Raw genomic sequence first — 60948 nt, 5'->3', positions numbered from 1 at the left:
TGGTGATAGCACTCTCCTCTCAAACTTTTCATAGCATTTTGAGGACTTGCTCTTGATTTCTCTCCTTGAAAGTGATTCCTTTCTCTGTTTGTGAAGGTCCTTTGACTCATGCCTGGATACTTGCCCATGATTTGCAAAGCTAATTGTATCATTGTGTTGCACAGACCATTGTATCAAACGTGGCTTGGGCTTTAGGGCCCACCAGAGATTACATACCCTAAGAAGAATTCAACGGAGGATAGATGGTTTGCACATTTTTAGTAATATGACACTAGGCCCGGAAGTGCCTTTAACTCCCTAAGATTTGTAGGCCTTGGAAGAGTCCTTTAACTCCATAAAATTTGAAGGCCTTGGAACATAATTTTGCATTGGAAAAGGAGGTAGAAGCCAAAAAGCCCTGCAGATGGGACCTCAAGTAAACCTAAAATTAGGTCTTTAGATATGGACTCTAAACTATCACTCCATATAGGATTGCGAAATGCACAAAAGCTAGTCTGTCTCTGACAGGTGCACCAAATGTTTGATTTATTTTTTGCCATTAATCTTTTGGAACTCATCACAATGCAAATGGGGTCTACCATGGCTGGCTCCTCGACAATACCAACAACTTAAACCCCTCAATTGGATCCGCTAGCTACTCAAAGGACACACATGCCCAAAAATCAAGGCCCTAATAGAGTTAAGGCATATATTGCCTTCCATGACTTTATTGACACCTTTAAGAAGTAAGGGAACTTTGGGGTGTTGCATCAAAACAACTTATGTGAGTATAGATAGATGACTTTAGGCCATTTGGATTCCTGGCAAACAAATATAGCATAGGTGTAGGCAAAGTTTCAACAATCAAGGATAGGCGAATTGGATAGATCAACCACAAATTGAAGCGAAGAATCACATATGTGGGAAAACTTTTAGTGCATGAATTGCTGCAAATCTACTTGGTGTCCCTTTAGACAAATGATAGACGACCAGTTGAATCCTAGACCCATCCTAGACATGAAAAAAGTTGGTTGAAACTCAAGTAGAAGAAGACCATGTCTAAAACAAAAAGTCAAAGGATTGACTCAAATCAAACTATAGAATGAATGAATCCATGAATAAACTAAAATAGGAGTTGGAATGATAAAAACCTATGGGCTAATTTTAGACACTTATTAGTGAAGTAAAATAAGCATAGATATAGAGAATTGCCCAAGTTGAAATAGAGGCCATACAACCAAATGTAGAGTACACACTCATAAGTGGACGTGCAAGTGATGTCTGAAGAAGTGTAATTGATGGAACCATAAAGTGAACTTAAATACATAGCATGAAATGAATCAAGATGTTAATGAAAATTTCCTTTCATTTTGTGATGATATTGATGAATACAATAGGTGACAACCCAGCCATTTGATTGATGTTTTTGATCTTTCTCACACTCTCTTTTGCTCTTTTGGACTGTTGAGGAATCTTCCCCTCTACTCAATCCCAGTGATTCCTTTTGGGGGTGGCCTTTTGGGAGTTTCCTTTGACTTAAATGTTCTAAATACTTGGGGTGTGAGCATGTGTTGTGATCTTCATGCTTGAGTTGGATTCAAACATGAGTTGGATTCAAACATGCTAACTTTGAAGTAGAAGGTATTAATAATGAAGAGGCTACATGGGATGGCCTTGAACTTGCATGCATCAATGGTGAAGACTGACGACTGTGGCTTTGATAGATCAGTGAGATGAATTTGTGAAACTAACTAGAATGAGCATGCCATTAATGGGATGAGGTTGAAGGAATTATTGATGCTCCTCCCTTGGATCTCTTGGCATCATGACTCCTCGAATGCTCAAGAGATCACATCAAATGGCTATTGCGTCCTATTGGAACTATCTCAATCTAATGTTGATTGATGGGAAATAGCTTGTGGCATTGATGCCATGGAAGATTTTTTCCTTGACTTTTTCATGGACGTTGCTTGCTAAGTAGTCAAGAGGATTTGTAGGGGGTTCGTCTAATGATTGTAAAGGATTTGTAGGCTACCTTGTAGGGGTGGGTCTCCTAATGTTTTTGATCATGCTTGGCATAATAGGTTATCAAGGCCAAAATTGGTGTGTAATTTGATGGCTTTATGAATTGGCAAGAATCAAATGGCCCGACACATAGTTCGACTCTAGCTCAGTGTAGAGGAGCGTTCCTTTTGAACCGAATGAGCATGAACCAAATGAGCTTTGAGTAATTGAGCTTTTAATTGATGATGTTGAACCAATTCGTTTAGTGCCCATACACTTTTAAGGGGGATCTATATAGCAAAAGGCCTAGTAGACTCAAGGCATGCATGAGTTTGATGGAGCTATTGATGGATTTTCTTGGTGGAGCGATTGTGACCTACCTCACCCAATGGAGATTTGATGAAGCTACCTCAATGTGCAAGAGTCCCAAGAGCTCAGAGCAATGAGGTTAATTGAATGGACTCTCTATTTATGGAGACTATGGGCACTAAGAATCCTATCAAACTGAAAAGCTGTGTGAGTTCTCATGGGTTAAAGATGAAAGGGAGGAGTCCCCTAGAACTCTTTTAGCTTGAACGACACTTGAACACCTAGTTACGCTACTACTGAGTCTAAGGGTAAGTACTATAGACATTTTCTTTTGGTTCGAGCAACCCTTAAATTCTTAGTCATACCATTGACGAGCATGAGAGGAATGATGAGTGTTGAACTAGAGATTCCTATAACTCCTTTTGGTTCAAACGATACTTGAACACACAATCACGTCATTGATAAGCCCAAAAGTAGAAGCGATGAACATTGATGGTGGTCAAAGTGCCTTTGGGCACTTAGTCATGCTATCGATGAGCATGAGAGCAAAAATAGTGAACCATTTGTGGAGTGGAACTCTAGGAATTATATCTTGTCTATGCATTCCTTGCCCTTCTCAAGGAAGAGGGATGAGATTTGGGTGAAAATTCTAACATAGCATAGGCTTAAATGTCTTTAATTGGACATCACCTTGGTTGATGATGAGCTAAGCTCCAAGAATGGATCCTTCTAGTGGCAATTGCCTTGATGGAATCATTCATGGTGTCTCTAGTGTGATTAAGAGCAATTTGATCAACTGAGTACTGTAGGTGTGGATATTAGATCTTGCATCTTGAGTTGTTGAAGGGTTGTTCAAGGCCTTTAGCAATTGAAAATGTCCAGATAGAGCAACATCCCCAAAGGAAAATTATCATCAGATAGCTAGATTTTATCATTAAAGGTTAGTCATGAGGATCTTACTTCTACGTCTGAGTCATTGGTTTGAGCCCTGAAACATTGACAAATATGGCCTTCATGTCTATGTAGCTAGATGGGGACACATCAAGGCTATTTAAATAATGACTTCTAAGTTAGGTCCTTATGGATGCAAACTTGTGCTTGTTTGATAGTTGGGTGGCTAGTGGGATTTGGGAGGCCTGCGTTGACTTTTGAGTCTGGTTGGAAATGCATTTAATTTGGCAATCAAACACCTTGCTTTGTGCATATGCCATGGACCCTTTGGAGCTATTTTTGAGCTCACCTTTGCTTGAGTTTGAGGTTTTGTTGGCAATTTGCCCTTATTCTATATTCACACTAACTGCCCATGGGTGACACTTTTGTGCCAAGCATGGCACAAACTCTTAAGCATAGGAATGAGGTCATCCAAAAAGTAGCCATAAAAGCTTATCAACAAAAGTAGCCCTCATGCACCCATCTTGAATGGGATCTCATCTAGAAGGAGTTAAAATAAAATTCAAACAATTAAAGGAGGCAACACACAGCCCTCATGCACCCCATATTGAATGGGATCTCATCTAGAAGGAGGTAAAATCAAATTCAAACAATAGAAGGAGGCAACAGAAGACGCTACAAAAGTGAAGTGTATCACACTTGGGTCTTGGTGGCATAGATCAATTTTAAGACTATTTTGTAAGTTCTCTCGTTTCCTACCTCTTCATATGATGCTGATGTACATTCCAAATAGATTATGTTTGCAAAAGTATGCTTTTGTAAGAAGAAAAAATGAAGTGCAAAATGGATCTTATGGCTTTCCAAAAGGGGACACCCAAGCTCATCTAGTATTTAGAGGAGGAAGGCAAGAAGCTTAATGGCTTCTTCATCGATGTTAGTACTCAAAGCCATGATCACTCTCATGCTTTACTTTTTTTGCACCCTTTAAAATCTAAAAGTAGTAAAACCTTTAAATATATGGTTATTAAGCAAAAGTTCAAATCGGATAAAACTCTTAGAGGATGCATATAAAGAGACTGAGGAAGGACTTGTGGCTTAGGGTCATGTGAAAGAACACAACTTTGAACTAAAAGAAGAGGACATGGGAGAGGACCAAGGAGAGGACATTTTGTACGACAACGATGCCCACCATATTGTACAGACAATGTAAACATAGTGCCATCAATAAAGGATTTGCTTGAATCTACCCCCCTTTCCCCCTTCGTTTTGTTTTTGGGGTTTGGAAACATTGTCTATATGCCTTTTGTACTATATTTATGCTTTCTTCAACTCTTATAATGGTGCTAATATCAATGCTACATGTTACATTTTTTACGCTTATATTGATGTTAATACCAAAGTACTTGCTTTTTTATGTGTGAGAGTTTCAAAATAAGACCCATTTTCTTGTAGTGTTCTATATGGAGTAGATAGGTGTCTCGCACATCAAAATGAGGGGGAACTTACACATTAGCACTCTCCACTTCATAGCACTAAATCCACACTTAAGGTGGCTACATTTGGTAGGGGCCCGGGGGAAGAGCTCTCTATGAGATGCTTTGTGGGTGTAAGTGCCTCACATAGAACAAGCCGACTCTCAAAACAAAACAAAAGCTTGACATGTTAAGAAGGTCCCTAGGTCGCGTGACTAGCGTTCGAGAAAAGAGAGCCTCTGGTCAGGTCCAGACAGCGGCGAGGAGAAAAGTGATCCAACTGGCGGCAACGACCATCATAGCATTCATCGATGGGGGAAAACCCATCATGGCATTCATCGATGGGGGAAAACCCATCATGGCATGGGTTTCATAGATATGGCCGACAGACATCATGTTTGTTTAGCAATACTCCCCCTCTAAGCGACGGTCATCCTCTCTCTACCCAAGAAAAACTGTTACAACTATCAGGAATTGAACCCATGTGGCCCCACCATAGCCACTAAACATTCTTACGTAATAAAAACCACTGCAAGAATTAAACCCAAGTGGCCCCAACACAGCCACTAAACAGTCTTGCATGACCAAGAGGGCCCACAACAAAGCTATGAAATAGCATTGGTAATAAATGGTTTTATTGTTGTGCCATCGTGTGTGTATATATCACAACGGCGGCCATCCTCCAAATTGTGTTTTGGCCACTACCTCGGTTTGAACTCAGCCTCAACTCAGCCTCAACTTAGCATCTAGCTGGTTGGTTAAAATTTTAGACGTTTTTGTTATATTGCCAGTCAATTTCCGGTTGGAATTTCAAGTTTGTCGGTTTGATTGCCAATGAATAGGAAACCCCAAACCAATAATTTATTAGCAAATGAAGGTAGGATTTGAAAATTAGTGGTGACTATTAAGCTTGTTTCGATTTTGGATTTTTGCATGAGGTGCCTTTTTAGTGCATTGCCTTTGGTAGCTAGGATGGAAGCCTATGTATTTCACATGTTTCAACAACTTTCCTTGTGAAACGCACAATCTTCTTCAACTTAGCATGCCAATATATGTTGTAAGCTTCTTGCAACTTGAGAATAATCTATGTTGCAAAAAGGTTAGAAACTTTTATGCATGCCGTTTTTCTTCAACGTGCTTCCTTACTATATGTTTATTAATGTTGAGTTGATAAAGTCAGAAATCTAATGAATGCATTGTTTGTGATGTTGGCTATGCCTAGCGATGCGATGCAAAGATGTTATTATTGTTTCATCATGCATTCATCATAATCAAAGTGAAAGCCTATTATCTTGGACTTCATGAACACAAATTTTGTGACCAAGTAGCTTCTAGAATGCTAAGTTTGTAGATGGTTGTCTCAATTATTTCAGGAGACACTTGAATTTGCTATGGGAGTGATGATAGCACATCTATAGAAGTTAGAACTACCATTCTTGGTATTACAAAGTCGAGTGGGATGAATTTAATCAGGGTTCCCCATTAGATGTGTGTGTGTGTGTTTTTGTAAGGTTGCATACCTTTCAATTCGTCCTTCTGGGATTCGATTCTAGTTTTCTGCGATGGCTGTTGCTCTGCTCGACTTCAGTACCGAAACGATGACAATCGATCCTCCTCCTCCCTTCAAGCCCGACTCCATTGGTTTCTCAGAGCTCGAGGACGGCGATCTTTACACTCGGGTGAAGACCCTGGAACGCCAGCGTGAGTTTCTGGACATCCAGGAAGATTATGTAAAAGACGAGCAGAAAAATCTGAAGCGCGAGCTTTTGCGGGCTCAAGAGGAGGTCAAGCGCATTCAGTCTGTTCCCCTCGTTATTGGACAGTTTATGGAAATGGTTGATCAGAACAATGGAATCGTCGGCTCAACAACCGGCTCCAACTACTACGTCAGAGTTCTCAGTACCATTGACAGAGAACAATTGAAACCATCTGCATCTGTGGCTCTGCACCGCCACTCGAACGCTTTGGTGGACGTTTTGCCCCCTGAGGCAGATTCCAGCATTTCCCTCCTCTCGCAATCAGAAAAGCCAGATGTCACGTACAATGTACTTTCTCTATCTCATTTAATAGTCACCTGAATGTCCAGATTCTGCACTAGATGTGCACAAGGAAGGACTAAGCTATCCGCCTCTTTAAGGAACCCGTATCTACAAATTAGTTTTGTGCGAGTACGTGAGGTCTTATTTTGTAATAAGTATCAACTTTATCGCAAGGAGGTTTAGTGTCTAGTGTGTTTGCCAAAATGACCATGAGCCATGTGCTGAACAATTGTCTGCATACTCTGAATATGGGATGGTTATGATAGTCACCCTCACAAATACAAGTGTATGTGAGAGGCCACAAGGAAGATCAGGATAGAAGATGATCCACGTGCACAAGAGAGACTTAGGAGACCATACTTTAATAGATTTCATTTAAGTAGCACACCCAAAAGATGATTGCTGCACCAAATTGGCAAGATACAAAAGAATTCAATGTTGGGAGATTGTGATCCCTCCTCACCTGTTAGCCCCAAATGACAAGTTCGGCACGGAGTGACACTTGTAGGTGCAATGGGGAAAGAGAGGCTGCCACGTGGGCAGCACAGGCTGACACATGGGTAACAGATGTTAATTCGTCCTAGGCTCTATTATGACCCATGCTGCATGGTAAATTAGTCCATGTGGGGAATGTTATGGTGCACATGTGGGCACATAAGCCTTGTAGATTGCCATATGCGCTGGAGAAGAGGGCCAATGGACGCTGGGCTAGAGCCCAGTGGTTGATGCCTCATATAGGGGCTTTTAGAGGCCTAAAGGGCGATCCCTAGAGAGGCCAGCTGGGATGGGCTGTTGGCTGGCCAACCAACCAGGGTTCGCCTTTTGGCGGTAGGTCGGCCAACCCACCAAGGTTTGCCAGCTGGCACTTTGTCTGACTAAGCATTCCAGCAGAATGAAGAGAAGCTAATTCTGACTTGGTCACCTGTTCAGCTGATATGGGCAATTACTTGATCTACCAACTGATCAGAGTGTTGGCCCACGGATGGGTCCTAGAGGCGCCTGAGGTAGCCCTAAAGGTGGTCTGCATGACCAGCCCAAAACCAGAGATTGACATACTCTCGTGAGCAACCTTGAGGTTTGCACCACATTTTGAGTCATAGGATTAGCATCTTTTTGCTCCCACATGACAAGGATGTTTGTAAATGAGGGTCTCTTGTACCTTGAGGACAGCAAACCTACGCTTACCCTCACAGCAGAATTGACAGGTTAAGGATCTCGATCCTTTCTCTGATCTACCAAACAGAATTGCACGATGAACAAAAGAGGAACACACATATCTGGAAATACTCAACAAGATAGAACATCCAGCTAATTCTAATTGGTTTGCCTGTTCAGCCGATCAGGCCGATGACAGACAGATGATTTAGCCGTGCAGGTACACTGATGGTGGCAGAGACCTTAGAGGTAATATCACTGCAAGACGTTCCACAGTGCTGATGTATGCGCAATAGTTTGTGAGAGATGTCTATACTAGTAATGATCCTTTTGATAAAACGTTGTTAAGTTAGAGCCTTTTTCTTACAAAGCTCTTTTTGAATGTATGGCTGTATCTTTATTTATGACAACCTTTTTTTGGAGTTGCAATGATCCTCACTTATTCACTGTGTTCATCGCCTCAAGTTTGAAAATGCACTTCAGTTGACATGTTATTTGTGAGAGAATCATATTGGGAATAGGTTGTTTATCGTGAGAAAAGCATGACAGGAATAGGTAATTGTTTGAAATCCACAACGTACACAAATACCGATGTTGTTCTATGCAACAGATCATTGCAAGTTGAGGAATATCTATTGAAGTACCAAAACCTGTCAATTCTTCCTCTCTGGAAGTGTAGTGAATTTTGTAGTGGTGCTGTAATGTACGATCCTAGACCTCAGAAACTTTTCAAATTAGGTATGGGGTCCCTGCTATGCTAGATGGAGTTTATGTTTTCAATCTTATGAGTGACTATCGTGATATTGAAACTGAACTATGTTGTGTTTTTAGAGGATGAGTTTGGGAATGTTCCTGGATTCATCTAGGTATATAGGTATGGGGTATTTGTGAAATAATTTTCTGAGCTCACTACATGAATCTTGAGACTAATAATTTGGACTGTTGCATACTGAAAGAGTGACAGTACAGTAAAAGAATGATGCAAGTGGGAATTCTGGGGCTCGTTCATTTTGTGTAAAGCTCTTTCTGCTCCAAGCTTCATCAAGTAACAATGTAGTTTTGATGACTTGGTCTGCAATCTAGATAAAACTTGCGATCAGTAATTCAGATTATTTCATACTGTGCTTTCTGCTCTAGGTATTAAAAGAGTTGACAAATGATGCAAGTAGTGTAGATCATGGCAACCAAATATGCTCCAAGCTTCCTGAAGTACAATATACTTTTTGCAGGATGCAAGTGTGATTGTCCCAATTGACACTACAGTGTTGTGAGTGTGTTACCATGACATTGCTTGAATTCTATGAGTTTTATGCTCAGCGGCCAGCCTATTGTTCATATTTCTATTTCCCTTTCTTGGCTGGTCACCAGCATAATTTTTTTGGTAGCTGTAGTTCTAAGGAGTGCCTTAGCATCCAACATGTATGTCTTGGATCCCTTACTACTAGTATATCATGATGGCTTGAAGGTCATTTTTATCCAAGTGTTTAGGGTGGCATCACTACTCAAGCTGACATCTTGCTTTTATCAACACAAGTGTGGAATGTTGGGTAAGATCGTGTTACCATCAAAGGGTGAATATCTCTTGCTATTCTTGTGTTACATACTTATATGTTCAAAATTGCAGCAGGCAGGCATGTTTCCATTAATTAATGCTGCCTCCTTTTTTTGGTTGACAGGATATTGGAGGATGCGATATCCAAAAGCAAGAAATTCGTGAGGCGGTGGAGCTTCCGTTAACTCATCATGAGTTGTACAAGCAGATTGGCATTGATCCTCCAAGAGGGGTTTTGTTATATGGACCACCAGGGACAGGAAAAACCATGCTGGCGAAAGCTGTTGCCCACCATACAACTGCTGCATTTATCCGTGTAGTTGGCTCTGAGTTTGTTCAGAAGTATCTTGGGGAAGTAAGAAATAATTCGTATACTTACCATTTCTCAGTTGCCTTCAGATCTTGTATTATTTTTTACTTTTTTGTGTACGCAACAGGAGTTTAAAAGTGTTTACACTTTAATTCATGTAGACATATAGACACGACTGTGGGCAGGCTATATGTACAACATTGGATGGTTTTGATTTGCTAGTATCTGCCATGAATGAGTATTTTGATCTTAGTACTTCAGGCTTCCCTCACATTTATCCATCACACTTCAGGAGCACAATTAACCTACACAAGTGCCACTTGGCAGGCCACATCACTTGGGCCAGGACCTTTCAGTCAGTCTGTCCTAGGAGTTGACCATCTGCAGTCCTGTCAGTCAGAGAGTAACAGTCCTAGGAGTGAGCCATCTGCAGCCCTATTGCTCATTGCTACAATGCCTACAAGTCAAGTTTTGGGAGATTGTTTTTCGCCTTATAAAAGAGGATCCTTCCCACCTCATTGTTCATCAACTGGAACAGCAGTTCAGCTTACGCTTGGAGCAGCAGTAGGAGGTCTATTGGAACGGCCTGTTAGTTCAACCTGGCAGCACTTAGGGAGCCAGGTCCTCACTGTCTTCAACCAGCCTAGAGGAGTGGCCTGGATCTTGGAACAAGCCTTTAGTTTTAGTCTTTTGGCGACCAGTGGAATAAATATTCTTCCAGGGAAGGGGGTATTTGCGGTTTGTACCAATGCTTGTGTAGTGCTGATGTCCTTTAAACTTTAATGTTTTGATTCTACACACTGATGCATCCAATTGACCGCAGAAGTGGTAGTCATCTAAACCAAAAATAGATGAAGAATCAAGCATAGCCTATGTATTTGTTACTTTGGTATTAGATTCATGACTATTGGGTCTCTCCAAAGAAAGGTTTAGCGCGAAGGGCATCCCAACAAATGTGGACACAAGGTCAATGCAATAAAGATACTCCAACTAACAACTTTAGCTGCTCAAACTGCTCATAGCCACTAGCTTCTCTGGTTGCCGCCTCCTCTCAGCGTGCCTCCACCCTTCCACTCTCGTGCTGACCTTCTCCCTCTCTGTGCTTGTGCTCTCCCCTTTCTTGAGTTTTGACAGCCCTTTTTTGGGTTGTTCAGTGTCACGATCTGTGACGTATTCTGACACGTCCCAGCACTCCTGAAACCCCTGATCTGCAAAACAACCACACACAACATCAGATCTAGCAGGCTGCTCACCACCCAACCGTGACATCTACGGGATGTGATCCCGAATCAGAAGATGTCCCCTCCGAGCCACGAGCTGAGCTACTGGCACGAACTCCCAATCAGATCCAAACCAGCCTGGTGTCCCATACCACCAGGTGGCGCTGTGAAGCCCTGGATCTGCCACTGGGCCTTGGGCTACGCTAAGATGCAGGCGCGCGTCCGCGACACAATCCAGGATCAGACCTAGCACTTGGGAACGAGACTTGCTCCCAACTGCACACTGAGAACTGAACCCCCTGGGCCTCTTTTATAGACTCGGGCCCCGGCGCCAAAAATAGCGAAGACCTATAAATAGTTCGTACCCTTGCCACTCAACCCGAGAATCAAGCCTGCCTAGCTCTAAGCCTCCCCAGGCTAACCTGAGCTAGTTCTGTGTACCTAGTACACGTCAGATACGAATCCGTGCACATGACATACTCCCCCTCCTCTAAGAACTCACTCTTGAGTTCGCTAAGAAATCCGGAAATGTTCTTTGGAGGTTTTGTAATGTCTCCCATGTTGCATCCTCCTCAACACGATCCTTCCACTTAATCTTGTATTCCGTGATAGTACGATTTCGAATCTGTCTTTCACGAAATTCAAGAATACACTCAGGTTCGTGAGGAATAAAAGTTAAATCTGTAACTTCTATAATCTCATGAGGAGAAACAAGTTGATCATCTGCACCCAATACTTCTTTCAGTCTACTGACATGAAAGACTGGATGTACTTTAACATCAGGAGGCAATTCTAGTCGATATGCAACTGGTCCAATTCTTTTAATGACCTTGAATGGGCCACAGTATCTGGGGGATAATTTCGGAACCAAACCAGTACTTAGGCTCTTGGATTCCTTAGGAATTCTCAAATATACCATCGTTCCTTCAGAGAAGTCTCTAGGTGAACGATGTCTATTAGCATAAAATCTGTCCCGATCTTGGGCACTTCTAATAGACTCCTTGGCAAACTGCAACATTTCTTGCATATCTAGCAAGAAATTCTTAGCAGCATCATTTTGAATCCCTTTTAATCCAACCATAACTGGTGACTTAGGTTGAAACCCGTACATAAGCATAAAAGGACTATAACCTGTACTAGTATGCTTTGCACTGTTGTAAGCAAATTCAATCATAGGTAGATAATCTTCCCATGAAGACTGTCTCTTAGATACATATGCCCGAAGCATGTCTTCAACCAACTGGTTGACCTTTTCTGTACTGCCATCAGATTGTGCATGATCTGAGGAACTCATACTTAGAGTAGTTTCCAACTTCTCAAATACAAGTGTCCAAAAGTTACTTGTAAACTTTGAGTCCCTATCACTGACTATGTCAGATGGCAAACCATACAGCTTGAACAAGTGGTCCACAAACTCGTGAGCCAACTGAACAGCTGAAATAGTTGTTCTTGTAGGTAAGAATCTAGCCATTTTTGTCAAACGGTGGACTATGACCCAAATAGAGTCATGACCCTTGCGCGTTCGAGGCAAACCAGTAATAAAATCCATGGAAATACTTTCCCATTTATTACCTGGAATCTGTAAAGGCTGTAATAAGCCCGCGCTTCTAAGGCGTTCAGCCTTAGTAACCTGACAAACCCGGCAACCTACTACATAGTTCTCTATAAATGCACGCATCTTAGGCCAATAAAAGGTATGCTTCACAAGAGACAGAGTCCTATGTATACCTGGATGTCCCGCACTAGGAGCATCATGACACTCCCAGAGAATCTTGGATTTAAGGTCCAATACATCAGGCACACAAATCTTTTCATTCCGGAACAGCAAGCCGTTCCTAATCATCCACTGACCTCCTGCCGCCTGTATCCTAGGTGGCACAATCCCTGAGTCCTGGTCAACCATGGAATTCCCATCCTGGACTCTCTGCCAATAAGAACTGAAATGACTATCAGTTGCGTATAGCCCTCTCAAGGATTGAAATAGGTCTGAGGATATTTCCGTAAATGACAAAGCATTTACAAACTTAACTCGACTTAAGGCATCCGCCACACTATTCAACGAACCCTTACGATAACGTATTTCGAAATCAAAATCCTGCATTAACTCTGCCCATCTAGCTTTCCTTCCTCTCAATTCTGATCCATCACACACATACTTAATTGACTGGTGATCAGTCAATACAAGGAACTTTGAACCATACAAGTAGTGTCTCCAAACCTTGAGAGCATACACTACAGCATAAAGTTCCTTCTCAAGTGTGGGCCAACGATACTGTGTGTCGTCTAGCTTCTTACTCTCGAAAGCTACAGGTCTGCCCTCTTGGAATAGAGCTGCCCCAATCGCATAATCACTCGCATCGGCCTCTAAAACATAAGGCCGGATAGGATCGGGTAATGCAAGAACGGGTGCTTCCTTGATAGAAAACTTCAAGGTTTCAAAAGCCTTGTTCATTGCATCATTCCAAGGGATCGGCTGAGTAGACCTGCGTCCACGACCTTTCAATATGTTGGTTAAGGGTGCCGTGATATGTGAATAATCACGCACTGACTTCCGAAGAAATACCGTAAATCCTAGGAAAGAACGAAGTTGTTTCACAGTCTGAGGGATAGGCCATTCTAAAACCTTCTGGATACGATCCAGATCAATGCTAATACCTTCAGAAGAAATCTTGTGTCCTAAGTAAATGATCTCCTTCATAAAGAAGTCACATTTACTCATCTTGGCAAAAAGCTTATGCTGTCTTAGAACAAGTAAGAGAACCCGAAGGTGTCCTATATGATCCTCAAGCGTTTTACTATATACCAAGATATCATCTAAGAACACTACAACAAATTTGCCCAGAAAATCCCTGAACAAATCGTTCATCATCTGCTGAAAAGTAGCAGGAGCATTGGTCAAACCAAAAGGTAATACGAGGAACTCGTAATGACCATACCTAGTCCGGAATGCGGTCCTATCTATGTGTTTAGCATAGATACGGATTTGATGATAACCCGTGTGCAAATCAATCTTAGTGAAATACTTTGCTCCGGCCAAACGGTCTATCAAATCATCAGAACGAGGTAAAGGATAGCGGTTCTTAATTGTGACTTTATTTAGTCGTTTATAATCTATACACATTCTCCAGGAAGAATCTTTCTTCTTTCTCAAGAGGACAGGTGCACCCCAAGGTGATTTACTTGGGCGAATATAGCCCATATTCAGGTAATCCTGAAGCTGTAAAGCTAACTCATCCTCCTCTACCTGGCTCATCCTATAAGGTGGTACACTGATAGGTTGAGCCCCTGGGACTAAGTCTATGCGATGATCTACTGCCCGTTCTGGAGGTAAACCTTCCGGCAGTTGAGCGGGGAATACATCCTTAAAATTATCTAACAACATTCTCAATTCACGGTGTTCAAACACACTTAATTCATTCTTGTTAATTACTGAAACAACAAATGAAGAAAGTGGAATCAAAACACACTGATAGACATCATAATGAGAATTGTGTAATATATTCCGAAGCTGCATCGCAGATACAATAGGCCCCTGAGAAGGGGGGATTTGATCACACTGAATACAAAATTGGGTGTCCTTGTCTACAAAAGAAAGCGTATGCTCCGTCCATCCGATCTGAATATTGTGGGTTTTAAACCACTCTATCCCGATCAACAAGTCTACATGCTCTAGATGCATAACATAACATGTGAGAGCTCCCGTGTAGGCTTGAATCCGGATGGGAAGCGCTTCAACCTTGCGATCCCAAAACTGCTTCTCAGCTGGAAGCTGCACCTCGTAGGTGTGGTCGCTAGGTACTGTGGACAGCCCCATCTTCTGCACAAATTTGTAATTAACAAAATTGTGAGAGCTGCCCGGATCAAAGAGAATGTGAACCTGTTGGTCCCTAACTTCTCCATAAACTCGGAAAAGATCATGGGAACCAAACAACGAAGTATTAAAGGTACAATTACAAGAAAGGGGGCAGGTAATGACATTTACTGAAATACCTGTCATCGTGACTTGGTTGGCTCCCTTGGCTGCGGTACGTGGACCCGCCTGGAGCTTCGGTCCTAGCACCAATTTTTGGTTCTTCCGCTTAGGACACTCATTCTTTGTGTGGCCCCGCTCCTCGCAATAAAAACATCGGCCTTCTTTCTTGAGCCTGAGAGTGCGAAGGAAACGGGCCTTACCATTCTTGGCTGGAGTTAAGCTTTTCCTGGAGGCGTTGTCCGTAGACTTCGTCTCCGCAATACCAGTCGTATGCTGAAAGAACTTGCGTTTGTTCTTTCCACTCGTTTCGGTAACTGTGGTTGCCTTGGTACCGGCCATGGTATCATCATATATGCGCGCATATGTCATGGCCTCCTGCAATGTCGTGCACTTGTTGTTCTTTATCTGCAACTTATAGGAGTCTGGCAAACCATCCACGAAGAAACCTAACAAGGTTACTGGATCCATTTTAGTGGCCCTGGTTTGCAGATCCCTAAATCTTTGAAGATAAACTTCAAAAGTTAAATTTAATTTTGACATATCGAGGGCCTTGAGCTTGCCGACGATATCGTAGTCATCTTCCTTCTTCAGGAACTCCTTCCTGAAGATGCCCTCAAAATCTGTCCATCCACCAAAGCAAGGCTTTACCTGACATAAACCCTGCTGCAAGCTGAATCTTTTTCTCATCTGGATAGGGGTGGAATTGGAAGTGTACCTGCCACTTGTGTAACCAAGTGTCAACTACCTCCTTTGTTCTTGACTTTTGGTCACCTGGAAAAGGATCTGGAGTTATATTCGGGCCTAGCACTGAAGCCATGGCATCCACATGCGTGAGTGCCTGTACAGTGCTAGCCAGAAGAGTCAGAGTTGCTTGTATCCCCTGGAGTTGCTGTGTCAACCCCGATTGATTAGCATTGACCTGCTCGAATTTGCCATCAAGAGCAGTCGTAAACTCACTGAAGGCTTTCTTAGTTATCAGGTCGTCATAGAGACCCTGATCATCCTCTCCCACTGGAGTGTAATCTAAGTCCTGCTCTCCCATGGTGAACTCGGGATTTTGAGCATTAGACATGGCTGAAATCTGATTTGATTACAAACGGAGAGAAATAACTGACTGAAACGAAGCACAGAAGAGGATGGAGCAGAAGAAAACCGTCCCGAATGAAGCTGACGGAAGGAGATGCTGAAATCTGGCAATTCGGAAGACCCCGAGTCCTGGAGCCTCCCCGAACCCGCTAACCGGATGCGCAGGCTGCAGTAGAAGCTGTGCGGACTGCTGACGTGGCCTGTACGGCTGCTGACGCAGGCCGTACGGTGGCTGCAGGTGCTGGCGCAGCCTCTGTTCGGAGCAGCAGCAGGTACAGGAGCAGGCGGAACAGTCCGTACAGGCTGTACGGCTGTCGCTGGAGCTGTACGGACTGGTACGGAAGCTGCGGGAGCTGTGCAGGGCTGACGCAGGAAGGGCTGATGCAGGGGAGCTGATCGAAACAGGGTGCAGGCTGTACGGACGAGGCTGACTGGGCACGAAACTCGAGGTAGGGGCTCGAAACTCGAGGATGCTTGTGGTAGCCTAGCACCCAGCCCCCACCTATATAGGGTGCAGGGCTGCCTTATTTGGAAGCTAGGCTTCCAAAAAAGGCTGAGCCCCCCTCCAGCTTTGGAGGGATGCTTTTTCGAAAAAAGCACCTGAGCCCCTCCAGCTTTGGAGGGGTGCTTTTTTCGGAAAAAACACCTTCCTCCTGCGCAGGCTGCACGCAGCCCTAGGCGCAGGCTGTTCGCAGCCTGTTGCGCTGGCTGTGGACAGCCTATTGCGCTGGCTGTGGACAGCCTATTACACAGGCTGTCCCGCCTCTAGTGCCTCGCCTACAGCGCCCCTTCCTAGGCTCCGCATCCCTTCCTCCCTTGCTGTCTATTTCCTGCGCATCTCTCCTTCTTTTTCTGCTCTCTTTCTCCTCCCTCTAAACTTCTCTCCGTAGCCTTCAGAAATTTCGATTCTATCTCACTCCTCTTCTTCTTCCTTTTCCAGATATCTCTTCACCCCTTCTTCCCCAGGTAGTCAGCAAAAACGCAGCAGGAAATCTCGAATTTTAGGGCATACCTGGAAGAGAAATCCGTCAAAATTCTCGCATCAGAAGTTCCTACCTCAGGAGTTGGCTCTGATACCAACTGACACGTCCCAGCACTCCTGAAACCCCTGATCTGCAAAACAACCACACACAACATCAGATCTAGCAGGCTGCTCACCACCCAACCGTGACATCTACGGGATGTGATCCCGAATCAGAAGATGTCCCCTCCGAGCCACGAGCTGAGCTACTGGCACGAACTCCCAATCAGATCCAAACCAGCCTGGTGTCCCATACCACCAGGTGGCGCTGTGAAGCCCTGGATCTGCCACTGGGCCTTGGGCTACGCTAAGATGCAGGCGCGCGTCCGCGACACAATCCAGGATCAGACCTAGCACCTGGGAACGAGACTTGCTCCCAACTGCACACTGAGAACTGAACCCCCTGGGCCTCTTTTATAGACTCGGGCCCGGGCGCCAAAAATAGCGAAGACCTATAAATAGTTCGTACCCTTGCTACTCAACCCGAGAATCAAGCCTGCCTAGCTCTAAGCCTTCCCAGGCTAACCTGAGCTAGTTCTGTGTACCTAGTACACGTCAGATACGAATCCGTGCACATGACATATTCCTTTCTCTATTTCTAGACTTATGGATTGTTTGATGAATGGACACTTGTGGAAGGGTATGCCCTTTCGACGGGACACTTCCTATGAGGCACAACCCTTCACAAGAGACACTCTATTGAAGAGACACTCCTATTGTAATGTACCCTCTCATCAAGGGTCACACCCTTCACAAGGGGTACACACCTTTTCATGCACATACACTTTGGAGTACACACCTTTTCATGTGTGACTCTTCACTCTCTATATAAGAGAGGCCCAATTGTATGGATGACACACTACAGATACTACAGACACTCAAGCAATACAAATATTCCTTGTTCTCTGCTATTTCAGTCTCCTTTCTGTTCCTTAGCACATTTCTAAATATAGTAAATCTAGGATTTCTTACAGTGGTATCAGAGCAAATTTCGCTCCTGCCTGTAGGAAATGCCCTCCACCTTCTAGCGCCGATCTGATACATCTCTTTCCGCTAGAAGGATATCCATGCACATTGTGCATGGAAGAGATGGAGAGAATGAGCGTAAAAATTTTTAGCGCCAACCCTGCCTAAAGTCATCAATGGCCTCTCCATCTCCCACACATCATGAGTTGATGTGAATGGACACGACAAAAATCGTGTCTTTTCATGTGCTTGGGCTGTCCCAAAACCAAGGGACGCACCTTTTCCACCATCGGACACACCTTTTGATGAAGAGTTTCGACTCCTCACCCAAGGGACACCTTTTGATGAAGAGTTTTGACTCCTCACCCAAGGGACACACCCCATCGTGGAAAAAAGGACACATTTCTTCGTGTGGGGACACCCCTTTTGAAAACAGGGTCAGACCCCTTCATGAAAAGGTACACCTATTCCAAGGGTCACACCCCTTAGAATAGGCACACCTTTTGGCACCAAGCACCTTATAAAAAGGGTACCTAGAGGGGCTAAAAAGGAAAACCCAGCCCCATACCTTAGGCCTAACCCTACACTTTAATTTTTGGCAACCACCCAACCTAGGCAGCCACACACAAAAATGACGATCCACGATTGACGCTCGTACGGATTTTCGTCACGCAGGATTCGCCTCCCTTCCACGCCATACGCAGCCCCCCCCCCATCAGCCGGTTTGCTGCCCTGGGTTCCTGCCAGTCTTTCAGCACGAGATCACTGCCCTTGCTGCCGCGATTCAGCCTTGGAAGCATGCAGCCAATTTTGCCACAAGCAAGCAGGCTGCCCCTTTTTTGCCACCATACCTGCCTTTGCCCAGCAGCTGTTCTGCCCTCTATCGCAATTCAGACCAGCCTGAATCCTGCTGGCTTATCTCACCACCTTAGCCTGTGAAAAGCGCCCTTTTGCTGCCTTCCAATTCCGACCAGCAAGGCCCAGATCTGCTCCTTGCACCCCACAGGCACTTTTCCTCTGAAATCAACGCAGGAAACCCCTTTTCTGCACCACGCCTCTGCCAACGCCCCTATCTGCCTCGAAAGTCTCGCCAGGCACCTTTTTCCTGCTCACACTTCAACGTGAACCTGCAAAGATAGTAAATGGACCTCCGGACGGAGATTTTCAGGCCTTGCTATGCAACTAATTGGCTGATCTAATCTATGCCAGGTGGATTCTTTCCATTCTATTGCTAAGGATTCTCTTTCATATTGTTATTTGACGCTCATTATCAAATTACAGCAAATGAAAGCCTTCTCCCTAAAGCATGGAAACCCCTGGTAATTCACCCGTCCTTTCAAGGACACCTCAGGCATCATCTACCACACAATATCGTGTTCAGATTGCACAACCAGCCCATTTCGGAGCTTTTGCATCGTGGGTCTTCTGTGTCACGTGCCCTTCTAGTGACTTGGACCACATCCTATACCTTCTGCGTGAGGCACCTCAGTTACATTACTTCCTCAGCACAGTCCAGGTTGTGTTCCACGAGACATGTAGATACCCAGAACCCAATATTCCTCACGAGTTTGCTGTCCATCTTTGGAGAGATTTTTACTCCTCAGGTTCAGCATCTCTAGGGTACTCTCCACCTCCTTCAGCTCCCATATATCCTCCTATACAGGTTGTACCTTCCCCAAGATAGTATTTACACTCTGAAGGCACTCCTCCTGGATATCCTCCACTCCCGACAGCAGCTCCTTATCCTTTCTCAGATTCTTGGACTCTGCAACCTACCCCTGTACTTTCACGAGCAGTAACACCCATTTCGGCATCACTAATGTTACCTCAGACAAGATCTCCTTTACCAGATTTCCACGGCTGGTTCCATCCCACTTCTCTTGTCCCCTCCAACATGAGCAACCTCAGGGAGCAGCCCGATTCTTCTTCCAGGAATGGTACAAACTAGAGCGTAGGTTCATGCTTTTCTCACAGGGATCTCCGATATGTCGCAACGCTCGCGTGCAACCTCTCCGGAGATAAGCGACTCAAGTCCAAAAAAGACCCCTGAAGTCAACTTACAAGGTGAAGCACTACTTCAACTTCAAATTTCCCAGCTTCAGGATAGCATCTCCGACTTGGTCCAGAAAGTCCAACAACTCCAAGATTCTCGCAGTACCACACATATAGAGGATGACGTGATGCAACCAGACGACTATGTGGACTCATTCCCACCAGAGGTAGAAAACACTGAACTCCGTGCCCTCTACCGTTTACTCCAAGCTTCCAAAACTAAAAGACTTGACATTAAACTTTCGGAAGCCTACACTGGTCAACAAAATCGCCGAACAGTTGACCAATGGCTCGCAAAACTGCGCATGTACTTTGATATTGTTGACCTCACTGAAGGCAAAAAGATTGCCTTGGCACCCTCCCTCCTCAAGGATACAGCTTTTCTATGGTGGCAACGACGCTTAAAGGACGGCAAAAGTGTGTTAACTTGGGAACGTTTTGAACACGTGCTCTGTAAGCAGTTCATACCTGCCAATGCGGACTTCCAAGCACGTTCAAAACTTCGACAGTTGGAGCAAACAGGCTTCCTGTCTTCCTACATCTCTCAGTTCACCACATTGGTGCTGGAGATTGATGGTTTAACTGAGGATGATTGCCTTCATGCTTTCATCTCAGGCCTAAATCTCTCGTTACGCATTGATGTCCTTAAAGCAAACATCACCACCACAGCTGGCGCTATTACTTACGCAAAGCGCATTACAGATTTTCAAAACACAGGGAGGCAGAGTGCTAATCGAACACAGAACTCTACTATGGCCAAAGGTGCTCGCCCTCAAGATAACCCCAGGTTTAGAAAAAACTCGGGTAATCAAGGTCAGCGACAGTCTCAAGATCCCTACAAGTCTCAGAAATCGTATGCTGGATTCCAACAGAAGCACTCCTCCAAGGATCGCGTCTCTTCTTCTTCACAAAGTCATCACCGTTACAACCAGCAATACAACGAAACAGCTTTGACTTTATTCCTTCGACGGGAATTAACTCTCCAAAGGCTCTCCCTCACTCCCTCTCTCTGAACAAACACTAGGGCCCAGGACAAATTGTCGGGCTGGACCCCCCCGAAGGTCTTTATTACTTTCAGAAAAACTGTTACAAAAGTTCAGCAGGAAGCTATCTCGTAAGTCTCTCTTTTTTTTTTTTTTCATACGTGAAAAGAAATCCTTCTTTACAAGGGCTTCAAACCCCATTCAAATTGGCAACATGCCACTTGTCTAAAATCTAGACTAAATCCTATTACAAGCCACTTAGGGCCATTCTGGAGTCTTCAAAGCTCTCGGTCCACGAACCGCTTCCTAGGTGCTTGTCAGACTCCCCTTTCGCTTAGGAAAATAATCCTTCCTAGTACCTGCAACAATTAATTAAAACGCACCACCATGGTACCCATTAATTGTTAGCGCTTTGCATGCAAATAACACACTGTGGACTAATCCTAGTCACGGTGGGCGTCCCCACTGAACACATGTGCACATCTAAACAAATATATATACAAATAAATATATATATTTTCTCTGGTTGACCGGAGTCAACACTCTTGATTATAATTAAAGAGCTTTGACCAAGGGTCAAGGCGCCTTAATTATAGCCAAGTCTCTCCAACCGAGGTTGGCACATCTTGGTTAACCGGGTTAACCCCTCTTGGCGCATGCCAAGTCTTGTTGACCGAAGTCAACACTCTCTGACCGTAGTCAGGTTTACTTGACTAGAGTCAAGTATCTTTGACCGTAGTCAATCCTTTGACCATTAAAATGACTCTTTGATCGTAATTAACACATATAAAACTCTTTAATTATGATCAAATAAATGGTCAACTGTACTTTGACTTAGGATATTTACATTGTGGTGACATCCCCCTCGGCTTCTATTCAGTTGACCTCAACTGAAAAGCTTCCTTGTAAACATCCAAAAGCTGTGGATGATCGGATAACATGTCTTCGTCCATCCACTTGGCATCTAATGCCGTATAATTCTTGAATTTTACAAGATACCTGTAAAATTCCTTACCCTGAGGGCCTTTACGTACAGTATGGTACACAATTTGCTCTGGCTGAAGGACTTCCTCCAGCTCATCCACTTCTGGTGGATCCTCTGATACTGGTTCTGTAGGCTCTGGTCCTTGAAATTTCTTTAGAAGACTCACATGGAATGCATTGTGAATCCTCCAATGCTCTGGCAATGCTAATCTGTATGCAACGTCATTTATTCTTTCTGTAACCCTGAAAGGGCCATAGTATCTGGGAGATAACTTTGCATACACTTTCTGTTTGCCTTTAAACTTGCGGAGCCTAGCTTTTTCAAACTTTAAAAGTACCCAGTCCCCTTCCTTGAGATCCAACTGTCTCCTATGTTTATCTGCAGCCCTTTTATGTTTCTCTTGAGACCTTTCAATTGCTGTCCGGACTTGGCTGTAAGCTGTCTGGAGGTCTCTCACAAACTGATCAGCTGCAAATATTTCATCTTTAGTCCTCAATATAGGTGGCAAAATCACCTTCCCATATATGACTTCAAAAGGGGCTTTCCCTGTAGAGCTATGTACTGTATTATTGTAAGCAAACTCTACTAACGGTAGGTACTTTTCCCAGTCTGAACTTTGGTCACCCACGTAGCATTTCAGCATATCCAAAATGGTAGAATTTGCTACTTCACTTTGACCATCTGTCTGGGGATGGAAAGAAGAAGAAAAATTCAGATTCGTCCCCATGTTATCAAATAAAGCTCTCCAGAATAGACTGGTCATTCTGGGGTCTCGATCACTAACAATGGACTTAGGCATACCATGATGTTTAAAGATCTGTGCCATAAACAGCTTAGCCATATGATCTGCCTTTATGGTTTTGCGAACCGGAAGGAAATGAGCTTGCTTGCTGAATCTGTCTATGATAGTCCAAATCCCGTCATTTCCTGACTTTGATCTTGGCAAATCAAAAATAAAGTCCATTGTAATATTTTCCCATGGTGCCTGAGGCACGGGAAGAGGCATAAGTAGGCCAGGTGCCTTCTGTCTATCATACTTCATTTTCTGACACGTAAGGCATTCAGTAACGAACTGATGTATATCTTTGCGCATTCCTGGCCAAAAGAAATACTTCTCTAGTGCTAGAGTTGTTGCTGTAATTCCTCTGTGTCCAGCATAGGGAGGTGCATGGCATTCCCCCAAAATCTTTTTCCTCATCTCCTGGGTGATGCATAGGCAATCATCTTTCATTAAATACCCATCTTTCAGGGAATAGTGACTGGTGGATTGCCCTTCTTGCATCTGCTGTAAAATTTCACCAAAATCAGAATCATGAGCATATTGTTCCCTCATGCCTTCCAGGTCCTGATGATAAGCAATAGTTACATTATTGACCTGGGGTCTTCGGGACAAGGCATCTGCCACTCTGTTCCGAATTCCTGGAGTATGGACAATCTGAAAATGATACATTGACAGCATGTTTGCCCATTTCATATGCTTCTCTGAAAGCTTGGTCTGAGTCAAAAAGTATTTCAGACTTTGGTGATCTGTTTTGACAGTAAAATCTGCACCCAAAAGATAGTGTTTCCATGTATGGATAGCATGAATTACAGCCAATAACTCTTTCTCATAGATTCCTAAATATCTTTCCGCATCCCGAAGTCGTCTGCTTTCATAGGCTACTACATGACCATTCTGATGCAATGCAGCCCCAACACATTCTCCACAAGCATCGCAATCAACATCAAAAGACTGATAAAGATCCGGGACTACCAGAATAGGCTCTGTAGTCAACTTTTCCTTGAGTGTGTTGAATGCTTTCTTCTGTGATAATCCCCAGGTGAAGGCTGCGTTTTTCTTAGTGAGGTCATGTAATGGAGCTGCGATATCAGCAAAATGTCTGATAAATCTTCTGTAGTAAGAACACAACCCTAAAAAGCTTCGAACTTCATGCACAGTTTTCAGCTCTGGCCATTCTTGAATGGCACGGATCTTCGCTGGATCCATTTGTATCCCATTCTTGGATATTATATGCCCCAGATAGTGGATTTCTTCCAAGAAGAACTCACTTTTCTTGCTGTTTGCATAGAGCTGATGATTTCTCAGCTCTTGAAACACTATAGCAAGATGTTCTCTGTGGTCTTCCTCTGTCTTAGAGAAAACTAAGATATCATCAAAGAAAGTACCAGTAAAATGCCTGTACTTCCGGAAGATGCGATCCATCATTCTGTTAAATGTGGCTGGAGCATTTGTCAATCCAAAAGGCATCACTAAGTATTCATACAACCCGAATGTTGTGCGGAATGCTGTCTTATGCACATCCTGAGGCTGTATCCTCACTTGGTGGTAGCCACTCTTCAAGTCTATCCTGCTGAAAACTGAAGCTCCATTTAACTGATCCAAGACATCATCAATACGCGGAATAGGGAATCTATTCTTGATGGTCATTTTGTTCAGTGCGCGATAATCAACACACATACGGAATGAACCATCTTTCTTCTGTACTAACAGTACAGGGGAACAAAAAGGAGACGAGCTGGGCTGAATCAAGCCTTTGGACAGCAAGTCCTGTACTTGAGCCATAATCTCCTCTCTCTGAGTCGCACTGACTCTATAAGGGGGTCTGTTTGGTGGCTCACTACCAGGCATTAACTCTATCTGATGATCTTCTGGTCTCTCTGGGGGTAACTCCCCTGGCAAAACATCAGAAAAGCAATCTTTAAAGTTTACCAAAAACTGAAACTTATCTTTGTCTGCATCATTCATTTCAGCATGCATATCAGTCTCTTTTTCTTTTACAAAAACCATGTACGCAGAAATTGCAGACTTTATTGCTTTACCGCATGAAACATCAGATACAATGGGGATAGTATCCCCTTTATTCCTGGCAATTACACGCTGATTTTTCCCCCTATGTACAAATTCCAGCACTCTTTCAGGAAGAGTCAACTTCACTGCCTTGCGGTGAAACCAAGGCATCCCCAAAACTACATCATAATGTTTCAGTGGAGAAATGAAGAAGTCTTCCTGATCCACATAACTTTGAACATGTAGACGGAGTTTCCCTATCAAGGGAGTAACTGGCAGAGGGTTCCCACAAAACATTTGATCGGCATCCAAAGCCCTGCCTAACTCTTCCGTCTTTATTCCCAGCCTCAGGGCTAGATCCTCTGATATGAAATTATCAGTAGCCCCTGGATCAAATAAAATTAGCGCTTGTTGGTCTCTAACTTTACCCCATGATAGCAGCAATTCTCGTTCTTCTGGGTTCAAAGCATGACCCAGTATATCAGTAATACCCCCCGCCATTGGCTTTTGCGGTCCTCGTGGCTTCTCTGCCTCTTTTCCCTTCGATGATGAAGGCTTTTCTGGGCACTGGGCAGCCACATGCCCCTCTTTACCGCACCTGAAGCATTTCCCATCTCTACGGAATTCCGCTATCTGTTCAGGGGTAAATATAGATTTGCCCTTATAGGTCTTTGAGAACTGAGTACCCCTCGGCTTCTGAGGTTGAAACCCTTTCTTTTCAGCCTTAGGGGACTCTTTCTTTTCTGATTTTATAAAATCAGATTTCTTTTTATCAGCACGTCCTGCATGCAAGGATGGCACTGTAGATGGATCTTGTAGCGGTACAAGACTCGCTACTGAGGCTGAATGCATAAGATCTTGAATATTCTTTGCCCCCAAAGCATTCACTACTGCCTGAATTCTTGGAGTGAGACCTGCTCTGTACTTCCTCATCTGGGTACCTTTGGAGATCTTTTTGAACGGTGCAACCTGCAAATAAGCATCCCAGAATTTTTGGTTGTACCCATCCACTGTATCTCCTGCATCCATGTGCAAGCTGTCCCAGTCTTGAAGAACATGGTCTCTGAACTGTTTAGGCATGAACTGCTGGTAGAAGGCTTTCTTGAAGCCCTTCCACTTTCTTGGGGCTGACCCATCTGTAGTCAGTGCACTCCACCATGCACTAGCCGTTGCTGTTAAGTGTAAGCTGACCATTCTTAATTTGGAGGATTCTGAAAATTTCTCTGTACCAAATGCAGCATCAAACTGTCTGATAAACTGCAATGCTTTGTCTGTATGACCATACTGTCCATTGTAGGTCATAAACTTGACAGATTTTCCTCCCTCTTTAAATTCCCTGGTCGCTTTGGAAGACTTTCTCTTCCCAGACTTCTCGTGTTTCCTTCTTTTCCTAGATGGTTTATCTGATAAGGAAGAAGAAGACACAGAAGTCGAACTCGAGGTAGACGGTGATGGACTAGGAGATCGGTGACGATGCCTCGATCTCTTTTTACTATGGGACCGTCTCCTATGAGATCTATGAGATCTCTCTCTCTCAGACTGTACACGAGAGTGTGCCTCTGGCATTGGCACGTCATATACTGGATTAGGCATAGCCTCTGCTGGAAACAAATGCTGAGCCCTGGGATCCCTTTTAAGATTTTCCAGCTCTTGTATACGAGTGCGTACCATTTGTTCAAATTCTTGTTGAGTTTGTGGCGCATTCCTCTATCTTGGATGCACATCCCTATCTTGAGAATCCCACTGGATAGGTGATTGATCCATATTCTGAGATCTGCAGATTTTCTCACACTGTGCAAGTAATTAATGCACACTACCTTTGCTTTTCCAACAGAAAAAAGTACCTCAACAAGAGGTGTTTTGCATTCACAATCTATGCCAGTACGGGCTGTCAGTTCAAAGCATGTACCCACACAGTTGCCAAAGCATCATCAACTATGTTGCCCTTTTCTGGCTGCTGCAGATGGCTTCAAAAGGCATCTGTTTTTCCCTGCTTTTTACTGTTCAAAGGCATGCATTCTCCTTTTTCTGCAAATCTCTGTTTTCTCTGCTTTTCTCTGGTTTTCTGCTACTTTTCTGACAGTAAAAGCCTGACAGGCAAGAGAAAATTGATAGCCAAAACTGTCTCTGCAACTGTCTTTTTTTTTTTTTTTGAAAGAACAGTAACCAGATGGAGTAACTGCTAGTTAATCTAACCAGACTAACTGGTTCTGGTTACACCAACCAAACTGATCTGGTTAGGCCAGATTAACTGGACCAAAGTTGAACTAGCTAGATACTGGTTCAACTAACCAGAGTTAACTGACTGCAGTTAACTTAACCAGGATTTCACTAACCACGGGTCAACCAACCAGGGTTTAACTGTACCAGGGTTAACTTAACCACTGGTCTGCCAGGCTGGCTGCCACGTGTCAGTGCCATGTCAGCATCTGAGCTGTCTGCCACCTGTACTGCGCCACGTCAGCGCCACGTGTCACTGCCACGTCATCTGGTGCACTGTGTACCTGCTGGCTGCCACGTCAGCATCACGTCAGCGCCACGTGTCAGATCTGCCACGTCAACGCCTGCCCAAACCTTGGTCGTGGGTTAATCGTCGTCGGGCGTCGCGGTTTTTGTGTCTCTAGAGAGGCGATGATCGTCCGTCAGCGAGCGAACCAGCTAACCGATGCGTGAAGGTATCGCTGTCCCACCCGAGGCGTCACGCAATTGTTTGGACAAATATCTCTCCAAGGAATGACTGAAGCCCACGCCCCCGACTCCTCGTTTAGCTTACCAACTGAAGGACCGTATGAACCTTCGTACTTTGCCTGGTCACCGTCCTGCGTATAGCCTCCGTCGGTGCATCCAAGGGTAGATGGTCAGCAATCATTTGAAAACTAAAACTTGAGAGCCAGAATCTCGTTGTCCACTGTTTGGACGGAATTTGCAACAGGCAAAATAGAACATTTAAAGGTCCGATAATCTTCTGATTACCCAACCAAACACCCTTCAGCCTTTCTTGGATCGTCACCACCTGAAAAGATGGCGAATCCCAGGCTCTGATACCAATACAACCAGCAATACAACGAAACAGCTTTGACTTTATTCCTTCGACGGGAATTAACTCTCCAAAGGCTCTCCCTCACTCCCTCTCTCTGAACAAACACTAGGGCCCAGGACAAATTGTCGGGCTGGACCCCCCCGAAGGTCTTTATTACTTTCAGAAAAACTGTTACAAAAGTTCAGCAGGAAGCTGTCTCGTAAGTCTCTCTTTTTTTTTTTTTTCATACGTGAAAAGAAATCCTTCTTTACAAGGGCTTCAAACCCCATTCAAATTGGCAACATGCCACTTGTCTAAAATCTAGACTAAATCCTATTACAAGCCACTTAGGGCCATTCTGGAGTCTTCAAAGCTCTCGGTCCACGAACCGCTTCCTAGGTGCTTGTCAGACTCCCCTTTCGCTTAGGAAAATAATCCTTCCTAGTACCTGCAACAATTAATTAAAACGCACCACCATGGTACCCATTAATTGTTAGCGCTTTGCATGCAAATAACACACTGTGGACTAATCCTAGTCACGGTGGGCGTCCCCACTGAACACATGTGCACATCTAAACAAATATATATACAAATAAATATATATGTTTTCTCTGGTTGACCGGAGTCAACACTCTTGATTATAATTAAAGAGCTTTGACCAAGGGTCAAGGCGCCTTAATTATAGCCAAGTCTCTCCAACCGAGGTTGGCACATCTTGGTTAACCGGGTTAACCCCTCTTGGCGCATGCCAAGTCTTGTTGACCGAAGTCAACACTCTCTGACCGTAGTCAGGTTTACTTGACTAGAGTCAAGTATCTTTGACCGTAGTCAATCCTTTGACCATTAAAATGACTCTTTGACCGTAATTAACACATATAAAACTCTTTAATTATGATCAAATAAATGGTCAACTGTACTTTGACTTAGGATATTTACATTGTGGTGACAACCGTCATCCCCAACATAAAGGTGTGGCCACTGACAATAAGAACAACCCCAGCACAAAAGGACTTTGTACCATCTGTACAGGCGACCATAGATGGTTCGATTATCCCAAGCGACCAAAGCAAAATTTCAATATGCAACCTAGCACTTCCCAAACAGAAGATCCTACCCCAGCACAAGACAAGAAAGGCAAAGCTGTTCGAATGGCAAATATTATCCACCTGAGCCTTGCTAGCAACCCCGAACCTTCCGTGGCCACTCAAGTACTTTGTGTTAAAGGATCGATTCGTGGAACAACGGTCATTATCCTCATCGACAGTGGCTGCTCTCATAACTTCCTAGCTAGTTCTATGGTCGACAAACTTCGATTGACCACCAGTCCTAGTCTCATGGACTATCAGATTGAACTCGCAAATGGAACTACCTTCTTGTGCAACACCAGAGTCAAAAACTTGTCTTTTCGCATCCAACATTATACGGACAAGTTGAACTTCGACATCATGCCTCTTTCTCGGTACGATGTCATACTTGGACAACAGTGGCTCTACGACTATGATCCATCAATTAGTTTTCGCAGCCATACTATCCAGTTTGTCCACCAGGGAAAACTTATTGAGCTAACTGGTTCTAGGGACTCTCCTTCAACCCCAGTTGCCTCTGCCCTACAAGTAAAGAAGTGGGTTCGTAAACGTCAAGTAAAGACTTCACTTCCGTTGGTTACGGCAGTAGAGGAGACACCAACAAAGGATCCTCCTGAATACCTCAACCAACCTTTTTTTCAGCCCTACCTGGATATTTTTCCATGGAATTGCCAAAGCAGTTACCACCTCGATGACCAGTGGATCACCCAATCGAACTTATTCCCGACAGTAATCCATCGTCGAAACCTCCTTATCGGGTTTCTTACACTCAAAATGAAGAAATCCAAAGACAGGTGACCGAACTACTCGACAAAGGTCACATTTGGCCCAGTCGCAGCCCTTTCGGATCTCCTGTACTACTTGTGGAAAAAAAGAATAAGTCAATGCGCCTCTGCATCGACTACCGAGCCCTCAATAAGCTCACTAAAAAAAACTAGTATCCATTGCCTCGCATCGATGACCTCTTCGATCAACTTCTACACGCAACACAATTCTCAAATATTGATCTTTGTTCAGGTTATCATCAAATTCGCATACAAGAAGGCGATGAGTACAAGACAGCTTTTCAAACAAAGTATGGACACTATGAATGTTTGGTCATGCCTTTTGGGTTAAACAATGCCCCAGCCACATTCATGACACTAATGAACGACATCTTCAGGCCTTTCCTTGATAAGTTTGTCATCGTTTACCTCGATGACATCCTCGTTTTCAGCAGATCCCTACATGAGCACAAACAACATCTTCACCAAGTTTTTGTAGTTCTCCGCGCAAATTCTCTCTACATCAACATTGAGAAGAGTGAGTTCTTCAGGACCCAACTCGAATATTTGGGACATGTTATTTCAGCTCAAGGCATCTCTGTGGATCCCAAGAAGGTTGAGAGTATAGTTTCCAACAACTCAAGCAAGCACTCACTACCACACCAGTTATGGCTATTGCTGACCCAAACCTTCCATTTGAGGTCATGACTGACGCTTCCGACATCGCTACAAGAGCAGTCTTGATGCAAGAAGGTAGAGTTATTGCTTTTGACAGCCATAAACATTCTGATATCCAAACCCGATACCCGGTTTATGATAAGGAGTTTCTTGCCGTCGTACATGCTTATCGCTCTTGGAAACATTATCTCATGGGAGCCAACTCGGTGGTTAAGGCAGACCATCACTCTCTAAAGTATATCTTTACTCAGCCAGTCATGAACGCTCGACAAGCACGCTGGGTTGAGTTTCTGGCCAACTTTCACATGACCATTGAGTACATTCGAGGACTACGCAATGTAGTTGCAGATGCTCTCAGCAGGTTAACTCTAGCATCAGCTATGGTAATCTCTACATTATCTGTAGATGTTCCGAATTCATTCAAAGGGAAGTATTTCAATGATAAAGACTTCGGCACAGCAGTACAAATTCTTTCAAAAGATCAACCTTCGACTTCCGAACAGAAGATTTTCTCATCCTATTCTTATACGGACGACCTTCTGTATTATCAAGATCGCGTCTGTGTACCACATGACAAGGATGTTCGACGTCTTTTGTTAAAAGAGCATCATCTAGTTTCTTATGCTGCCCATCCAAGCATCAACAAGACTTATAGGTTACTCAGTGCAACATACTACTGGCCTCAGATGAAAAGCGACGTCATCAAAATGGTTACATCTTGCTTATCTTGTCAACAAATGAAAGCAAGCCGACGACTTCCAGCAGGACTTCTTCAGCCTCTTCCAGTTCAACTGAAAGGTGGGAAAGTATTTCCATGGATTTCATTACAATACTACCACGATCCTCCAGAGGTAATACTCAGATTATGGTAATTGTTGATTGATTGTCCAAAATGGCCCACTTTGTTGCTTGCAAAAGCAGTGCACAGACTCCGGACATCGCCAAACTCTTCATACAACACATCTTTTGACACCATGGATTGCCCAAGAATATCATATCCGACAGAGATCCTAAGTTTACCAGTCACTTTTGGATTTCACTGTTCGAATCTTTGGGTACAACTCTACTGTTCAGTTCAGCCTACCACCTAGAATCAGATGGCCAGACTGAAAGAGTCAACCAAGTTCTGGAAGAAATGCTTCGACATTATATTTAGTCATGCCTAGCAGCTTGGGAAGAGTATCTACCACTCCTTGAGTTTGCTTATAATAACTCTTTCCATAGTGCCATCAACATGACTCCATTCCAAGCAGCTTATGGACACACTCCGATTGTACCAACGAATTTTGTACTTCAACATCGAGTGGCCCTAGCTGATCAACTGGTTCAAGGAATGCAAGACATTCTACTCCAAGTCAGGGATCATATGCGAAAAGCGCAAGAGCGGTATCAACGGTCTGCCAACAAACATAGACGTTACCTAGAATTTGACACTGGTGACATGGTGCTATTATTTGTAGCCCCACATTGCTATAAGACGGTTAAGTCTGTGTTTCCTAAGTTGCGATACTATGGACCTTTCCGGATCGTCAAGAAAAATTCACCTTTAAGTTACAAATTGGAATTACCACCATCATGGGGTAAAATCCATCCGACATTTCATATTTCTTGGCTAAAGACGTACATTCCAGGCGATGAAGCAGTTCCTCCTGCAGGTGATTATGTCCCAGAAATCGAAGACGATTATGTTCTCCTTATTCCTGAGCGTATTCTGGACCATCGACAGCGAGAGACTCGACATGGACTTATTATGGAATTCCTTGTTCTTTGGCGAGATCTGGACGACTCCGATGCTACTTGGCAATCTGATGAAGACTTACAGCAGTACCCTGACATTTTACAACAGTATTTTCAGAATTTACCGTGATATTTTCTACATCAGTTCATTATCTCCACTAGGGTCTTATTTTGAGTGGGAGGGGATGTCACGATTTGTGACGTATTCCTTTCTCTATTTCTAGACTTATGGATTGTTTGATGAATGGACACTTGTGGAAGGGTATGCCCTTTCGACGGGACACTTCCTATGAGGCACAACCCTTCACAAGAGACACTCTATTGAAGAGACACTCCTATTGTAATGTACCCTCTCATCAAGGGTTACACCATACACTTTGGAGTACACACCTTTTCATGTGTGACTCTTCACTCTCTATATAAGAGAGGCCCAATTGTATGGATGACACACTACAGATACTATAGACACTCAAGCAATACAAATATTCCTTGTTCTCTGCTATTTCAGTCTCCTTTCTGTTCCTTAGCACATTTCTAAATATAGTAAATCTAGGATTTCTTACATTCAGCCCCCTAGCTGCTCAAACTGCTCATAGCCACTAGCTTCTCTGGTTGTCACCTCCTCTCAGCTTGCCTCCACCCTTCCACTCTCATGCTGACCTTCTCCCTCTCTGTGCTTGTGCTCGCCCCTTTCTTGAGTTGTGACGGCCCTTTTTGGGTTGTTCATCCCCCCGTTTCTCCCCTGTTTCTGTGTGCTTCTTCTCCTTCCACCCCTCTTTCAAGACCAGGGTTTCAGCCACCCCCTCCTTCCACACCCACTCTTCCCTTGGTGCCGGCTCTTTGCCCCTTCTATGCCACCTTGGGCCTGTATGATAGCAGGTGGCCTATTTTGGGGCTCTGTCAAAGGCTGTGTCATACCTGGTATTCACCCCCCATTTGGGCCCTTTCGGGGTGGCCTTGCTTAGCACCCCCGGGTCTCCTTACTACCATTTGGCATTGGAACTATTGTGGGTTCTTTTTTATCCCATGCCTGCCTGGTGGGATTGGCTTTTCCCTGTGCATTCCTCTCGCCCCTGTTTGGTTTAGTCTTTGTACTTGCTGAGCCCTTTTGGTCTATTGGGCCTCGTCCTCCCTCTTCCTTTTGGGATCGGTCTCCCTTCCCTTCTTGATTTTTTTGTCTTCTCTCCCATCCTTTCCCTTTTACCTCTTGCACCTTTCCTTTCTGGGCTTCTTCGACGCTAATAGGTGAATTTGTTTTTACTGAAGGAGTGGAATCCAGAAGGTGGCCACTTTGGTCTAGCAAGAGGAGCTCATTACCGCCATCAGGATGTCCCTCTCCCTTGAGGACAGGCAACATCATGAGCAACGTCTACAAGCTCTTTAGGATCGTGTAGTGGTGGCAGGTGCGACACATTCTTTCCGTCATGACCAATTTGACACTAGGTCAAGCATGAGTACAAGTTAGTTTGGCAAAGGATAGGACTACATTCAAGTGCTTATCATTATTAGAGAGGGTTCTTCTTTTATGACAGAGACCCACTCAGCTCCTGCTATCATCAAGTCTAGTTTATCTAGAACCATGGGTTTATCATGGACAAGTCCAAGCATTATGTGGTTCCTTGTGGTTTCCTGGACTGTCCAAGGATATATGGACCTTCTATCCTTTATCACATTGTCCTAGAGGCCCCATTGATGGTTGGAGATCCCCACACTCAAATTTACGCCTAGTAGAGGACTCGGTCTCCCTAGTCATTTTGGAGACTTTGAGTGGAGGAGAGCTAGGTCAGATGGCAGGGCTGAGGCTCACCACGATTGTGTCTACGATGGGGGGTTTTAGGCTGTTGATGGCAAATATTGCATGAAGTATTTCGGATTCAAACAGGTGCCAATATACTTGAGAGAGGTAGGAAGGATTTCTAGATTACAAGTGGTATCGACACGTGTCTACCATTTTGCATGTGTTCATAAAGGCATTGTACTACTGATTTTCAAAAGCTTTCCATGACAAAAAATTTTGACCATTGCCTTTCAAAGTGGCTAATTAGCTACCTCCAATTTCCCGCCATCATACTCGGTGTTTGCCATAAATCATGAATGAGTCACTAGCTATATCCTGTTAACTGATGCTATGATCAGACAAGGTGATGTAAAGTCATCTTTCTGCTGTTTGGTCTGCAAAGACGCTTCAACACAACCCGAGGGCTGGTGATATGGCAGCAAACAATGCCTGGAAAAACAGCAGCTGCAAGAGACTAGTCCTTTGTCTCCACTCGAAAGCTGGATCATGATGTCCATCAACAGGTCTCAAAGCTACGCCTACGATCAACTTGTGTAAATAAGCGTCTACCTTATCATATCCCAATTGTACTCGCTTGATAGAAGTCATATTAAGTTCAAACTGATTATAAATTTGTTGAGCAGCAAGAGAATCAAAAGCATCACTAAAATTTCTGTGGCGGGCGAGTGTACATGGTTTATGATTCTACGCAGTGGCACACGGCTTACAGGATGCAGTGTTGCATTTTACCGCCCATCATTCTTACCCCTGCTCAGCTGAATTTCAGTTTCCAACATAAATGGCTTCGTGAAGCTCTTCTGATAGACAGACTCTGCAAAATGTTATCATTGAAGAAGTTTGAATGCTTCAAATTGAACATCATGAATGATTGCTTCCAGTGTTGTGAGTTCCATATGGCCATGCTCCGCTGGTCAGAGTGAGGCACCTGATTTTGGACTTTAGTTGATCATAATCTAGAGCTTTTAGTGAACTGGTGCTCAATCTAGACAAGTGTATCTTGTTCTTATTTACATTGCTCGCTGGGTCTGGGAAGCCTAGTCTAGAACTTGCCTGATGACCTCATACTAGCTAGCTCTAACACTTGACTTACCTCCGTGAAGAGATTTGGACTACTTTTTGATTAGCCTTCTCCTTTAGTGCTAGCATTCAGTTGTAGCTTGAATGAAGAGATTTGGACTACTTTTTGATTAGCCTTCTCCTTTAGTGCTAGCCTTCGTCATGGCTGAGTTTGCCCTTCACCTCCGGAGTGCCGATAGAAACTCAGTACGAAGACTTTGTATAAATGGATGCTCAAGTATGTGTGGGTGTGTGGATCTGTATGTGTGAGAGCATACTTTTATACTATGGTCTACACCAGTAGCTAGTCCCTGCTATGCATGATGGAGTTTATGGTTTTCAATCTTATGAGTGACTCTCGTGAGATTGAAACTGCACTATGTTGTGTTTTTAGAGGATGAGTTTGGGAATGTTCCTGGATTCATCTAGGTATATTACCTCCGTGACATTTTTAGCCTTGCTTGAAAATGTGAGTTGGCCACTTGAACTCTTGATGACACTATGGCTTGAGTTTTGAGTCTGTGCGACAGGTGTTTTTTATCGATTTTGTTATCTTAGTTTTACTTTGATGCTCTTTTCACTCTATCAAGTCCTTCAATTTTTCTGATGAGCCTGTTGTATTTCTAAAACAGGGTCCTCGGATGGTGAGAGATGTTTTCCGCCTTGCAAAAGAGAACGCCCCATCCATTATATTTATTGATGAAATTGATGCGATTGCCACAGCTCGTTTTGATGCACAAACAGGTGCTGACAGAGAAGTTCAGCGTATTTTAATGGAGCTGTTGAATCAGGTATTTGAATTATTGTGAGACAGTATAAATTCACTATTTTTTTTCAATCATGTTGTATAGAAGTTAATGGGACCTGCCATTTATTACATCTATATAGTTAGTGCATAGGAATGAAACACTTTTCTGGTAAATAAATATGCATGAAGAGTTCAAGTCTGTTTGATCTGGCTCACAGAATTTAACTCTGTTCTGTGCAGATGGATGGATTTGATCAGACTGTCAATGTAAAAGTAATAATGGCAACAAACCGTGCCGACACATTGGATCCTGCCCTTATTCGTCCTGGAAGGCTGGATAGGAAGATAGAATTTCCATTGCCAGACCGACGGCAGAAACGGCTTGTATTTCAGGTTTGTATTTTTTCTCAGATATTTCGTTTCAGCGACTCTTCAAGAGCATGGCATGAGAGTTGATATCTCTTGTCCTATGTGAATAAAGAGGTGTTTCCAGCTTAACTGAATCTGACCTTTATATGTTTGCCATCCCTACGTGATGTATAATGTAGGTCTGTACTGCTAAAATGAATCTCAGTGATGAGGTGGATCTTGAAGACTATGTTTCTCGACCTGACAAAATTAGCGCTGCAGAGGTACGTGTTTGGAATCTTTTGGTGCCCAATGATTGAAATGAGGAAGTAGTGGTATTGCTAACCTTGGTTTTCTAAAGGAACACCCTTTTGTTCAATTTATTGTGTTTCTATTAGAGCAGAAGCCTGTTTAATGAGCTGTATTTTCTTTCCTCAGTCTCTCACTACATTCCCAATACTGGCTTTGTAAACAAAGTTTCCAGTGTCTCACGCTGCATGGCTTTTAAAGATTGAAGGTTTGTCCACTCCAACTCAGAATCCTCAACTACCATAGAGTGGATGAAAGCGACTTTCATGATATCCTCATCTCTGTTTCTTGAAAGAGAATAGGTGGTGTTATCCATATGCAAGTGAATTGGTGCATCCAAAACATAGGCTGATACCAATATAATAACTTAATTTTCTTCTAGAAATGCAGTTTATTTGTGTCCCAATGACTACGTAGCATTGAGGGTATCTGACCATCTATTCTTGATGAATCCAGACAAAGCCAGCCGCTAACCTCTGTTTTTTGTTGAGGTCTCCAGCTGTACTCCTCTGTCCATTACATCTTAGGTTGGTTGTGTCTGCTAGATGAAACCATAAAAAATGTACCAGGAGAAAGGCTGGGCTTTCTGTAGACCTGCTTAATAGCAGTTATTCGTGTTTTACAAATTCGTCCACCCAAGGAAAATCTAAATGTGTTGATTCTATTCCCTCTTGGTCTAGCATACCCAAAATTATTTAATGGGTCATCATGTATTAAATGCTTACTCCTTTATTCCAACTGAGTAGCAGAGGGGTATCTTCACCTCTGAGAAGCATGGTGGATATTTCAAGTTCTGAAAGTGGAGAAAGGGACTTGGTGTTTCCAGTTATGGGTCCAACAAACACCAGTTATGGGTCCAACGTGCTTTCCTTTGGAGGGTGAAAGTGTTGTTGAGGATGCTCTGGTGTGAGACAGAATTTGTTTGTTGGTCGTGAATGAAATTGGGAGCAGTGCAACGTCTGACCTTGTACATTCAATTGATTCTAAAAGGGGAAACAATCCTTGATTGTTGATTGCTTGTGCTCTCCTGAAGACTCTGTGTCATGTCATTGAGTCCTAATGCTATGGGTGAGCTAGACCTAGGTTCACATGATCCCCTCTCACAGTCTAAAGAATTTGCAGTAGAAGGGGAGGAGATGGTGCAGCAAGGAGGGAGGAAATACTAGCCTAGGGGCAGCAGCAGCAGATTGAGGAATGGGGAGAGTGCCTCTTGAATACTATTTCCCTCTGACGGCTCACCTTGTCTTTAAGCTCAGCACTGGCATCTTCTCTAGGTCGTTTCTGAAAAACTCATTTTTCTTGGGTTAAGTCATCTACAAACGGTTTTGTACATTCTACACCTTTGTCCATGGTTATGAAACCTGATGCTGTTGTTTCTTTATATGCTGTCTGCTCCTTGAAAACAAATTTTTCGTTCTGTCCATTGCAGATAACAGCTATCTGCCAGGAGGCGGGGATGCATGCTGTTCGCAAGAATCGTTACGTGATCCTTCCAAAAGATTTCGAGAAGGGTTACAGATCCAATGTGAAGAAGTCTGATACAGATTTTGAATTTTACAAATAGAAAGGCCTTGTTTTATGTAGCAAGGTTGAAGAACAGTTTCCTGAGTCAAGATGATTTGTTATGTACTTGCCATCTGGAACAATATATATAAATATAGCTGCTATTTTGAAAATGGACATTGTGAGATAGTAATCTCTCTCTCTCTCTCTCTCTCCCCACCCCCCCGTCCCTTCCCTTCCTAATGTACACAAATGCGCGGGCCTACATGCAGACCCACACGCATGTGAGTATGACTATGTTTTAGAGTTCGTTGCTCAGCAGTTAGGAGAATAACCTTGAAGCAAACCAATCTACATGAAAATAGAGAAGCTTTGATCATATGGATTTGATGCTTTATTTCCAAATTTTTATTCTGACGGAGAGTTTTCAAAGAACTATATAGAGCTGGAGATTGCTAGGTTTTTGCTAAGTTAGTTGGTTGCCTTCTATGATCAAGTTTAATAGAGTAGAATGGTTTCATGCATCGTTTTTCAACATTGTATGTCTATCATTGAGCTGTCTTTTCTTCTGTCATGTAGTACTTGTTTATTGGATTAATTTTATTTTATTTCTACAGTTTCAAGTACTAATGATTTTTCATTACTGGATTAGATTATGTTTGCCCAATATATACGTTTTTTATTGCAGATCTCAAACGAGATAAGAGTGGGTTTAAATTATTTGTAGAAAAGTGGGCCAAATTATATTTTATTATCTTATAGCATGTGCGTACACCTAGTCCTTTGCAAAGTTTTGATTCTTGTTGTCTAGATAGGTTATTTCAATCCCGATACGAAAAAAACACAACACACTATGGAGAAAAATACGCTTTATATTGAAAATAAAATAAAAACCTAAGGTTACATACAATGATGAAAAAAAGGGTGACATCATCTACATGTTAAACTAGGTTTGGTTTTGGAAAAGAAGCGTTCTAGTGGGCTTTTATATATTTGGTGGTACTTGTAAATAGGAAAGGGGAATGGGAGTGGTTTGTGTAAGGTTCTAATGGTGAGATTAGAAAGCCTTTCCCAAAAGGAACCCATTCACCTTCTAAACTGTAGCACTTGCTTGTAATGTGGATTCACAAGCTCACACTTACTAATCAAAACTTTAAAGAATGTGACTCATGATCCTCATCCACACCCACGCTTAGATAAGTACCATGCTTGTGTTTTTGCACTCATCTCCTAAGCCCGATTGCTACTCTAAAGAATGAAGAATTGACAGCAAAGCTCACGCACTAATTGGTAGTTGGATTTTCACGGTGGGCCATCATTGTTAGGACACTTCTCTGATGGTGACAAGACTTGTCCAGATTTGGGATCATTTTTCCCAGGCTTTCATCCAAGTAGTCCATTCACTAGGGAGGAGTTAGTTGTTCATAGTTGTATGAGGGTGTCACCCTTGGTATGGTATGATGACACTCTCAAGGGTTGTCTAGTATTAGTGATTGGTTCAGTGGAGGTTAAGAGATCACAGATGATATCATCACTTGTAGATATGGACTGCTTCCTTGGACTCCTAATCATGAGAGCTATTTCTTAGGCTTGGAGAGAGACCCTTATTGATCCTCACAACCCTTAGACTAGTGATTTCGGATGGTCTGGGTGTTTCAACAAGTAGGACACATGTTTAGGAGAAGGACGAGCACTAGCACCTTTCTCATACTTTACCTCAGACACCTCAGTTGTTGGATCAACATGTTTTACATTGGTAGGGGATCACGTTTATAGGATTCTTGGGGAGTATTTGGTCATTAGGTCCACCCCATAGATACTAGATTCAACTGCGAGCCACCCATCTATCTACCCACACTTGTTCAGTACTAGCAAGCACATGCAATTTTAGAGCATCACCTATTGAGTTTTGGGTCTCATTTTTGGGGGATTAATAAGTTTCTTTGGCTAACTATTCATAGACGTATTCTAGTTGGCTCTTGGTTTCAGCAGATGGGCAAGTCCTCATTATGTATGAGATGCCTACTTGGAGAGGAACAAGCAATGTTTGTGGAATTTCCATATTGTCAAGGGTGGTTGGACAGGTGTTTATAGATTAGTCTCATTTGAGTCCTTCACTCTAATGCAGGGAGTAGCTCTTTGGGGCAGAGGGTTTGGTGCCTTTGCTCTATATGAGTCAGAGGCACTTGACAATGCCTTCTTCACACACTAGTGTTATGGATGTGGCCCTTCAAATTTGAGCACCATTGAGCCTCAAGATTTGTTCTTACTTCCCATCTTGACTTACGATCCTCAGTATTCTTCATAGGGCGAGCTTAGCTTGGGAGAAGGCTACTAAGGAGAATGATCATGATCAATTTAGATATTACTCACAAGATCTTTGTGTTCTAGGCTTTAGCCATAGCCAGCTCAGCCCAACTATTAACAAATCACCCTTTTGCCAAGATATGTTGAATTTCCACACTTTGAAGGTCTTTGTTAACGGTCACCACTTTTGGACAAAACTACTTCTAGAGTCTAGAGCTATTTGCTGACATTAACAATCCTTTTGCCTCTTCCTAATGTTTTGGGTTATACCAAAACAAATTCAGTGTGGGTATCCATAGTACATATGAATGGGGAAGGCTAATTAAAATTGGAAATCATGTTTTGTCAGCCTTTTCTTTATAGCTAGTAGACAAAGATGGGACTTGACACTAAGGAAAGATTGAAGCCTTGAATTGCAATTTTGATTTCAGTCTAGTAGGCAAGGGTCATGAGTCTATATAATTATTCACTCCAAAGGTTGGGTTTTGTCCTAAGATCCAAGTTGGCTGAATGAGTCCCATCCAATTGAATGGCCATTTGTATCTCATTGGAATAGCAGATAAAGAGGGAAGGGGGGTTCCCCCCTACTTATTTGTCATGTGTTCCAATATATTTTGAAATTGATTAATCACCCAAATTCTAAGGATTCATGGGAGCAATATTGCATAGCAGGGTCACGCATAGCTCTTGCCTCTCCCTATGATTAGATCGTGTGTGAAAAGGCACATAAATTTAAGGAAATAAAATTATTAAAGAGAAAGCATCATGGTAAAACCTTTCACACCTCATTCAAAGCAATCAGAAATGGAGATTGAAAGTGACCATAATCTCGAATATGTGTCTTGGTTATAGTGCATTGTCTAATTATCTGGCCTTTGCATTGTGCACAGCTAGAGGGTATCCTTTCATGAAGATGTAGGGCTTGTGTGTGTGGATACTCTTTGAAATTCAATAAAGTCGAGGTCACTACAAAAACAAAGCATCACCACATTAGCACCTCAATTGTAAAACAAAAAATGACAGTGAAAATATACTAGGGCATCCCAATTCAGTTATCATAGAATTATAAAATCCATACATCATGCAAGTAGAAAAAAAAATCACAGTCTTTTGCTAAAAATACCATAAACATCAAAACAAGTGGTTATGCAAATCTATCCAGCTAAATGGCCATAAAGCATCAAAAAAATATATGGAATTTTCAACATTGAAAAAACATTAATATAAGAATTTTGAAGATCCTCTAATATAATGACACTTTTATTGATTGTTAGGGTATAAACTTTTCTTTGAGGATTTGAGCAATTTTAGTACTTCTCATGCCCAAGGTAGCAAGGTCTCATGTAGGATCACCTCCTGTCCAATTCGACACACTTGTGTCCTTGAGAGAGCATTGAATCTCCTAATTCAAGCATTAAATTAGCTTGGAGATATATGTGGCAAAAGAATGCATGATCATTAGCTTGAAGATATGGTAAAAGGTGAGTGTACATAAGTCCAAACGGGAGAAAACCTGGTAGGACGCTTGATCAAACCATGCCCTGCAACCCTACCAAGTTTTATTCCATTTGGGTCATCTAAATGGGCCAAAATCGGTAGGATTCTTGGCCATGCTATAACCTAGACTTTTACCAAGCTTGGTCCCATTTCAGTTAATATAGTCCAACATCCCAATGATGCACCCTTGTTTGGTCCCTAGGTAGGTATAAGATTTAAAAATAGCAACATCCATTTTAAAATGATGACATCCATAAGAAGTTAATGTGCAAAGGTCTAAATGGGACTAAGTTTGGTACAATTCTTGAAAAAGCTTGAGGTCCACCAAGTTTGGTCGTCTAAAGTGAAATGCAAGATCATATAAAACTACCTCGTTCTTTAAAACATTCATTAAACCGTTGAATTAAGTGTCTAAAACAAGTAAACATAGTGTCCAAGTAGATGTCAGGCCATATTGTTGAAATGGACATCGAAAAATTGGGCTAAAAATAGTTTTTGGTTTTGTTGATACTAAAATAATAGTAATTTAAGCCTTATTTTGATGGTAACAAACAAAAAACATCAAGCAGATGTTTCTCCTATCAGCCTTACGTTGTCTCCTCGTGGTTCTTCACCTACCTCATTACCCCAAGCTCTCAAAACTCTTCATCCCACATAATAATTCTATCGTAGCTTACAAGGGAGACAGAGACAAGACTAAAAAAGGTATATATTTTTTGCCCCCCTCAAGTTTTGTTGTTTTTGGGGTTTTCTCTTTGCATTCATAGGCCTCCTACTCTTCGAGAGGTTAATGTTTTGGCAATATTTTATAAAGCTAAGATAGATAGAGGGAAAGAAATATATTTTCTTCTACATTCCACCTTTTAATGTTTTTTGGATTTTTTTAAAGCTATATCTACCAACTACAAGTTTATATAAGTAAACTTTCTATGTTGTTTTCACTTGTAGGTGGAGCAATGTGAAATGTTTACATGTTTGAGTGGAGGTAGCAATAATATACTTTTGCCAATAGGATGATGGAAAGGGTCCAATCAAATCATCCTATTTTTATTTTTTAGTCTCGCAAATGAAGAACCTTCATGTCTCATTATTGTGAAGGGTTGTGCTGGCTACGCTACGGCTTTGGTATTGACATGAAAGAATTCATTCCTATATGTATGCTTGCATGTGGACATACATAACATTAGTGTGGTTTTTCGAATATGTGTTTAGAAGAATCACACAACGGGTGGTTGGTTTCTTGAAAAAAATCCTCGTCGTAGAAAACTCTATGGTATTGGGATCTCAATTAATATGCCTCACTCCTTGTTTGCTTTGCTATTAGGTATCATAACTTTTGTGTGCAATGTCATTGCTTTATGACTTATTTGAGTGCAGGTACTCTTTGGTTGCTTTATTAATTCTTTGTGATTGCTTTCAGACTGCTTTCTCGTTGCTTTTTGACTACTTGTGTCAGTGTTTTGCCATTGAGTTTGATAGCATGGGGATGCTGAGCCCCCTAAGCAATTAAACGAAGAGAAGGTGCTCTTGTGAAAACTAAGTTTGTGCTTTATGAAATCTTTAACCTTACACTTTACTAATTTACCGTTGCTTTCTATATGCTTTGTCACTTTTTGTTGAATTAAGATTGCTTTGTATGCACCGCTATCACTGCTTTGTATATGCTTTGGCACTACTTTGTATGTGCTTTGGCACATTTTTGTTGCCTCATTTGACTACTTTGTCAAAATTGATTGCATGGGGGACCCCAGGCACTATAACCAACAAGCATTCGATGGTTTTGTTATTGCTCTACGATTGCTTTAACCTTGCATATGTCTGTTTTGCATAAGCTTTGTGTTTGCTCTCCATGTGCTTAGTGAGACTAGTTTGCATGTGCTTTGTGATTGCTTGCATGTGATTTGTAATTACTTTGCATGTTCTTTATGACTAATTTACATGTGCTTTGGGATTGCTTTGTATGTGTTATGGCATTGCTTATAATTGCATGATTACTTTGTGCTAATGGCTACTTTGATTGCTTTATCATTACTTTCTATCTCCTTTGTCACATGCCACTACATTGTGTCTACTTTGCATGTGCTTTGCAAGTTCTTTTCATGTGTTTTGTGATTACTTTGCAGTCCTTTGTATGTGTTTTCATAGTGCTTTGTCAGTGCATTGTCTCAGTACATGATTACTTTATGCTCAATGGCTACTTTCACCTTGCTTTTGACTACCATTTCACTGCTTTCTATCTACTTTGTCACACATGCCACTACATTGTGACTTCTTAGTCATTGATTTACTTGTGCTTTATGGCTACTTTGTCAACGCTTTGGCAATTCTTTATATGAGTTTAGTAGCTTCACTGCATTGTCACTACATGACTACTTTATGATCAATGGTTGCTTTGTCACATGCCATTGCATTTTTCATCCTTTGTATGTGCTTTGTGACTGCTTCCATGGGGTTTGTGACTATTATGTCAATGCATTGGCATTGCTTTGTATGTGTTATGGTACTGCTTTATCATTGCATGACTACTTTATGCTCAATGGGTACTTTGACTACGTCATTACTATCTATTTGTGACTTCTTTGCAAGTGCTTTTTGAATGCTTTATTAATGCCTTGTAGTGCCTTGTATGTGTTTTGGCAGTGCTTTGTCATTGTATTGTCATTGCATTATCACTGCATGATTATGCTCAATGGCTGCTATTTGACTTCTTTATCACTATTTTCTTCTACTTAGTCACATGTCATTGCATTGTGGCACTTTGTGATTGCTTAGCATGTGCTTTGTGATTACTATGTCAATGCCTTGACATTGCTTTTTATGTATTTTTGCACCGTCTTAAATCTCTATTTGAAATTTGACTTTTTGTCTTTGAATGCAATCTTTATTGATAACTTGTAGGATGGGTCATCAAATAAGCATGGAAGACGTGAACCTACATAGATTTTTATTAATGAACATGCACCTTTGTTAGACAACACATAAGAGGAGAAGACTATCAAGCGGCCCACGCTTGATTTTATCTTTTGGGATGCAATCTTAGTTGATAATTTGTATGCGAGGTCATTAGATGATCTCAAAAGATGTGAACATATACACACATTTACTAATAAATCCATATGCTTCAAACTATAGAAGAGAATGCTTGGAAGATGAAACAAACACACAAATAGGTGACACAAAGACAAAGCTTGGTGGCCCATCTTTGGCTACTATCATAGATGAAACCAAATTTTTAGAAGATTCCACCCAAGAGATCAATTTAGAGGGATTGACTATGGGAGAGTGGTTGAAGGGACACTCAAAGATCAATTCCACAAACAACTACAAAGATGAGGCGATTCCATCAAACAATCATTTTGCTAACACTAGGAGGGAAATGATTAAAAACACGAGTAATGTTGAAGAGGTTGTGAGCTCTACGGCAAAGTAAAAAGCAATTACGGCATCCATCACTATAGGCCACGGGCTTACAAGAGGATGTAGTTCTTAGATTAGAAATTTGGGTTTTGGCCCCATGTAATAAAATATCATGTCAAAGTTATCATTGAGACAACCATTTCAATGTATTTTGAAATCTCTAATTGTAGTCATCAAGAACTTTCTTCCAAATATATTATGCATGTTCTCTATTTGAACACTTTGAGATACTGCATTGTACTAGCACATACATTAAAAAAATTTCATCAACATACATAAATTTGGATGGATTATCATACACACATGTGAAGAATTTGAGAGTGAATTATAGGAGCTTTTGAGATGTCACCGCTATTTATTGCTTACCTGATGACCCCCCATGGAGTTAAAACAAGGGAGAGGGAATTGTAAAACTTAGCTAAAAGCTTTTCTTTCAAAGTTTGTATCCTAATTACAGATCTTTTAATCCAAAACTTGGAAGAGTTGTAAATATATGCACACGTGGATAAACATGGCTTTGAAAACATTATGAGAGAGCAAGAGAGGAGAGAGGTGGCTTTATGAACAAACTCAAAGCATAACAATGTCATGGTTTGTATAAGCATCAAAGAGTATGCAAAAGGGCCTTTCAAACTTTGGCCCACGATGAGTACTACACAAGCATGTGGGTCATATCCAAAACAATAAAAAAGAGTGCATAGAAGATATGCCACCAAGCTAGGGGTCGTCGTCACCCTAGTAATGATACTGCCATACCACTCTCCAATTGGGAGAGTAGACCCATGTTGCCTCCCCCTATACCTATCTTCATCCTCGCGTTAAATGCCATGCTCTTATTCTTGACATGAATGGTGTATTGCTTCATACGTACAACCATGAAAAGGAGTTATTCTAGCCTCGATAGCATCTTTTTGCATGAAAAGTATGATACTTCATCATAGGGCCTGGTATTGATGTGACATTCTTGTTCCAAAGGATGCAAAGGCATTATTGTGTTGGGTGGTTCGATGGTTCGATGTGTGCATATAGAGCTGCCAGTGTAATCACAACTTGAGATGTGCTTCACCTTGTGTTTTCTTAACTTGGAGTTGGTGATCTCCAAATTGATGGGTCAAGCCTATTGTAACTCATCCCATTTCAATTTTTAAGGTGGGAATCCAGTTTTCTTCAAGAACTTGTGGTAATTTTTGGAGAAATACCCTTTCTACAATGACACACACCATACTTCTTGATGGTAGCTTTAAGAGGTGATGGAAATCTAAAACAAACATTCAACATAGTTTCAAATATGGCATCATTCCCTGCACATATAAAGTGCAATTTCTTGATTAGACATGTAGCACCATGGTTATGCAATGATTGTCATCAGAGTATCAGTTCTAGTTTGCTTTTAGACTCGATTTTAGGGCTTGGGGAGATCGGACAGCTTGCTAGTTGCAAAAAAATTTATTGTACATCCAAGAGGGATGACAACCCCCCAATAGTGGAGATGGTTACTTCTGGGAACCACATCAACTGTGTGACTCCACTGGGGGTGATAGCTTATAACTAAATGATATTATCTATGTAATTATTCAAGGCCTACAAAATGTATTGTAACCCCATTCAATAATATCTTCATGTATGAAGTGCATTTATTAGGCCCTCGGATCATGTTTTTTGTGAATAAAATCATGAAGTGTAATTACTCAGCCATTGGTGCATGTACCACTTCTGAACAAGTTGATCTGTACTTGTTAAGAAGTGGTACACGAAAAGTTGATCTGCCAAGAAGTGGTACATGACAAGTTGATCTAGAGAACAACTTGTCATCTACCACTTCTTGACAAGTTGACTTGTATGTTATTCTACTTGTGCTGACTAGTTGGTAGCTAATCTTTAATGCTCTATGATTGCTTGGTAGTGCTTTGTGAAAGTTATGTGAGTGCTTTGTAACTATTTTGTGATTGTTATGATGCTGCTTGGTATTGCTTTGTGACTACTTTGTAGTGCTTTATGATTGTTATGTGTGCTTTGTGACTACTTGGTAGTGCTTTGTGAAAGCTATGTAAGTGCTTTGTGATTGTTATGAGACTGCTTGATACTTCTTTGTGACTACTTGGTAGTGCTTTGTGACTATTATGTGAGTGCTTTGTGACTATTATGTTAGTGCTTTGTGACTGTTATGTGAGTGCTTTGGGACTATTATGTGAGTGCTTTGTGACTGTTATGTGAGTGCTTTGTGTGACTGTAATGTGATTGGTTTGCAATGGTTTGTTACTACCATGTTGCTCATTTTTGTGACTAATTTAATATACTTGTTAATACATATGGCAACAAAAAACATCATTAAAGACAAAAGATTTCCTTCATAGCCATGCGGCTACTGTATTTTCATGTACAAAATTCACCAATGCAAATCCACAAACACTCAAACCACTCCCTTCCAAATCCACAGATAGTTTATATACTGGCACACAAACAACCAAACCCCTTGTGCAACATATGGCAAAAAAGGGACAATTTGAAATGAAAGCAAGGTAGAGAAATAAATTTATTGAAATGTAGTTTAAAGATCACAAGGAATGCTTATTGTAGAATGCCTTGTATACTGCAGGTGAAAGCAAGTACAAATTGCTATCTCCCTCAACGGCTTCTAGTGGAAATTTGATTGGAGTATAGTATGACCTCAAGTTGATCATCAAGAAGATTATAGCGAGGGTCACCTTGATGGCCATAGAAGAAAGCCTTCACAACATAGGATCTTGCTATAATTACATTTCCCAACCATCCTTCGCAGACTTTTGGCTCCTCTCTTTAGCTTTTGTACACTTCAAAATGTAGAGTTCTACACTATCTGCATTATCTATCTCTGCATTCATTGCGAAGTTGTCCCTACACAAAGATCATTTTTGCATCATGATGTCATGCATACATAGGGTTATCTCACAAGGAGCTCCTCATCACTATTTAAATCATCTACTGGCAATTTGATAACCATACCTTATCTAGAAGGTTGATAAGCTCGTCAAGGTCCTTGGGTGGGTACTGGCTATTTAAAAGCCACACAGCCTCATCAACTTCACATTGCTCCATTCTTGTCTCCCACCCTCATCTCCACAACCTTCGTTGACTTCACATTGGTCTACCCTCTTCTCTACCACCCTCATCGACTTCACATAGCTTCACCATCATCTCCCATCCTCATCAACTTCACAGTGCTCCACCCTCATCTCCCACCATCGTCTCCTTCTCCATCAGCTCCCACCCTCATCTCCACCACCTTTGCCGACTTCACATTGGTCTACCCTTGTCTCTATCACCTTCGTCAACTTCACACAGCTCCATCCTCATCTCCGAGCCTCATGGCCTTCACATAGCTCCACCCTCATCTCCCACCCTTGTCTCCTACTGCATCGTCTCCACCCTCATCTCCACCACCTTTGTTGAATTCACAGTGCTCTACCCTTCACACAACTCCACCCTCGTCTCCTACTCCCCCCTCCTTCTGCTCCACCATTGTCTCCACCCTCTGGCTACATCCCACCTTCAATTTATTCCGTTCTAAAGCAGTGGTAGTTATCTCCCACGATTGTAGAGTGGTTGAGATTTTAATGGACCTTAAATCGATGGGAAATCTGCTTGATTCAATCCACCTAAGAACTACATTTGAGTCCTACACCGATGATGTTTATTTGTGGATTCTATATGGGGCACATAGGTAAGTTGATCAAGCCATAGAAATGAGCTTGCGGGAGTTTTTGCAACATCAAGCATAGCTGAAATGAGGTGAAGGTCGTTTTTAGAAAAGTTAGGTAGCTCACCAGTTGAGCAAAGTGTCAAGTGAGAATTTTTGGGTACCTAGCTGAGCTAAGATTTCTTGTGTGAACAAAACACCTTTTTGTAATATATTTTGTATATAAGCTGAGATTTTTGTAACAACTTTTTGTATATAAGAAGCTGATCTTTCTTTTTAATAGGAAATTTGATTTAAAGTTCTTCAGGGGGACATATAAGCTGAGCTTTCATTTGTAACACCTTTTTGCATATATACCACTAGAGAGTTTAATGGAAATTCAATTAATTAGATCCCTCCCCTTCACGAATCAATGAGGTCAAACTAGTTATGACAACTAGATTGAATTAGCCTAAGTGCATGCAAAAAATTAAGTTTGTCCTATCGCTTTCCCTAAAAATCTACTTGGGCCTAAAATTTTGGGTCCTTTTAGCTCCTTCTAAAACTTGCCTCCCTGCACTCCTTGCTCTCCCTTTCTTACATACTTTCTCCTTTTCATGAAAAGCTCTTTGCCCAATGCTCACTGGAGTTCACTATTTTTCTTCTTAGAGAAAGGTTCTCTAGTGCAATTGCTTTGACATCCTCTATATCCATTTTGCTACTCTTGCAGTAAACACTCCAGACCCACTGCAATGGGATCTATTTCTTAACTTTAAGCATTTAGATGGTTCAAGACTGCAATTCCCATTGCAAAAGATAGTCTATAGCATTTGATTGGATCTCCTTGTCCATCGTAAGTCTAGCATTTTGGTTGTAACAAAGCTTCAAACTTCTCCACCCCTGTGCAGGCAAAATGGAGGATCCAAACTGGTGGGTGCTCAATCCTACCCCATTGATGTCCCCTTTATGGGGCTACAAGATCAAAATGGTCAACTCCAAGGGCATGGGGTAGGAATCCAGAATCTCCAAATAGTTCCAATATCCCAACCATCAAAACTCTCACGGTAATGGCCTCCCAAGATGCATGTGAAGGCTCATGACTCATCGACATGACCGCGCTCCCCAAAACTGTGGGAAGAGGAGGCTGAGTCTTGGTTGCCTAGGGTGTTGACTTACTACTAAGGAGAGGTCAACAGAGGAGTCTTTGCCTTACATGCGCTCACATAAGTTGGGTTAGCTGCTACAGCGCCTGGTGAGCTGCTCAAGGAAGAGGCTGCAACTAACGGAGCAGTAGAGGAGGGGGGTGGAGGGGAAGGGCAGGTAGAGATTTGCCTTAGATGGACTCCGCTGTAGCTTGATCTTCAAGAAGAACTCGTCTATTCATTGGTACCATGCCTTCGAGGACTGTTTCAACCCATACAATGCCTTCTTCAGCTTGCATACCTTGGATGTGGACCCTGGTACTTGAAAGCCTAGTGGTTGATTCACATATACCTCCTCCTCTAGGCTTCTATTCAAGAATCCAAACTTCATGTCCATCTAAAAGATAGGCCATCCATGATGGGAAGCCAAAGGAACAACCATGCATATCTTCACCATCCTAGCTATGGGGATGAAGATCTCATAAAAATCAAGTCCCTCTCATTGTGCATAATCTTTCACCACCATTCGTGCTTTGTACTTGTCCAAGCTCCCATCAGATTTGAACTTCAGTTTATACACCCATTTGGTACCTTTTGCTTGGCCGGCTTATCCACCAAATCCTAGGTGTTTTTCTTCAGAATGGCATCCATTTCTGCTTGCATAGCATCCTGCCATTCCAAAATACCCCTTGCTTCCTCAAAGGATCTGGGCTCCTCAAGCTGAGCCACCATTGCATAGTTCACGAAGGGAGCCTTCACATTGCGTTGAGACTGCCGTGCTCCGTAAAACTACTTTGGGGAATGTTCGTGACCCGTGAATCTTCAAATACCATCAAGTTAGCTTCTCCTCTACTGGAGGTTCCTTTGCTGGGACAAGGGGGATGGGGAGTGATACCCAGAAGACATACCATGGATCTGAGGTGGCATCAGCATGTCGTAGATTTTGGAGGCACCATCTAGAGTAGTAGTAGTAGGGTCTCTGAAGAGGGCATCCACGACAACATTGTAGCCTTCCAATATCAGCCTAAGAGCCTTGCATAAGGGCCTATTTATAGGCTAGGCCAAGTTGTCCTGGTCAGGACCAGATAGCCCACCCAAGAGCATGGATCTGGGCACCCCATAGGTCGAGTATGCAAGCAGGGAGTTGACCCCCTATTGGTCAGTTTTGTGAGGTCTATATAAATCCCTCTTCACTCCCCCATTCTCCCATCCACTAGACTGAAGCCTCTACACATAGGCAGCATGCTTTTGAGGGATGAGATCATTGAGGATACTCAGTAGTTTGGGACAGTATCCTTGCTGGCTATTTGGTGCTCATCTTGAGCTTGTGTATCCCACATGCTCTAGATGAATGTACTCTTGAGTTTTGCCTATCTCTCTCATGTGTTGTTCTAGTGAGGATTCATAGTATCTGTGTGATCATCTATCAAGTGTTTTATGAGTGTACTTGGAGTTGAAGGTTGAAGTGAGGTGTGATGGATTCTATCTTCCGATTTTCAACAGTTTTGTAAATGATTATGTAAGTCTAACCATGAGGTTATATGTTGCACTCTGATGGAGATGAAGACTTGCTACTTCAAGTTGAGTGCTAAGATGAATACATAGGAGTTTGTATGGAAATATGCATTGCAATTATTAAGCTCATTATTAGTAGTGACTTATTCATGTAATCCAATATGATTTCATTTACCATCATGTTTATCTTGTGAATTTTGTTATCTTTTTTAAAACAAAATTAAACATGTTGTTTCTATAAAATTATTTATTATCTTACTATTCAATTTTGGTGACAATTATTGTACTTGAAAGAGCTTAACATCATTGTTGGCAAAGAATCAATTGCCATGAAGCTGATGGGAGAACATGATATTGACATTATGTATGGCAATATCATGAGCTATTTGAAGAGTATAAAGAAGAAACACAAGCTATATGTTGACTTGGGTCTTCTTCAAGATGACAAGGATGTGCTTGATGTCTTGGTTGATTGGGGAATATAGAATAATAAGGTCCACTTCAAGAGAGAAGAGAGTCTCATTCTAACCCAAGATGCTATAACTCTTCTTTGACATGAGAGGATGTGTTGATATACTATGCAAACATTCGAGCTTGGTAGTTTCGGAAGAACTTTTACTTTGCAATGCTTACAAGCAACTTAAATCTTGGTTTACTACTTGAAATTCTTGTAGCTAAGATTTTGGTTTGCTACTTGGAATGCTTATATCTAAAATTTTGGTTTGCTGCTTGGAATGCTTATATCTAAAATTTTGATTTGCTACTTTGGAATGATATAAGTTATATTTATCTAGTGAAATTTTTAAATCACTAAATGCATTTCAAATGTGTACATGTTAGGTGTTAGGATAAGAAAGAAAACATATGAGAGTATAAGAGAATAGTTGAATATATTGAGACTAGTGAAATGCAAGTAAACTAGAACTCTTTGCTATTGTATAAAAGAACTCTTTTGAACATATTTTAGGTTTTATTATGAATATATTTTGGATTAATGATAAAGTGTTAAAATTTGAAGTGTAAAAATGGTATTTCAAAACTAATTTTACTATTACATACACATGAAATTGTCTAATAAGTAAAAAACGCTATAATTAAAATAAGTGTTTTAACATACAACAAAATTTAACACTTTTGTTCTATAACCTGATGTTTTTTAGTGTGTGAATATTAGGATTTTGTACATTGTAAAAAATTTCTTACATGGTAATGACGTGTTAATGTGATGCTTTTTAATATGTGTGGAAATTGTTACATGTTTGAATGCTTGGTTGTTTTGTACTTCATAAATATTTTCTACCTCATTTTTTAGGTATGTGTGAATGATATGTTTTTAATGAAGTGTAAAAAACTTTTCATTTAGTAGGTGTGAAATTTTCATATGTGTGGACACTTGGATCTTATGTAATTTGTAAAGAGTTCTTATATCGCATATTTTAATATGTGAGAATGCTATGCTTTTAAAACCTTTAATTAGTGGTTTTAATATGTGAGAATGCTAGGTTTTTATTACCTTGTAAAAAATTCTTACATGGTAATGCGGTGTTGTATTTGATATATGTGAAAATTTTACATCTATGAATGTTTGACTCTTTTGTACTTTGTAAAGATATAGTGTGATGTTGAGTTTAGGATATATGAAAAGTTTTTATTACCTTGTAAAAGATTCTTACATGGTAATGTGCTACAATATTTGAGATATGTGAAAGTTTTGCATGTATAAATGCTTGACTATTCCATACTTTGTAAAAATACAATATGATATTGAATTTGGAATATATGAAAAATCTACATATATGAATCGCCTTTTTTTTCACACTTTAGAAAGATTTCTAGCTTGTTAATTTGATATTGAATAAATGAAAACTTCATACGTATGGATTTTGTATTAAATATTTTCCATATCCTAATGTTTGTTAAATTTAATATATTTGAAACTTTTATTATATATTAAGTGTAATTCTCAATATGGTAATAAATATCAATATGTTAAAATCTAAAATATATAGATTTATATTATTATGTATAAATATAAGTTCGCATATAGCAATTAATTAAAATGTAAGAAAATTAAGTTTCATACCTTGATGTACCTTTTTCGTACATATTTTTTAAACATTAGACTCTGTCTAAAACTTGTTGTGTATATATCTCTAGCATGTTAACCCCAGACAACTAAAAAAAAGAGGAGGACGCATGGTAGCTTGGATGAGAAGATCCTGCCACGTGTTAGAAAGGAGGACTCTCTTCGTAATTTTTGTGGATTCCATTGAAGGGGAGGCAAAGAGACAAATGGAGGGAGAGAGACACTAGGCTTTGTGCGGAGAGGAGATGGAAGGTCAAAGGACCAAGTTCTCTCCTTTCCTCGCATAAAACTCTTCCTCCATCCCCACCCAGCCATACGTCTTGGCTCCTCCCTAGATCCTGAATTTGTCTACCTCTCGCCTAAGGATCGCCACCACATCCTGCAACCCACACACACCGCCAGGACATTTCTTCATCAGCAATTCGTAGTTTGAGCGATGAGGGTCCACCGAGGGCAATGGATAGATCAATCCAATTAGGAGGAATCTGAGGGTATCATGAAATTCTTCATCCGTGGGAAAACTGTTCGCTGATGGAAATAGCTACATCAGTGGATAGTAAGGATAGAGACGAATGAGGGAGGCAAAGGATGTGGAGTAAGGAAGCATTCAGAGGAGGGCCAAAGCTAAGAAAGAAGATGAGTACATCGCCATGCTTATAGTCTTCCCAGGTGATGGTCTCTCTATATATATACATGCATGCACAGCAGGGTAGTTCCAAAAACACAGTTGTAATGGGTCTCATGAGAGACGTTGTCCGTGGAGACCATTTTGGTGGAGAAAACAAGAAACCGAGGAGCAGTTGCTGTACAATTAAAGGTCAACCGAGGAGCAGGAGTTGGTTGCTGTAGAAGGTTAGGATGTAGGACTAGCGATGGACACAAGTATATGAGTCCTGTGCTTCAAAATCAATAATGAAATGTTCACAACCCTTTGGCCTGCATCGTAGCCTTTGAAAACCTTTTACCCACGTTTCAAAACAGTTTAAATTTTTAATTGGACAACAACATACATGCAAACTCGACTAAAGGATAAGGCCACTCATGCTCTAATCATAACAATGTTCTGAATATGCAACCTCCTTTCACAAATAGTTGAAATCATGATAAGGACACCCATGCCCTTATTTCTCAGTTTGAATAAGTGGATTCATCCATTGCACTGAGGATTGATCTATTACGGTGAAGTCCCATTTGAGTTTTTCTTTGACATGCGTGCCTTGGATGATGATGTAATTTAAGACAGCTCTATGGGCTTCTGGACCATTATTGGTGGAGGCGTTTTGAGGGGAGCTAAATATTGTCTCCATTACAATAGATTTTTGGACCGGATGGGTGGTTGAATTAAGCAGAGAGAAGCAAGTCAAACTGCCATGGTGTAGAAGCCTCCCGATTTGTAGGGAACATCGGCCGTTGCAACAACGAACATAGTGACATGCAGGTTCAATCGTTGGCCAATTATGAGAGCGTGATGGATAATCGAAGCTCTACCATACCATCTCCTTTGCTAGAACATTTGAGTTTCTATAGTTCATAAGCACTATTACCACCCTCAACTAGTAGCTGCATGGTTTTCACACCGCTTGCCTCTATGCCAGTGTTCCATGCCAAGCTACCATTCTCCCTAAGTTGCAGATCTCCATCCTTTTGGAGAGTGACGCGAAGAGGGTACGCAAGAAGGGGAAAGTCATGGCCCTGGAGTACAATCATGTTAAGGAAAATACGCAACACACGGCTAATATGGTAAGAATTGAGTGCTACCAGGGCAACTATCACCCAAATGTCCACACAGGACAGACTTTTGTTAGCTATTCTTTGGAATTATATAAATGTTTCTAATGCCTTGACCAAACTATTATGCATCCCCTTAATGTAAGGTTTTGATAAGTAAAATAAGGGTATGCTTGCAAAAAATATGAATGAAGGGGTGTTGAATCTATAAGGAAAGATATATATAAAATAAGCTCTAGAAATGAACAAAATTTTTATCCTATCACACAAAATTTTCCAACTCTAAAGCGATGTGATATACAATAGATCTTCTCATATTTATGACTATCTCCATAGAAATATGGAAACCCTACTATAACAAAAGAATCAAGATTCCAAGTCTAGAGCTATGTGATATGGAGTAGATCTCCCCATATTCCTAGCTATCTCCATAGAAATATGAAATTATGAGCAACCTTTGCTTTCTACAATTGGTTTCATGCAAATAATCATGTTAGTTAGTAAGTTGCAGTGTTTTAGATCAATGGTTGTTTATACACCAATGTCTTTTACATCCACAACAACCCATGTAGCCAATTCTCTTTTCTAGATTGATATGATGCAAATAAATATATTAATAAGCAAGTTGAAGTGTTTAGAATCAATGGTCAATGTCTTTTACATAGCAACAACACATGTATCATGTATCATGTTTTGCCCGGTAGCACAGCGCGGGTTGCCTACTAGTATAAATAAGAGGGCGTCCAGGCGCTCTCCTATCCTATGCATGCCTTGTTACGATAGGCAGCCTAGAGAGAAGTTTCCTTTTTCCACGCTTGGCCCGTAACCTTTGTTGCTGAAGACAGCCAAAACGGGTTTTTACCTTGACATTCCGGGGCTAGGAACCAGAATTTTGCAGATCTCTCCCACCTATGAGCTTCCCCCAACTTCTCCATGGGGACCCAAACACACCAGGAGCAGGCGCAGCAACCATGTCATGGGAATGGATGCAGTCCATGCCCAGAAATGCCAGGACCCCAGCGATACGTGGGCGGTTTGGCTGGCTCCTACATGGGAACCTGTTTGCTACCTCGAAATCTCCAGTGCATGGGGACCTGCTCTGAGGAGGGCGCAGGCCGATGCTATTGTCCAACGCCTGTGTCACGGGTGTATCGATCTCCTGCCGGCCTCGAAAACGCGTATCGTTGAGCCCGCCGTCTCTTTGTCTGCTTGCATCATACAGGCATCACATGAGGTATTTATATCTCATTGTAGATCAAACCTGCATTGTCCGGCGGATTGCAGACGGAACCCAACCCCAGGCTTGTTTCCAATTAGATCCTGAGAAACCATGGCCACGAAGCGGAGTCAGAAGCGGTCTTGTTTTCCCTCTCAAGGTATAATATGCTTGTCCCGAATTAAGCAAAACAACGATGGAAGAGCAACCAAATGAGAATAGTTCGCAACATCTCTTGCATGCCGGATTTGGGTTCATGAGGTTTAGTCACGATCGGGTTACTCATTGCCACCTAATTCTGCTGTTCTGCAGGTCGTCCTCAGAAGGACGGCTTCTGGAAAGGCTGGTAAGCAACCTTCAGTTTCAACTACCTGTCTTACGTGACTTCCTCTTTTTACAAAGCCTTAACTTCTGTTTTATTTTAGCTTGGCAGCCCTCTGTTGCTGCTGTCTGATTGATGAGTGCTGCTGCGACCCGACAGTTCTCATAGTCTCATAGTTGGCAACTAGATCTTCAAGAATGGATGAGACCTCTTCTTGTAAGAATGGATGAGACCTGCACTGTCGATTAATTCAATTTGAAGTGTCAAGAGTAAGTTAGTATGTGTTATGGAGTCGGGGAAATGGAAGCACAATAATATGCTCTATTTTCCACATACCTATAAATGTCTATGGAAGCTGAATAATAAGCTCCTTTTTCCATATATAGGAGTTTTCTTGCTTTTTAATGAAAAGCATAAGCTTTTAGACAAAGTATTCTTTGACATTATACTAGTGGCTGGAGCAAATAAGCACTTGCCAATCTTCCCTTGAAGAAAAAGCGACAATCCCACATCTTAGCTCTTAGTAGCTTTAAACTTTGGCACCTATGGATTTTGATTTTCCTTGCTTATGCCAGAGTATACCTTGAGACTCATCAAATTTATTGTAAAGAGAGAGACTTCATCTTCAAAGGTTATAACTTCTTTTCTAACTCCTCCCTTAGATTTAAACGTTTAGACTAAAGTACACCTAAGTGATATCTCTTGCGTATATTATGCAACCTTCGAGATAAAAGATGGCATTGACACTATAAAGGATAAGATAGTTCTTGGACTCTCACTCTTTGAAAATATACTATGTATGTGATTTCATAGGGAGAAAATTTTATAAACATTAATATGTTGAGTATATAAAGGATGCTTCAATTGGGGCCTTTTAACTATATATACATAATGGTGTGATCAACATAAAGGAGAGTAAGTGTATACATGTGTTGACCATGTGCTAGACTATTTTAAGAGGGAGCTTTTATCTTGTATAAAGTGATTTTAATTATATACACATCACTTCTTCTAGATTGTTTGAGAGTACAAACAACAACATGATATACAGGCATCTAGGGAATAGGTCCCCCAAATTGAAAAGAATTCGAAAATGTATCAAGAATAATATGTGCATATACTTGAACACTATTGAATAAAAACATATATCTATGGCCAAAATAAAGTTGATAGAAAGGAGGTAGAAAGCAAGCCATCCCTCTTTCTTCTTTAAAGATATTGACTACATGAAGCAAAAGGAAGCAAAAGTGCAAAATACACACACAATCAGAGCCATCCATTTCATCATATGATTTTCCATAGGCAATTAAAGATCCTACAAAGAGGTCTTTAGGGTAATTTCAAATTACAGGTTTGAAAGGCATCCAAAGAAGCCTGAGATTGCACATCAAAACTGGCCCATTCACTATCATCTAATATGAGACTAATATTCAATATCCCTTGACTCTTGGGATGTGTGTAATCTAGTTTGTCTCTCCCTGAGCATCGCCTCAACGCAGTCTCTGGCCTGATGACCTATCATCGCCCAGAATTCAAGGTTGTCTTGGAGCAACCACCGCATTAGTTCTTAGAGTTATAGCTCTATTACCTATTTTTATGTATTATAGGAGGAGGTCTATGAAGACTAGTGCACTGGCAAATATAGGGAGATCTATGACAGCCACCACACTAGTTCTTAGAGTTATATATTTATGTACCTTGTGCAACCAAGCAAGATGTAATTGACGATATGGCCTTTGAGGGGTCCCTTTAGGGTCAAGTGCCATATCGACATGCCATATCTATCCACTGGCATCCTTTAAAATGCATGTTGATATGGCCCTTGCCCCTAGAGGGAAACCCTCAAGGGCCATGCCATCAATTGCATTTTCTGAAAGTTTAATTGTATTTTTCTAGATGTATCTCCATGCAATCACAATGGTGGGTCTTTGAAGCTATTTTAGCACTGTTTTGATCCTAAAATAAGGAAATTGTAGTCCTACTTTAATGGTATTTTAGTCATTGTTGCAGTAAATATAAATGAGGGCAAAAGTATTTCAAGCCACCGCGGTGACTAGAGGCCCGGTGGTGCCATCCAGATAATCAACTACAATTCATCAAGTGAAAATTGAGCAAAAGAGATTACAATATATATCTACATCCAATAGCATGTTATATAAAAATTAACAACTTAAACTGAGCAAAAATTGAACAAAGGATCTTACATTTATAAAAACTCGACAATTGTTGAGAGGCTTAAAGGCCAAAAGATTATATAACGACCATAACCATTCAAATATAAAAGTTAACAACAGTGCATACTAAGAGCCTTAAATTGAACAAAAAGAGATTATGTAAATGTAATAAAAACTCAACAATTGCTGAGAGCCTTGGAGACCAAAACACTACATGTTATCCAGTGAGCCAAAAGATCACTGAGAGCCTTAGAGGCCAAAATATTCCATCCAACCATTGTTGAGTGGTTATGAGCCTCATCTGAGCGAGAGGGAATTTGTACAACTCAGTATTGCCACCAGCCTAGCTTATTGCAAGGCTTTTAGGGAGCCAATGGAGGAGACAATGAACAGGCCATGCACATTGCCAGGACTCAGATTACGGCCCCCCCAATAAGTCAAGACTACTTTGCTATGAAAATACTGAGACCTTTATCGACGTCTAGGGGGAACCCATATAGCACAGCCATAAAGGGGCCAGAGGTGAGCATGTCATCTAAGGTGGTGACATGTAGATATAGGGGAAATCGACCATGGGAACAAAGGGTCTCCACTAGTGCCAGTATTTCTACTCCAGGTGAGTGCAAATGTGAGAAGGCAGATAACATTGGGGTCACAGTGCATCGAGGAGAGGTGGTAGTAGGCATGGTGAAGATGAGTGGGTGAGCAGCATATGAGTAGGGAAGCAAATGAGTGACAAGATTTGGAGGAGGGAGTGTGGAGCAAAGTAGAGCATGGGCAAAAAAGAGCTAGAGGAGGGATGTGGAGAAAAGTAGCAGAGCATGTGAAGCAAAGTAGCAGAGCAGGGGTGGATGAGAGCAACGTAGTAAAATGCCAATTGCCACTGATCTTATATATTATAAAGTTCGAGCCACTGTGGTGGCTGGAGCCCGGAGTTCCATCCATAATAATTGTAGGCCACCATGATGGAAGATTAGGTGCCACCCTAGACAAGCTGGTAGTCATTAAGTAGATGCCTGCTAGTGGTGCATGAGTAGGCCACTACGGTGACTAGTAATTAATAGCCTGCCCGATAGAATCTTGGCCACGGCAGATGTGGCTGATGAGAACCACCAACATCGGGCAGTAATTACCACAAAAGTAAATCATGAATCTTAATCATCTCTAATCACTCATTACCATGTGCTCTAGTACTCTATTGAGCATGCTAGCTTGGTGACTAGTAATTTAATGCACTCATAGTGATCATGCATGCAAGCCCGATGGTGGTAACTGGCAGGTGAGTAACTTCGGGCTACTACGATTACTGGTAATTAACTACCAGCCCAATGGAATCTTAGCCATGATAAACAAGTCGAGTACTTTGCTATGAAAATACTGATACCTTCGTCGACATCTAGGGGGAACGCATATAGCACAGCCATAAAGGGGCCAAAGGTGAGCATGTCATCTAAGGTGGTGACATGTAGATATATGGCAAATCGACCGTGGGAACATAGGGTTTCCACTAGTGCCAGTATTTCTACTCTAGGTGAGTGCAACGCAACCACCTTATGTGAGAAGGCAGATAATATTGGGATCACAATGCATCGAGGAGGGGTGGTAGTAGGCATGGTGAAGATGAGTGGCTGAGCAGCAGATGAGTAGGAAAGCAGATGAGTGATGAGAGCTGTGGAGGAGGGAGCGTGGAGCAAAGTAGAGCAGGGGAGAAAAAGAGCTAGAGGAGGGATATGGAGAAAAGTAGCAGAGCGTGTGGAGCAAAGTAGCAGAGTGGATGAGAGCAACCTAGTAAAATGCCATATGCCACTGATCTTATATATTATAAAGTTCGAGCCACTGTGGTGGCTGGAGCCCAGAGTTCCATCCATAATAATTGTAGGCCACCGCAGTGGAATCTTAGGTGCCACAATAGACGAGCTGGTAATCATGAAGCAGACGCCCGCCAGTGGTGGGTGAGCAGGCCATTGCGATGACTAGTAATTAACAGCCTGCTCGGTAGAATCTTAGCCACGGAAGACGTGGCTGATGAGAGCCACCACCACCAAGCAGTAATTACCAC

The 60948-nt window shown here is 41.9% G+C and overlaps 1 protein-coding gene across 1 annotated transcript; it reads left to right on the top strand.

Moving 5' to 3' along the window:
* The first annotated feature begins 6144 nt into the window (after positions 1-6144).
* LOC147903492 (26S proteasome regulatory subunit 6B homolog) lies at positions 6145-38007 on the top strand. The gene is made up of 6 exons (XM_087372501.1): positions 6145-6700; positions 9526-9756; positions 35555-35713; positions 35911-36063; positions 36219-36302; positions 37757-38007. Exons 1-6 carry the CDS (start codon positions 6218-6220, stop codon positions 37889-37891), a joined length of 1245 nt encoding a protein of 414 aa, XP_087228627.1. The 5' UTR covers positions 6145-6217; the 3' UTR covers positions 37892-38007.
* The last annotated feature ends 22941 nt before the right edge of the window (positions 38008-60948 follow it).

This window comes from Dipteris shenzhenensis, chromosome 3 (assembly GCF_047967505.1).
Source record: "Dipteris shenzhenensis isolate YYH24624 ecotype China chromosome 3, Dip_SZ_1.0, whole genome shotgun sequence".
Lineage (NCBI taxonomy): Eukaryota > Viridiplantae > Streptophyta > Polypodiopsida > Gleicheniales > Dipteridaceae > Dipteris > Dipteris shenzhenensis.
Note: the sequence above shows the minus strand (reverse complement) of the source record. Positions and strands in the feature narration are given on the sequence as shown.

Coding starts and splice junctions, on each gene's coding strand:
- LOC147903492 (XM_087372501.1), top strand. CDS start 6,218: ATGGCTGTTGCTCTGCTCGACTTCAGTACCGAAACGATGACAATCGAT. Junction 6,701..9,525: donor AGCCAGATGTCACGTACAAT/GTACTTTCTCTA, acceptor TTTGGTTGACAG/GATATTGGAGGATGCGATAT. Junction 36,064..36,218: donor AGAAACGGCTTGTATTTCAG/GTTTGTATTTTT, acceptor TGTATAATGTAG/GTCTGTACTGCTAAAATGAA.